This window comes from Haliotis cracherodii, unplaced genomic scaffold (genome assembly GCF_022045235.1).
Source record: "Haliotis cracherodii isolate W230 unplaced genomic scaffold, xgHalCrac1.p SCAF_16, whole genome shotgun sequence".
In the NCBI taxonomy this organism is placed as follows: Eukaryota; Metazoa; Mollusca; class Gastropoda; order Lepetellida; family Haliotidae; genus Haliotis; species Haliotis cracherodii.
This window is the reverse complement of record NW_027266271.1, coordinates 27,240,930-27,313,018: the sequence shown is the minus strand read 5'-3', so window position 1 is coordinate 27,313,018 and position 72,089 is coordinate 27,240,930. Positions and strand designations below refer to the sequence as shown.

At 40.2% G+C, this 72,089-nt stretch overlaps 2 protein-coding genes and 3 pseudogenes across 2 annotated transcripts in view; 1 reads left to right on the top strand and 4 right to left on the bottom strand.

Annotated features, from left to right (window-relative positions):
* Positions 1–12,105, bottom strand: part of LOC139463527 (microfibril-associated glycoprotein 4-like) — a 13,924-nt gene extending 1,819 nt beyond the window's left edge. The window contains exon 1 of the mRNA XM_071244797.1: positions 11,746–12,105. Coding sequence (XP_071100898.1) covers positions 11,746–12,105 — 360 coding nt within the window. The remainder of the gene's footprint in view (positions 1–11,745) is intronic.
* Positions 12,106–22,104: 9,999 nt separating this feature from the next.
* Positions 22,105–28,273, top strand: LOC139463649 (uncharacterized; annotated as a pseudogene).
* A 16,535-nt stretch (positions 28,274–44,808) lies between these two features.
* Positions 44,809–45,325, bottom strand: LOC139463648 (angiopoietin-related protein 1-like; annotated as a pseudogene).
* A 3,986-nt stretch (positions 45,326–49,311) lies between these two features.
* Positions 49,312–57,486, bottom strand: LOC139463526 (fibrinogen-like protein 1). Its single transcript, XM_071244796.1, has 3 exons — positions 57,187–57,486; positions 51,550–51,634; positions 49,312–50,000 (listed from the first exon to the last, which is right to left on the bottom strand). Exons 1-3 carry the CDS (start codon positions 57,484–57,486, stop codon positions 49,351–49,353), a joined length of 1,035 nt encoding a protein of 344 aa, XP_071100897.1. The 3' UTR covers positions 49,312–49,350.
* Positions 57,487–71,263: 13,777 nt separating this feature from the next.
* LOC139463647 (fibrinogen-like protein 1) overlaps positions 71,264–72,089 on the bottom strand; it is a 7,698-nt pseudogene continuing 6,872 nt past the window's right edge.

Sequence of the window (72,089 nt, the reverse complement as noted above, 5' to 3'; positions counted from 1 at the left end):
TTACCGACCGCCGTCATATAGCTGTAATATTGCTTAGTGCGGCGTTAAAGAACAAACCAAACAACCAATTGTGTAGATCGATGATCATACTGTCAATCACTGGAATGTATGGTCTAGACTCGATTATTTACAAACCTAAGTCATATAGCTAAAATATTGCTGAGTGCGGCATTGTCGCCTCTTGCGGCAAATACGTTTTACTGAATACCTATGCTGAACCCGGATCTTCATGAGTCGAGTTCGTATAGTTGGACATTTGTACTCACCATGTGAGTATTGTGTACATTTTTACCAATTATTTCACACATAAAACAATATATTGCCTTTTACAATAGGGCGTGTTGCTGAATTAGCTTCCCCTTAGGGATGCGAGTGAGTGAGTGAGTTAAGATTTATAGTCACATCGGCAATATTTCAGCCATATCGTGACTAAATCAAGTTGTACAGTAATATTACATAAATAGCGACTAAAAAATCTGTCGACAAAGGACAGTAAAAGAACAAGAGTATCACAGCTATAAATATAAAACTAGTAATTAACCATAACATTTTGACTATTCAGAACAATACATTATGAAAATTGGCTAGTGATTACCAGCAACCAAAGCCACCACACAAGGGACCAAGGGGACTTACGGTACATCTGCTTCCTGCGTGGTATCCCAGCAGGATTTACACCATCCCTCTGGCTACTGGTGATTGTTAAAAGGTTTTAGCCAAAGCATTTAAAAACAACAAGTATTATGCGATTAAAAAACATGGAAAATGAAAAATACTTTGAATGAAATGGGACTAACGTACCTTCTCAGGGGGACAATTATTTTACGTTACTTCAACCCCCCTTTGAAGGTACAGCCACCAATCTCTGTTATTAGTTCATTCTACCAAATTAATATCACATACTTTTTACATGCATATCAAAATTTATCAATCAACCCTTATTTCTTTTAAAAACTACAGAATTAAACGAGAATTTACAGTAAAAATATCCTATATGGATGAGACCTGGAAATAATTTTCCCTTGTGATGGAAAAATCGATACGGTCAAACTTACATATGTTGTTACTGATAATTTTGAAACTTAGGATCATAGTTTGATGATGAAGAGTGTTTGGTCAGCGTGTCGCCCAATTTAATGGCAATGTCCAATTTATCTGATAAAAGATGGTCACCTTCCTTTAGATGGTGGACAGTTGATTTTGACCCTTTGCCTCTAATATTTGCTATCATGTTCCACACCTTTGATATTGGTGTGCGAGAATTAATTGTAGGGATAAGGTCTTCTAAGACTTACGCTTATTTTGTTTGAATGTGAGGCGTGCCTTGGCATTTGTGATTTTAACAGTATTTAAGTTGTGGACAGTTGGATGTCGGCGGAAATATTTCTCCGCTTTTTTCCTGCACTTCCTAGCCTGCATACAATCTTTATGAAACCATGGCGTTCGAGTGTGTGGATTTGCAGAGGACATAGGGATGGTTATATCAGCAATTTGATTCAGCTTATCCGAAAACGATTGGATTTGGTCGGTAACAGTCCTGAACATATCAGGTGTTAATATATTCGTACACAGTCCTTAAAGGAAAGCCAGTTGGCCTTGGTAAAATTCCACCTTGATGTAGGTGGAACATCAGATGGATTATTTGCTGTTAATATTGTAGGAAAATGGTCGCTTCCACACAAGTTATTGAGGACCGACCACGTGAATTCGTTTAATAGATTTGAATCTGTTAGTGACAGATCTAAAGCGGAAAACGTTCTAGTAGCAGGATGTAAATAGGTATTTGATCCATCATTGAAAATGCATAAATTGTTATCAGAAATAAAATCTTCAAGTATTTTCTCCTTTGGATTTAAGTTAACACTTCCCAATAATGTTCTATGTCCGTTCAAGTCACCCATGGGCACCCGTGAAGAGCAACCTCCTCGTGGTGAGTGCTGGGTAACGCTATAGCTCTTCCCCCGTGTGGACCCGGGGTAGAATTTGTTCACAGCACCCCATTGCTGGTCGTAAAAGGCGACCGAATTGGGCAACCCGTTTGCCGTGGGTTGCGCCCCTGTGTCGGTATAGGAAGGGATTCTGGTGTTTGAGGGCACTGGAGCCAGGAACAGTGTTCCTTTTGCCCAACACACCACTTTGACCCTAACTTCACCTAGACGGGTGGTAGAATTGGCCCGATTCTATCAATCGGCTGGTCACGCCATGCCCTGTGCATGGAAAAGTGCCACTTTATATATATATCATATTGAACAATTTTTATGATGTAATATGATACTCCAATTAATGCAAATCTAAATATTGCCTAGAGTCCTATGCCAGGAGGCGGTGGCTCATGGGCCAATCTGGTGATTTTGACCTCCGAATGATGTATGTTTCCAATTTCTTGTCATGGGCCGAACCAGTCTGGCATTTAGTTGGTAAACAAATAAAGATGTTCGTGTCATCTTCCCTGGAGTATAACATCCCTGTATCCCTGGTGTTTGCAGCTTGGATATCCGGTGCAATATAACACTGTCCATTTTGACACTCGATGGAGGGTGGGGAGCAGGGGTGCTGAATCATTTTCTTTCATCATGGCTCAACTACAATCTGGTTTATCTCGCAATGAAAAAAAGAGACGATTAGAAGACATTGATATTTCATCTGGAAGTTTCCCTCAAATTATTGATACCTGGGCTAGATTCCTGGTGATTGAGGCTGCTGATATCCTACCTATCAAATTAAATCCTTTTGCCATTTCTAGGGCTGTGTCCGGGATTTGTGGTGAGGTCAAGAACGTCACCCGTCTTCATAGTGGTTTGCTTCTGATGGAGTGTGCACGGAGAAAGCAACCTCTCAATCTTTTGTCTATATCTATATTCGCCAATATTGAGGTTGCTGTGCACAGAACATTAAACTCTTGTCGAGGCATTGTTCGTGACAGGGCTCGTTGTCCGTCTGACATGTCTGAAGAAAAAATTGCTACAGAGTTGGAAGACCAGGCTGTAATCACAGTTAAACGTTTCACGATCAAGAAAGACAGTGTCATCACGAACACCAATACCTATCTTATGACGTTTGCCCGAACATCCCTTCCACAATCAATCAAAGCAGGTTATTGGAACATCGGAGTGGATGTGTATGTCACTAATCCGCTCCGATGCTACAAGTGCCAACATTTCAGTCATGGTTCAAAATCCTGTCATAACTCACTGGTATGTCATCGTTGTGGTGACAACCAAGAGAGCATTGACTGTAATCATGATCTGAAGTGTGCAAATTGTTCAGGCCCACATGTTGCTTCATCCAAATTTTGCCCTGTTTGGCAAATGGAATCCAAAATAATGAAAATAAAATGTGAAAAAAAACATACCCTACCTGGATGCCAAAAAACTATTAAAAAATCAGACCACTACCCCCTCAACTATTTCCTACTCCGCTGCAGTCTCCCGCTCTGTTACAACATCGACTATTTCGTGTCAGACTGACTTGACATGGGTCACGTCAGAACAACCAGTTGATACTTTTCCAATCATTCAGCCTATTCCTACCATCAGTCTATCTAGTTCAGGATATCAGACTGAGATTCAGTCTGAGAAACAATCTCATACGTCAGTCGAACAACCAGTTGTTCATTTGTCAAATAAAGAAAAAAATAAATTGAAGAAAAAACAACTGCCAGTCGTCCCTTCACCTTCAGAGGTTCCTTTACAGAACTCATTTGGGCCTCTGGACATGGAAGTTACTCTGTCCTCACAGGACAGGCGGAGGAGTAGTTCCTCCTCACATTCACGCGAGCGATCTCCAATTGAGCCACCATGACTCAATTGTCTAATATAATGCAATGGACTTAGGCATAATTTTAATGAACTGCAGTTATTATTAACTTATTTAAATCCATCAGCATTTTGTTTACAAGAGACGTACCTTAAAAATACAGTTAAGTTTGATTTAAAGCACTATAGTTCATATCATTCCTTCTCTCCTCCGGGAAACGAAGCTATTGGAGGTGCTTCTATTTTAGTGCCGCGGGGCGTTGTTCACAGTCCTGTTCCACTTGACTCGAATCTGCAAGCAGTTGCAGTTAGACTTACACTGCATATTGCCTTCACGCTTTGCTCCTTATACATTCCTCCTTCATCAAGTTTTCAGCAAAATGATCTACAAAAACTATATGACCAACTCCCAAAGCCCTGTATCATCATGGGTGATCTAAATGGGCATAATCCTTTATGGGGAAGTTCAATACTTAATCAAAAGGGTAAAGTGATCGAGGATTTTGTTTCCGATAATGATTTATGCATCTTTAATGATGACTCGGACACTTACTTACACCCTGCAACTGGTACATATTCATCATTAGATCTGTTTCTGATTAATTCACTTTTGTTCAACGAATTCTCATGGTCAGTCCACGATGACCTATGTGGGAGTGAACATTTCCCCACCGTGCTTAAAGCCATTAATCCCACTGATGATCCTCCTTCACCTCGATGGAATTTTGTGAAGGCTGATTGGCTTTTATTTCAATCTTTATGCAAAGATAAATTACAACCTGCGTCTTTTCGGAATGTTAATGACCCAATTCAGTTGTTTTCAGATCAACTGACTGAAATTGCTAATGAATCAATTCCTAAGTCCTCTGTCAACCCACGTGTTCGTAAACCATGGTTTGATGATAATTGCAAACAAGCTAGGAAATGTCGTAAGAAGGCGGAGAAATACTTCCGTAAACATCCTACTGTCCATAATTTGAACACTGTCAAATAAACGTCAATCATGGAGGAATTATGTCTCCAAAATAAACTCTCGTACCCCTATGTCCAAGGTATGGAACATGATTAAAAAGATCAAAGGCAAGGGATCAAATTCTACAGTCAGCCATTTGAAGGATGGTGATACTTTGTTAACTGATAAATCTGCCATTGCCAATAGACTTGGGGAAACTTTATCTCAACATTATTCTTCATCTAATTACGTTCCTGAATTTCAAAAATATCGGCTCCAACAGGAAGAGAAAAAAAATAAATTTTACATCTGATAATGGAATGGTGAAGATTATAATTGCAATGAAGTATTTTCACTACATGAGCTATATACTGACTTAGGGCAAGCTCATGATACAGCAGCAGGTGCTGATAATATTCATTATCAGCTGCTGAAACACTTGCCCGAATCATACCTTGAAACTATGTTGAATATATTCAATGATATTTGGACATCAGGGACGTTTCGAACTTCATGGCATAATGCCATTGTTATCCCTATACCCAAACCTGGGCGGATTCATTCTGATCCATCAAATTACCGACCTATATCTCTAACTAGCTGTGTTTGTAAAACTATGGAACGCATTGTAAATAACCGATTAGTGTGGTTCATGGAAACAAATGATCTTCTTACCAATATGTGGTTTCCGGAAAAACAGAAGTACTATCGATCATTTTGTGCGTTTGGAATCGTTCATTAAAAATTCCATTGTAAATAGACAACATGCTGTATCGATCTTTTTCGACTTAGAAAAAGCTTACGAAACAACATGGAAACATGGTATTTTAAAAGATCTTCATGATTATGGATTAAGAGGCTGTCTGCCTCATTTTATATCACAGTTTTTAACAGACAGGCAATTTCAAGTCCGAGTGGGTACAACCCTGTCTGATCATTATAATCAGGATCAGGGTGTCCCACAAGGCAGTATTTTGTCTGTCACTTTATTCAGTATAAACATTTACAGTTTGTCTAAAGTTTTAAATGATTCAGTTGATGGATCACTTTTTGTGGATGATTTTAATATATCTTGTCGTGGTAAAAATATGCACACAATCGAAAGGCAATTACAACTGTGTCTCAATAAAATTCACAAGTGTCTATAGAAAGGGTTTAAATTTTCCAAATAAAAAACTAACTGCATACATTTTTGTAGGAAATATAAACCGCATAAAGACCCTGAGCTATTTTTATATGGCACCCCTATCAAAGTGGTGAAGGAGGCAAAGTTCTTGGGACTTATTTTTGATAACCATTTAACTTTCCTCCCACATATTAAATACCTAAAAGCTAAATGTCTGAAGGCACTCGACTTATTGAAAGTAGTTTCAAATTCAAAGTGGGGAGGAGATAAAACAACCCTCTTACACTTGTATAGATCACTGATCCGTACAAAACTTGATTATGGCTCCATCGTCTATGGTGGAGCCTGCAAAAGTAATTTACAAAAACTAGATACTATACATCATCAGGGCCTGAGGCTTTGCCTTGGAGCTTTTAGAACGTCTCCCATTCACAGTCTATATATAGAAGCAGATGAGCCTTTTCTTAAACAACGCGGTCTAAAACTATCTTTACAATACATAACTATATTATATTCTAATCAGTCGAATCCAGCTTTTGAATGTATATTCAATCCTCTCCACGAAGATAAATAAGAAATCAACACTCACTCCACCACTCGGAATCAGAATAAAATCTGCAATATCAGCCACTAATATTAAACTCCAAGATATAGCTCCTACTCAACTTTTTTCATCTCCTCCTTGGCAAATGGTCAAGCCAGAGGTAGACCTTACATTAACAAAACTAAAGAAATAAGCTACTAACCAATTAATTTACCAACAAGAATATCATCAGTTAAGAAACATTTACGACACTTATAAATCTATATTTACAGATGGATCCAAGGCTGGTGGCGCAGTTGCTAGTGCCACTGTCATTGGATCCAGAACAGTATCTTCACGATTACCCGATAAAAGTTCAATCTTCACAGCAGAAGCGCACGCAATTTTAACGGCTCTAAAATATGTCAAGAACCAATCAAAATATAAACAATTCATTATTTTATCAGATTCACTCTCGTGCCTTCAGGCTATTAAAAATATGTCTTTTAAACATGCCTTTTTAATTGATATTCTTGAGTTATTTAATGATCTTGCTACTGGCAAGTACATCGTCTTTCGTTGGTTACCAAGCCATGTTGGTATCACTGGTAACACGATGGCCGATGCTGCTGCTAAAGCAGCACTCAACAAATCTGTGACACCACTTCTTATCCTATACAGTGATTATAAACCTATAATTAGATCTTACATCCGTGATCTGATGCAAAAGAGTGAGTGAGTGAGTATGGTTTTACGCCGCTTTTAGCAATATTCCAGCAATATCACGGCGGGGGACACCAGAAATGGGCTTCACATATTGTACTCATGTCGGGAATCGAACCCGGGTGTTCGGCGTGACGTGATGCAAAAGAAGTGGGACACTCAAGTAGGTATCAATAAATTACATAAAATTAAACAAAATATCGGTTACACCTACTTGGGTTGTCAGTCCAGATTTGAAGAGGTCATTTTACGACGATGTCGTATTGGCCACAGTAGAGATACTCAAGAATATTGGTTGAAAGGCGAAGATCCTCCATTTTGTATTCCTTATGATGAGAGAATCACGGTCAAGCATGTCCTGCTTGACTGTATTGATTTTGCCATCACAAGGGATAAATATTTCAAATCATCATCTCTCATGGATTTTATTCATATTAATTCTCATTTAGTTATTGTTTTTTTTTAAAGAGATAGAATTGTTTACCAAATTTTGATAATATGTATTGTATAAAATGAATGACCTTTGGTAGAAAATTGGTAGAACGAAATTATATCTGAGTTTGTTACTGGCCATATCCTCAAAGGGGGTTGACGCAGTGTAAAATTATTGTCCCCCTGAGAGGATATTGTAAGTCCATGTCATTCAAAGAATATTTCTGTGTACTAGTGTATTAAACGTAGAATATTTGTACTTTTACTTGTGGCTAACTTTACATACAATCACCAGTTGCTGAGGGTATGATGTAAATCCTGCTGGGGTCCATGCAGGTAGCAAAGGTACTGTAAGTCCCCATGGTCCCCAGTATGGTGGTCTGCCTTCAGTTGCTGACGATCTATAGCCCGTTTTTATTATTGTGTCATCTGTTATAATCTGATTATTTTATTCTTCTAAAACTAGTTTTACAATTAGAATCTGTGATATTTTGCTACTTGTTATACTGTCCTTCGATGACAGGTCTTGCTCAAGTCACGATATGGCTGAAACAATGCCGATGTGACTTTAAATATTAACTCATTCAAGTCACCCATGTTCATGCAGGGCTTAGGGAGCTGATCATATAAGGATTGAAGATCCGATCTCTGAATCACAGAGGAGGGAGGAATATACAGTGAACACAGAGTAAAGGTAATGTGTAAAGTTAGTCTTACTGCTACAGCTTGAAGATGAGTTTGAAGTTAAACAGGACTGTGGATCACTCCCTGCTTCACCAAAAGAGTAGATCCTCCAGTAGTTTTAACACCTCGTGGAGAAAATGAATGATAGGAACTGTACCGGCGCAAATCAAAGGTGACTGTCTGTTTGAGTTACGTCCCTTGAAGACAGATAGCTGAAGGCGTGAAATCTTGAATTAAAATTGGTCCGGAGACCTCTGCAATTCCACTGAACCAGTTCATGTTACGGGTGGGTGAACAGGAGATCTATTTCTCCGAGTTTCGCGGCGACTTACTTCTATTGCGCCCTTGAGAATGTGGAGAGACATCCATGTTCTCCAAGGGTTTGATACCGATTATAGTCTAGTATTTGAATAGGGTCACGCTGACCCTTTGGTACATGATCTGATTGTTTTGCATAGTCAACATTTTTGTTTGCACTTTTAACAGGGGCTGGTTTTAATGATTGTTCTGGCGTTGGTGCCAATGTTGGTGTCGGTGCTGTTGCCTTGTGAGTTGAAACTGGAGCTGATGTTGATATATCAACTGTTTGGGAAGATGAACTGGATTGTACAACAGAATAGTTTGCTGAGACCCAAGTTATATCTGTCTGACATTCAACAGACATGACAGATGTGGCAGGACACTGCTGAGGTTGGAGAAACAGAAGCCATGATCAAACGCTTTGCTTCGGGGAAGGTGATATTCCTTTCATGTTTCACTTTCACAATCTGATGTTGAATTTTGAAATTTGGACATGACTTCGAAGAAGCCACATGGTCACCTGAACAGTTTGCACAATAAGTTTTTTTTGGTACATTTTGAATCAGTATTGTGGTCATCTTCACCACATTGAAGACATATCTTGCGATTGTGATTGTGCACTGTGCCCGAACTCAAAGTGGGTTTGGAATGTATTGATCCACTTCGATGTTAAAATATCCTGCTTTTATATTTTTTGGACGAGTTGGCTTTGAAGATGTCATGAGGTAGGTATTTGAGTTGAGGATCGTATTATTTCTATTATATGTGAAACGTTTCACATGAGTAACTCCCTGATCACTCAGTTCATCAGCTATTTCAGTTTCTGTCATATCGGCAAAACAATGCTAGCTATCTCTAACAATACCTTTCCTAGAATTGAGAGTTTTTGAGTGAGTGAGTGAGTTGGGTTTAACGCCGCTTTTAACAGCATTCTAGTTATATCGCGGCGTGTCTGCTTAATGTAGGAGGAAAGCCCGAAGTGATGCAGGTCTCAGACTTTGGTGAAACCCACGAGCACGGGTATGGTGCTGACAAACCTAGAAACATAATCGGGCCGAACCAGGATTCGAACGACTTAGATGACTGGGCCACCCGTGCCCCCTAGAGTTTTATGAGATTCAATTTCAAAGGTGTACAATCAGTGGCGGAAACCACTAAAATCTAGACCAACTACCAGAAGAACACCTCAGGATTGTAGTCTCCTCATCCGAGGAATCTTCCAAAGAACGTTTCATGTTTTTTGGTTGTGCCATTTTGAGTTTGTATACGGTTCACAATCCCAGCACCCCACCCACCACTGATTATCACAGGGACAATGCTATAAGCCAGTGGATACTGGAATGGTAAACTCAAGCAGACGAATTAAGTAAAATTATTTAGCCTACCAGATTGGCCCACGAGCCACCGCCTTCGGGGCATACGACTCTAGGCATGTGAATGCGTTGTCAATCAAAACTTCAAGTTTTGTAACATAAACAATTGGTCAAGACCTAGGTATAAAGGAAATTTGTGCGAACACAAATAAAGCACAGGGCTCGACATGACCAGCCAATCCTACCACATGTCTAGGCGAAGTAAAGGTCGAAGTGGTGTATTGGGCAAAGGAACGCTAATCCTGGAACCAGAGCCCTCAACCACCAGACTACTGTCCTCCGCCGACACAGGGACGCAACCCACGGCAAACGGGCTGCCCAATTTTGTCGCCTTGTACGACAGGCAATGGGGTGCTGAGGACACACGGGGGAAGAGTGGTTAGCGTTACCCAGCGCTAACCACGGGTAGGCTGCTCTTCATGAACGCCAGGAGTGAGTGAGTGAGTGAGTTGGGTTTAACGCCGCTTTTAACAGTATTCCAGTTATATCGCGGCGTGTCAGCTTAATGTGGGAGGAAAGCCCGAAGTGATGCATGTCTCAGACGTTTACCACTTCGGTGAAACCCACGAGCACGGGTATGGTGCTGACAAACCTAGAAACATAATCGGGGCGAACCGGGATTCGAACCCACAATCATAGGTTTCTGGCATGCCCAAGGGACGCAACTCTGCACAGCGAATCGCGGCGCCTTAGACGACTGGGCCACCCGTGCCCCCATGAACGCCAGGAGTTAGAGTGCTCCGACAATCCAGTCCGCAATTCCAGTTTATGTGTTCACTCTGTCGAGTGGAAAGGCGGTAAGCCCATTGTTAAAAAAAACAAACCTCAGTATTGTTGTGTATGACGGCGGTCTGTAAATAATCGAGTCTGGACCAGACAATCCAGTGATTGATATCATGAGCATCGATCCACGCAATTGGGATCGATGACATACATCAACCAAGTCAGCGATCCTGACCACCCGAACCCGTTAGTCGCCTTTTACGGCAAGCATGGGTTGCTGAAGACCTATTCTACCCCGGAATCTTCACGGGTCAAACTTGACCAAAAGTGACAAAATGATGTGGGATGCAATTCCCAATTTTATGCAAACACCTAGTATCACTATTAGGTGGTTCAAAAACATTATCTTATGATATGGTCGACCTGTAAAGATCCGGGCTAGAATAGGTCTTCAGGAACCCATGCTTGCCGTAAAGGGCGACTATGCTTGTCGTAAGAGGCAACTAACTGGATCGGGTGGTCAGGCTCGTTGACTTGGTTAATGAAGATCGATGCTCAAGATGTCAATCACTTGATTGTCTGTTCCAGATTCGATTATTTACCGACCGCCATCATACAGGTCAAATATTCCTTAGTGCGGCGTTAAACAAAGAAAGAAAGAAAAGAAAGATGGTATGGTCGGAATCGTACTATGAACTTTGCTTTTAGCAATTAATTAATGGAAAAAAGGTTTTTACACTTTGATTGTTATATTTACACAACATACGGTTAAACAATGCTTTAAGTCTGATGATAGGTAGAACATGAGGCGGATATTGCATGTACCCTTTTCACAATTATACGTATGCTCGTTGAATATAGGTGTCATCCACGCAGTGAAGGTACAATCACGATATGAATGGAAAACACACCACGTAACCCCACACACGCACACACTATGAATTTGACTAAACTCTCGGATTGAGTGAGTGAGTATGGTTTTACGCCGCTTTTGGTAATATTCCAGCAATATCACGTCGGGGGACACCAGAAATGGGCTTCACACATTGTACCCATGTCGGGAATCGAACCCGGGTCTTCGGTGTGACGAGCGAATGCTTTAACCACCAGGCTAACCGACCGCCCCAACTAAACTATGGATTTTTTTTACTTACATTGTAAAAGTACCACTCGCCAGTGTAGCAGATTCCAGTCAGAAACATCCCACGGTGAAGCATACACATGTCATCAGTTGCAGACACGCTGAAAGCCACACATCTGGTGTCTGGGGCACACTGTACAGCACATGAGGCAACGCTATGTATGTCTTCAACTACAGTCTCATTTATGGGAGAGATGAACTGAGTACACTCAGAATACATTTCGACAGAGATACTCCTGGCATGATCGCCAGCAATTATTTCAAAAACAAAGAGCATGGTGGCAATAGCCAATATGCTTAGTGATTCCATTTTCCGTATTAATAACCGTGATACTGTTCCAACTTTCCCTTCCGTTTCAAGCCAAATGATCATCCGAAGAGATCTCGGTTAATAGAATAATATTCCTCAATAACTACAAAGGGAATACAAACTGATCAATCTGCAGGCCTGGCCTATCAGATACAAGTGCCATCATTATTCCAAGTTATTGACTAAACTCCAGACAAATGTCGATAACCTCATACTATGGTTGGACCAAATAAAATAATTCTCTGGTTCATATGATGCATTAACTGATACTTTTATCCAATGATTTGGTTGGTTAGTTTGTTGCTTGACACCGCACTCAGGAATATTCCAGCTATATGACGGCGGTCAGTAAATGATCGAGTCTGGACCACACAATCCAGTGATTGATATCATGAGCATTGATCCACGCAATTGTGATCGATGACATGTATCAACCAAGTCAGCGAGCCTGACCACCTGATCCCGTTAGTCGCCTTTTACGACAAGCATAGTTTGATTGTATAAAACTGCAAGTCAACGCTGATGTGTATGGCATACTCGTTCATAACTTAAAATCTTCAAAATAGTTATCAATATTAGTTTCTAGTAATAGTTGTAGGAAAAATAATATAATAATATAAATATTGAATTAATTGGAATACATTACAACTAGTTGTGTAGTTAGACATAAGATGTTGTGCCCGCCAACATAGGGGTAACGATAGGGGTAAGATGGGAAATTTCAAACTTAACTTTTTAGGAACAGTAGTGCGTAATTCCACCACGATGTGTCAAACATTCATTCACTTGACGAGGCATACTGCGTATGAGTCTCCCAATTTCGATTTGACCAAGTCTGACCCTCTTGCAGCGCCTGGCCAAGTTCTGCCTACGTGGTCGACGGCCCATGACGTGTGCATTGGAGGAACTCGGCATTCAATGAATGTTGTGCTGTTGGAGGTGAGCATTGACTCTTCATGCACGGTAGGCGTGGGCGATGTCGTTCAGAAAGACAAAACGTCAACCTTTATGCCTTGCACAATATGGAGTGGGGTTCGCTCAGTCATAGTGATACCACCCTACACCATAACCGATTCCCCGCCAAATCTGTCATCGGGTGTCAGGTTGACATTGGCTTGACGTTCATTTCGACGTCGCCAGACACGACTACGCCTTTTAAGGAAGAGCAAAGTGAATCGGGACTTATCTGAAAACATTACACGTGACAAGCGACGATTACGCAAGTTTCGACGTTGTGCACACGTGTTATATACTATACGCCACTGGACCCAAAAACACGTTCATTATCATGGCACAGGTTGAAACCGTTTTTTAAATCTTACAAACAATAACTGAATAATTAAAAGCACCAAAACCAATTCTCTATTCAAACATAAGCTCTGGTAAAGGCAGAGCCCATTGCACGATTCCTTTTCTGTTGTAAGCATGTGTTTATGAATAACTATCAAATGGTGGTGATGCCATGTGTTTGCGAGAAGTTAAGCGTATCCTGCCCCACCTGTGGCACCATCGAAAATAAAAAAAAGCGGCGAAACCCTTTCCATATTCATCAGAAATCTCTGCCAATTGATGATACCATGTGTTCGCGAAATGGTGAGCATAACCCGCTCCACAGGTGGCACCCATCACAAACACATGTAAAGGCAAGTCAACTGTTCACGTGAAAAAATACGGGAACTTATAGTACATGTCAAAATCGGGAGTTGCGTCGGGCAGCAGTCTTTTTCACTGATGCCTAAGTTTGGAAATGTCCTTCACATGTCTACCATAAAACTTTTTGAAAGCTGTACTGAGGCCTTGAATGTTGTCACCTTAATGGAACAATTCCTGAGCATGCTCGATTGTACCTCAAATGTTGTGAAATGGAGACACCCAAGTTGACTTGTGCAAAGCTGAAGTCATTCCTCATTGTGATTCTGAATCTTTATGCATAAATCTAAATATGATCAGAAGAACTGGTCTCATATATTTCTAGTTCAGGCTATTTGATGGTTATTGAACAATATCAGATCATCGATATATCTGAAGCTTAAGTTAGACGTCTTAGCCAATGCCTTGTTTTAAACTGAGATTGCTAGTGGCTGTATCCTCAAAGGGGGTTAAAGTAGTGTAAAATTATTGTCCCCCTGAGAGGATACGTAAGTCCATGACTTTCAAAGTCTATTTATTTCAGCCACGTTTTTAATCGCAGCATATATGTTCCTTTAAATTGTGGCTAGATTTGTCAATAATCGCCAACAGCTGAAGGGATGATGTAAATCCGGCTGGGGTCCATGCAGGTAGCAAAAGTACTGTAAGTCCCCATGGACCCTAGCATGGTGATCTCTCTTCAGTGGCTGGCGATCTATAGCTCATTTTTATCGTGTATTGTTTCGTATGATGTTCTTTTTTATGGCTAACTACTAGTTTTAGATATAATCTGTGATAAATCTAGTTATTTTACTGTCCTTCGTTGACAGGTTTTTATTTCGTATAACTATGTGTATTCTTAATGTACTTCTCGTCACGATATGGCTGAAATACTGCCGATGTGACGTTAAATGTTAACTCACTCACTCACTCCTTGTTTTAACTTTGCCAATCCGAGCAGTTATTCTGATTCACAAGCATGAAGAATCAGAGGAACAAGAAGGGGAACACAAGTGGTAACCATGGGGATGCCTTCTTCTTGCATGTCAAATGTCTTGCCCCCAACTTCTACATAAATGTTTTGAATGAGGAAGTCCAGAATTTCACATAGTGCTTTCTCAGTAAACTTCAGATTGCGTTTGGGTTTATTTTTGACACTATATCTACGGACATTACGTTTTGTAACATAAGCCCCATGGATCAAGGAATGAAGTTTTCCCTTACGCTTTTCATGTGAGATAGTGGTGTACAAAGTTGAAAATCAGATGTTTTGGACAGAATGGAACCTGGTTCTTTTCTGATATTGTATAGAATCAAACAAAATCTTTGAGTTCTTGAGACCACATGGTATTAATTCCACTTGTCTTAACTACTTTCTGTGTATATAGAGAAAGTACTTCCTTGATTGTATTAATGATTATGGTTAATCTTTAAGACAGGCATTTGGTGGTACATTTGGGGGACCCTGTGATATCTTTGAATTCCAGTACACTCAAGGAGTGAACATGGTGCATGGTTTTGGCAGATTTCTTCCTGAGTTAACTGTACATGTGGCATGGCACTCATACCAAGTTCTTTGATCTAACAATTAATGTAGTGGTGCTTACATATAGTGATTATGTTATTTGAGGCCTTGTCACAGGGAACAACTACAAACTTTTCATGTAGGACAGCCAGACGACGTGTGACAGAGGCAAATCTATTGTTTATATGAAAAACACGGGAACATATGGTACAAGTCAAAGTAGGGAATTACATCAGAAATAATTTCTTTGTGACTGATGCGTCTGGTCCAGGCTCGATTACTTGTTAGTTTGTTTGTTTAAAGCCACACTCAGCAATATTCCATCTGAGTATTGGGATACGATGACATGCATCAACCGAGTCAGCGAGCCTGACAACCCGATCCCGTCAATCGCCTCTTTCGACTCAATTATTTACAGACCGCCGTCATATAGCTGGAATATTGTTTAAACAAACAAACAAACAAACCAATCCTTTTCAGTATATACTAAAATTTGAGTAATACGACAATTAAAGTAGGCTTTTAATACATTTAGTTTTCTCAGAATACCAATTAGCCTAATTCTGGTACCCTATAAGTTTAGCACAATTTAGTCTAGACAAGCGATAGAGCGTCACGCCCAAGGCCCGGGCTTCATTTCTCGGTAGTTTAATTTAACAGACGTCATCTACCAATGTATAATATGACCGTTAGAATTGGAATGTAAGATATTACCAAATAGTCATTAGGTAAAATGTATAAGTGTCCAAACTTATGAGACCCCATAATTCTAAATATAACGTCCCTCCGACGTAAGTGAGTGAGTGAGTAAGTTAAAATTTAACGTCGCATCGGCATTATTTCAGCCATATAGCGACGAGACCAAGCTAATACATACACAATTTAGTTATTTATGCAATGTCATATTTAAAAACAATTAATGAAACATATTGGAGCATAATATATTTAAAAACAATTGATGAAACATATTTTAACAATATCATTAATACAGTTTAAAACACGGGCTATAGGCCACCAGTAACCAAAGCTAGGCCACCTCGCTGGGGATCATGGGGACTTACAGTACTTCTGCTTCCTGCATGATACCCCAGCAGGATTTACGTCATCACTTTAGCCACTGGTGGTTGTGCACAATACTAGCCAATATTAAAAAATACTCATCAATGAGTTGGCTTAAAACAATGGTTGATGATAGTTACATCGATTACTATATCCTTCAACGTAAGTTGAATCCATGATGTGGACTGGTGCGCCTTATTTATTTAAGATTCCTATGAACAAACGCTGTGTCGATTATCGACGCACATGTTTGTCAAAAGCACACTGAACGACCCATAAGGGAGTGTTGTATTGACTGTGTGAGTAGAAGCTAATATCTGTAATTATTTACAATAGTGTGAGTGAATACGCCGCTTTTAGCAATATTCCAGCAATATCACGGCGGGGGACACCAGATATATGCTTCAAACATTGTACCCATGTCGGGAATCGAATCCGGGTCTTCGGCGTGACGAGCGAACGCTTTAACCACTAGGCTATCCGACCGCCCCTTATTTACAATAGAAATGTTATTTTAATCAATATTTACAAACGTAAACACAGCATCTGAAGCAGCTGCGAATTCCATACATGTTTCATGGCTGTGTTACCCTTTACGCCCAAAGGAATATCTCTCAGCGGGGGGCGGTCGGGTAGCCTAGTGGTTAAAGCGTTCGCTCGTCACGCCCAAGACCCGGGTTCGAATCCCGACATGGGTACAATGTGTGAAGCCCATTTCTGGTGTCCCCACCCGTGATATTGCTGGAATATTGCTAAAAGCGGCGTAAAACCAATCTCACTCACTCACTCTCTCAGCGGATAATGGAGAGAAGTTTTTCCGAGAGAGAGAGAGAGAGAGAGAGAGAGAGAGAGAGAGAGAGAGAGATGCCTAGTCAGGAAATAGATGGAATAAATACAATGACATCACAATTTACAATAGGGGGCACGGGTGGCCCAGTCGGCGAAGGCGCCGCGATTCGCTGAGTTGGGTCTCTTGGGCAAGCCAGAAACCTATGATCGTGGGTTTGAATCCCGGTTCGCCCCGATTATGTTTCTAGGTTTGTCAGCACCATACCCGTGCTCGTGGGTTTCAGCGAAGTGGTAAACGTCTGAGACCTGCATCACTTCGGGCTTTCCTCCCACATTAAGCTGACACGCCGCGATATAACTGGAATACTGTTAAAAGCGGCGTTAAACCCAACTCACTCACTCAATTTACAATATACACTACTGGATGTTTTTGCGAAAACTATATGCAGACGTATGACATAAATAGAATATCAGTTAAACAACTGTCCAGCATTGCTTCTGACTGGACCATTAGCCTTGAGTTCGTATATTTTATTTGTTGAAAGGTCAAAAATGACGAAAATGAACTTATTTTTGGGGTACTTTTTCCACATTAAAAGTGTTAACCTAGTAGTGTCGTTGACAAAAAGTATAAAAATTCATTAACATATTTCTATGCATTAAAACGATTTATATTTTTGACATTTACCAAATGTTCTCTTTGCATATTATAAAACACCATGGCTTATGCCCCTTGCAATATGACGTCATTGGTGCCAATTGATACACATTATGACGTCATCATGCTTTATTAGAGCCGCTTCACGTGGTGGAGGTACATGTGTCTGATTCTAGCGTCTCAGATGCGCAGATTTGAAAATGGTGTACTGTTCGGTTCCTCACTGTTCAAATTGCAACAAAAAGAAAAAATATTCTAAAATTTGTTAATAATATTTTCGTTTCCCAAAATTGACACCGAGAAGACAACAATTGAAAAAAGTACTGTAAGATTCACAATGATGGATGGAACGGTCCGTTGGGTGAATCTCGCGTTTGTGATGCTCACTTTGACACTTACTGACGTGTTTCGCGAGCAATACCTTCCAGTTGTTCGACTGATCGGAAGCAATTGCGCCCGGATGCTGTACCATCCTGATTTGGAAACGGGATCAAGGGACAGCAGTCCCATCAAGACCCTGACTGGAGTGCTTTTGTAAACAAACGTCGTAAAGTCGTAGCATTTCAGGTACGTTTGATGAATGAAATATCTGATAAAATCTAAACACGGTAGCTTATAAGGTAGCTGTTTAACGCAGGAATGAAGTTCATAGTTTCACTAGATAATTAGACATGTTAGACGTTCGTCTCGTTCACCTTGTCATGTCCACCCCCTACCCATTTAAGAATTGTTTTTACTAAATTCAGATGTTCAAATTTTAAAATAGCTTTAGAAACTGGCAGATATAGTAAAACAGACCGTTCACTCAGATTCTGTAACTTTTGTAGTGGTAAGGGAGTTAATGTCATTGAGGATGAATTCCATGTACTCTTTAATTGTAATTTATATTCTGCCCTAAGACAAAAATACCCTCTTAATCTTCCTATGCCTACTCATTACAGTAATTCTCATGTAATAAATATTCTTAGTAATTATAATGAGCAAACATTATTTCTAGTTTATAAATTCTTATATTTCGTCACAAAATAATTAATGATAAATTCTGTGCCCTGTAAATGTCATGCTCACATGTCTGTATTTTGGGCCATTGGCCTTTTACTGAATTAACATGTCTGTCTGTCGTTCACCTGTTCACTTCCTGGTTTCACGTTGACGTCGATATTCGGTGATCAGCTGATCGCAGTACTACAGTTTTCTGTCCGGTTTTGTGATTTTGATGGTTGACATTTATGTGGTAAGTAATGTTTACGTAACGAACTTCATCGATTGTTTTTTTTGTTTTTAATTTACAGTCGTTCACAAGCAATAACAGTGAATCAACTTACTCATACGTCGCTCTAATAGGTCAGCAGATGCAGGAACTGACACAAACCATCTCATTTCCGTAAGTTATTTAGCGACAACAAAACAAACTACACGGAAGTCATTTAGCATGATTAGACTGATTTAGCATTAACTGATCATTCTCATAGTTCTGAAAATACGTACATACTCTCTGTACACGTCTTTGGTTCAGTTTTGAATAAATACAGAACTTTGACGCACTTATACACTAATAACTAACATATAGTTAATTGATAATGTGATATTGTTGAATTTTTGTGATTGACATAGATCATAAACCAGTGAATGTTTGTACCATATCTTTCAAATGTGTAGTGTCAAAGCAAGTCATGCCCGACTCTGATGCCCTCAGTCAGGTCAATGGGTACTCAGAAGAGCCTGATTACATCCTGATTACTGTCGCTGTCCTGTGTACACCAGAAACATGTGACCGTGTCACACAGTATGAGATTTGGTTTGTTGTTTAACGCTGCACCCAGCAATATTACAGCTATATGACGGCGGTCTGTAGATAATCGAGTATGGACCAGAGAATCCAGTGATTGATATCATGACCATCGATCCACGCAGTTTGGATTGATGACATGCATCAACCAAGCGAGCCTGACCGTTAGTGGCCTCTTACAACAATCTACCCAGAAGTTTTCACCAGGATCTCACAAACGATTGACACCCCAAACATCGATCTGTTCGCCACATCTCAGAAATGACAGCTGCATGTCGTCTTACATTTCACCGGTGCCGAATCCAGCCACTGTGGCATTTGACTTCCTCAGGGTTCCACCCACACAGCCTGTTACCACATCCGAACCCCGCACAGTTTCGTCTGCACGCTTAGCACATCTGCAGAAAGCATTAGGAGCCAAGAACTATTCGGCTAGAGCAGCCAAGCCTCTGCACAGGGACTGTAAAATGATAAATGGTGCTCGATCCAGGCCCTCTGCTCAGACAAACACCAGGATCCGATGACAGCGCCACCGCAGTTCCTGCATGAGTTCCTTCTTTACTTGCGCAGCACACCCTGAAAGGTCAGTTCTAGTCTTTGGCGACCCGCCTCATTCTATTTCGGTCACCTATCATGGTTCTCATTTTTAAATCGACTCTCGTTTCCTTCGACAGCAATGGCCGTAGATGTTCCGGTCATCACTTGTATGAGGTGCGGCTTCATTGGACCTTGATGAGGGTTTCTTAAGGATCACATCTGAAGGTAGGCCCACCTGCCATGCCGTCTGATAAAGATGCAATCCGGAGTAATGCAGGATAAGTTAAAAAGAATTCGTAAAATCTAAATATATTTTACATTTGTAAACTTATCCTGCATTACGACGTCTAAGTGCTCTCCCTTCACTACACTGCCTCCCCACGACGTTTCAGATGTTACATTTCAAGCAGTTACGTGTTTTGATGTGACATCTTAACTTCCGGGTCACCTGCCGACTGTGGAGGGTGCTGCCTCTACTGTTTGGAACAACTTTTCTTCAGCAGATGGATCTCACACAGTTCGTCTCTCTGTCAGAAAACCCCAGTAGATGCATTAAGAAGTAATGCAGGATAAGTATACAAATGTCAAAAATATTTATATTTTACTAATATATTATGTTCTCCGGGTACACCAGGTCACAAGGAGATTAAATGTATCCTTAAGTCCAAATATCTTCTTAAAGATGTGGCTAAACTGTCACCCCATGGGCAGACATCACATCTTGAAGGATTCCATAGCGTGATATGCCACTTTGCTCCCAAATTTTACCAGTATCATTACAATGGAATGAAGGCAATGTACGTACTGTGACGCTTGAAAATAAAATAAAAATAAAACTATGTCATGAAAGATATTTCCAAGGAAACATTTGCTTGGAGACTTATCTTCAGCGAACTCATAGCCAGCTTGACTCAAATTTATAGAGGAGTTAATGATTGCAGAATCCTACACAGAGACAATGGTAAAGTCTGGCATTGTAGTAATTGCAATGTGTAGGCTGCGTCTGGCAGTAGACTCCAGACAATTGGAGCATATAGTTCCCACAGGCTTGACATCAGAAAGTCTTGACAATGTTATTATATACCATCACCATATTGTGTGTACATCATGATATATACAACAATCAATGATGTAATTACAATCAATTTGTGACGATAAGAATACTGGAACAGGTTGCTGATGTCAGCACTCCACTTCAATGAGAATGGCAGTCGGCATAATGTACACACCAAGACTGGACAAGAGAAATGGAGTGTCTTCTATCCTAAGAGCAGAAACTGGGAAGGTGCTGCTATATCCCTCAAGACAAATCCAACATACGGTATGGATGCTTATGGTGATATGTGGCTTACATGAGATCAATCAACATAGGTTGATACCTGTTCTTATGGACCCGACCAGACCAGACAATCCAGTGATTGACAGCATGAGCATCGATCCACGCAATTGGGATCGATGACATACATCAACCAAGTCAGCGAGCCTGACCATCCTATCCCGTTAGTCGCCTTTTACGGCAAATATGGGTTGCTAAAGACCTATTCTACCCCGGAATCTTCACGGGTCCACAAAACACTGACTCCGAGCGGACCGACCCGTGTGGAATAGGTCTTAAGCAACCCATGCTTGCCGTGAAAGGCGACTAACGGGATCGGGTGGTCAGGCTCGCTGACTTGGTTGATGCATATCATCGGTCCTAACTGCGTGGATCGTTGTTTATGATGTCAATCACTGGATTGTCTGGTCCAGACTCGTTTATTTACAGACAGCCGTCACATAGCTGTAATAATGCTGAGTGCAATAACAGTCTGTTGGTTGGTTGGTTTGTTTGTTTAACGCCGCACTCAGCAATATTACAGCTATATGACGGCGGTCTGTAAACAATCGAGTCTGGACCAGACAATCCAGTGACTAACATCATGAGCATCGATCCACGCAATTGGAATCGATGACATGTATCAACCAAGTTAGTCGCATTTTACGACAAGCATAGTCACCTTTTACGGCAAGCATGGGTTGCTTCTACCCCGGAGTGCATGCACGTCGCTATATAAGTGCAATAATCTTGGACGCGACATGAAACCCCATTTCACCTCACCTGTTATTGATGGGCTGGCTTTAAGGAGAGCTTCTAGGACATTTTGTGTCCCGTTTTCGACTTTACATGATCGGATCAACTGGAAGGGAGCCTCTTCTTTCACTTCAGGGAGAAAAGTTGTGAGTTGACCACATCGACGTCATGGCTAATTTTGGATATGATGTTATTCCAGGGGTGAGGTTACCGCTATTGCCACTGATCTTGCAATCCGTTTTGGGAAAAGAAGTAAAGGTGATCCGATCCGTATCTTTCCATGCATTGGTTTTATACAGTTTTGTGAAGAGGTGGCCTTATCTTTGAGTTAAGAAGCCCCGATCTTTAGAACTTCAAAGAGCCAAAGCAACATCCGAAGAAACTATTACACAATACTTTGATGAATTCGGAAGCATTTTGAAGAACTAAAGGTCGGGATGACAGTCCACAGAGAATCTATAATGTAGATGAAAAGGGACTTGTTGAAAATCACGTTCCACCTTCCATAGTTCCAAATCAACAAGTACCATATGCTGCTGTTAGCACCGAGGTCAAGTACAACTGTCATCGGATGTGGTTCTGCGCCAGGAAATTCTATCCCCCCGTTTTTCGTCTTTAATGCTCAAAGAATGCGAGAGGACCTTTTGTCAAGTTATACACCAGGCTCGATTGGGACGGTTACGGAGACGGTATGGTCAAACATTGAAGTATTCCAGCATTATCTACCATCTCTTAAAGAAACACGCTGTCGCCGCTTCTGAAGAGGTTTGGTTTGGTTTGTTAGTGTAACGCCGCTCTCAGCAATATTCCAGCTATATGACGGCGGTCTGTAAATAATCGAGTCTGGACCAGACAATCCAGTGATTGACATTATGAGCATCGATCCACGCAATTGGGATCGATGACATGTATCAACCAAGTCAGCGAGCCTGACCACCCGATCCCGTTAGTCGCCTTTTACGACAAGCATAGGCGACATTTACGGCAAGCATGGGTTGCTGTAGACCTATTCTACATGCATCAACAAAGTCAGCGATACTGACCACCCGATCCCGTTAGTTCTGAAGAGTTTCCGTTGTTGGTCTTGAACGACGGTCACAAGTCCCATATTTCCATTCTACTTATTAACTGGGCATGTGAAATTAATGTTGTTCAGTTAGTGCATCCAGCTCATATTTCACATGATTTACAACCGATGGATGATGGTTGTTTTGGACCTTACTCTAAAGTTTGCAACAACCTTCGTCCAAGTTCATGCGGAGAAGCCCGTGAAGATCCGGGCTAGTATAGGTCTTTAGTAACCCATGCTTGCCATAAAAGGCGACTATGTGCCTGTCGTAAGAGGCAACTAACACGATCGGGTGGTCAGACTCGCTGACTCGGTTAAGGGCCAATTGATGCATGCTATCGATCCCAAATGCGTGGATTGATGCTCATGATGTCAATCACTGGATTGTTTGGTCCAGACTAGATTATTTTACAGACCGCCATCTTAGCTGGAACATTGCGGAGTGTGCTTCAAACAACAAACCAACCAATCAATTGACATACACTCGATTTGTGAAGTAGCATGCAAGGCCTAAAATCTCTCACTCACTACTTCTTTCCGGAAATGTGGAATCTATCCATTGGACAAGTCAACTACTCCCAAAACCAACTCAGCCTTAAAACAAGCTTAATTGTCGAATGGCGAAAAAGATGACGACGATGAAACTAGTTCGCTGACAGATGTTTCAACTTTCTTTGAAGACAAAGAAAGCAGCCGGTGCCTACCAAGAAAAGAATCGTTTTCAGTGCCGTACGTTGATGGAGGTAAGCCTGTAACTGAGTCTTCTATTTAAGATAAAAAGAGTTTCACATCAGGCAAAGACATATGTACCCAAGAGGAAAACTTAATCATCTCCATCTTAGAGCTCCAAACCAATTTCAAAAAAGAAGAAATTCATCCAGGTATCGCCCCGACCGTCAACAAGCAAAGCGGTGGATAATTCTCCAGTATCTATCCTATATCAGTACATGCTATCTTTCTATAGCGATCTTTTGGATTGGTCTTCTGTCTTCTGACAGCGACAGAGTTGGCTGGTTGGTTTGTTGTTTAACGCCGCATCCAGCAATATTCCAGCTATATGACGCCGGTATGTAAATAATCAAGGCTATACCAGACAATCCAGTGATTGATACCATGAGCATCGAGCCACTTCAACCAAGTCAGCGAGCCTGACCACCCGATCCTGTTAGACAGCGACAGAGAGGTAGATTATGAAACGTGAGCCACAGGCAATTGGCAACTGTTATTCAGAAATTTACCCTAGTCAATGTACTCATCCAACCTGTCAGCATTGGGTACACCTTCGTTATTGGATTTCTGTACCAGCCTGTAGTTCGATTGGTTGGATGGTTTGTTGTTTAACGCCGCACTCCGCAATATTCAAGCTACATGACGGCGGTCTAAATAAACGAGTCTGAACCAGACAATCCAGTGATTAATATCACGAGCATCGATCCACGTAATTAGGATCGATGACCTGGATAGAAGAAACTCTGAATTCTGGTGCCGTCAAATAGCTGGAATATTGCTGAATGCGGCGTTAATCAACAAGTAAACAAACAAACATAGTTTGCGGGAGAGCGAGCCAACCATTCAGGTGACCGAACTTGTGTGACGTTGTTTCTAGGTCATGTTTGTTGACTTCAAACATAGAGCGATCTGACAGTGGATTTTAATGGAACTTTGTCCAAATTGACGCTAATAAACAGTAATTAAGTAGCTATATAGGGCTTTTGTTTTCTTTGTTTTACGCTAGTACGGAATTACATATGTGATCGAACTTATTTTACGCAAGGATATGTAAGATACAATACAATCAAGAGCGGAGGCGGGTATTACCGATATGGTAAGGGGGAACCCTATGCAAATAAAAACATAGTGCATATGGTCGACGAGTTCTCTCAAATGTGTTTTCGATCAACTCTATTACCACAATATGCAGTGTGGCCATGTTTTCTTTGTAGTGGGTTACAGTTCAAGGAGGCCGTGTCGCACATCGATTGTTATGGATTGATAGCACGTTCATTTTGACAATCGAAGGTTCATTCCGGCAGAGAAAATATACTAACTTATGACATGCGCATTTATGATGGGTAAATGTGTATGTATAACACGTTTGAGATGGGATTTTTAAATCCATCGGTGAATGCCACATCGTCGGTAATGCCCGCCTCCGCTCTAGTTCTTTTAAAAAATCCTTCAGATTTTATGTGCGTTGCTGCCGTGAAATTTGGGCTAAATACTAACATCCTGCATAACATTTGTTACAAATAATCAGTTTATGTTGGTTGGTTGGTTGGTTCGTTGTTTTACGCCGCACTCAGCTATATTCCAGCTATATGACGGCGGTCTGTAAATAATCGAGTCTGGACCAGACAATCCAGTAGCATCGATCCACGCAATTGGGATCGATGACATGCATCAACCAAGTCAGTTTATGGTAAGAGTTTACTTCATGGTGATGGTGTACCAGCTGTTCTAAATGGAAATCAAACATGATTGCATTGTCTAAATCATCATTACTAAATCAACCGTGAAACATTTTAAAAGGGAACAGAATTTTTAACATTATTTGAATCTTAAGTACATTTTAATACTGCAAACTATCTGTATGGTCTGCCATATCTGGAAATGCTGCGTGGGTTATTCTATAAGTATATTTTCAAACAGTGATGTTTACTAATTCTAAAATTTCATTTTGTTTCAAAGAAGAAAGTGAATTTTAACGCCGCACTCAGCGACATTCCAGCTATATGGCGGCGGTCTGTAAATAATTGAGTGTAGACTATACAATTCAGTGATTGACAGCATTTGCATCGATTTACACAATTCGGATGCGACATGCATCAATCTGCCAGCGAGCCTGACCACCCGATCATGTTAGTCGTCTTCAAACACAAGCATATAGGTGCCTGAAAACCTATTCTCTACCCGGACCTTCACGGGTCGAGTTCTTTTAGAAGGACATTTGCACTCACCATGCATGTAGTATTGTGTTTGATGGTTTAATGTTTAACGCCGTTCTCAGCTCACACACACATCTCAGCTCACACACACATTACAGCTATATATAAGACCCCTGAAGATCCGGGGTAGAATAGGTCTTAAGCAACCCATGCTTGCCGTAAAAGGCGACTAACGGGATCGGGTGGTTAGGCTCGCTGACTTTGTTGATGCAGGTCATCGATTCGAATTGCGTGGATCGATGTTCATGATGTCAGTCTCTGGATTGTCTGGTCCAGACTCGATTATTTACAGACCGCCGTTATATAGCTGGAACATTGCTGAGTGCGGCGTTAAACAACAAACCAACCAACCAATTGAGCTATATACCGGCGGTCTGCAGTAAATAATCGAATCTGGACCAGACAATTCCGTGATCAACGTTATGAGCATCGATGATGTGCATCAACCAAGTCAGCGAGCCTGACCACCCGATGCTTAGTCGCCTCTTACGACAAAAATAGCACCTATTACGTTGGTTGATGCATGTCATCGATCCCAATTGCAGGGATCGATGCTCATGATATCAATCACTGTATTGTCTGGTCCAGACACGATTATTTACAGACCGCCGTCATATAGCTGGAATATTGCTGAGTGCGGCGTTAAACAACCAACCAACCAACCAATCAAACCAAATGATTTGACATGCATATACTAGACACTACTCTTTGTGTCATTACATGCAAAGAAGTACAACTGCAATAAACCCCAGTTTAACATTTGATCAACCAATAGGGTGGAAAGCCAACGCCAGAAAGACATTCCATCTAACCATGAGTGCCGGGGTAGAATACGTCTTCAGCAACCCATACTTGCCGTAAAAGGCGATTAACGGGATCGGGTGGTCAGGCTCGCTGACTTGGTTCATGCATGTTATCGATCCCAATTGCGTGGATCGATGCTCATGATATTAATCACTGGATTGTCTGGTCCAGACTCGGTTATTTACAGACCGCCGTCATATAGCTGGAATATAGCTGAGTGCGGCGTTAAACAACAAACCAACCAACCAACCATGAGTGCAACTGTGCTTATCCTGACGGTATGGACCCAAACATATATTCGAAGCCATAATCAAAATTCTGATATCTGCATTGTTAAGACCTTCCGCATTAGATTATTTTTATATGAATGAAAGTATCACCTCATGTTTTAATGACAATTTTATTTCTATTTCTTATAATCATTTGTGTTTGTTTAATGTGTCAATACGGTAAACTTAAGGTTTTCCATGGTCTTGCACATCTTGTTCATTATATCACATGATGTATACTCACACGCAAAAGAAACGCAAGTGGTTTTAAACAAATAGGTAACAAACACGGAACCATAAATTGATACGAGTTTTAGCATGTAGTGAAGCCTGATGGTGATATCAATATTTTTGGTTGCATTTTGGAAGCCCCGAGTAAAAACGCAACATAAAAAACGAATCGCCAAAACGCACCATTTCAATGAATATGTGGGTATCATGCACCCATTTCTCGCGAAATCGACAATGCACGAACTGTCACGAACTGTAGTGGGTTTAAAACTGTGGCCGATTCTTGGACCTATCACTCCTTGGTCAATAATGCCACGCCTAACTCAAATTCAGAAATACCAGGTTATCGGACGTTTGGAAGCTGGAGAGTGTCCAGGATGTTGCCCGTCAATTCAATGTTAACCATAACCATAATTTACCGTCTCCTGCATCGATACACAGACCACAGGTGACCTTCTTCGGAGCGGTCGTCCTAGGGTCACCAAACGTCGACAAGATCGGCAGATTACGCGTCAACACCAGCGACATCCGTTCCTAACTGCAAGTGAAAGTGCTCGACAGACCATATGAACACATAATCAACACATTAGCCGGGACACTGTGATCCGACGTCTCCGTTCCAATAACCTTAGATGTCCCCGACCATCACCTCGTCCTGTTCTCCAACCACGGCATCGACAAGCACATCTTCATTGGGCACAGGGTCATCACAGTTGGCTTCATCGTGAATGGAGGCGTGTCATCTTCTCTGATGAAAGTCGCTTTTGTGTCTCCTATGCAGACGGAAAAGTCAGAATTTGGCGGCGCCGAGGTGATCGTTTCGCTGACAGAAAGGTTGTGGAAAGGGATCCATTGAGTAGACCTAGCGTCATGATATGGGCAGGGATTGGACTTAATGCGAGACTTGGACCCATGTGCTTTCTGAATGTTGGTCAAGGTCGGGGACACTGCGTCATTGTTGAGCGGTATATCGACCAAGTGATCAGACCCCACGTTGTTCCATTTTTTGCACAAGATCAACAACACAGTTTCCAGCAGGACAACACTCGTCCCCACGTTGCCAGAGCTACCATGGCCTTTCTGCAACAACACAACATCCGTGTTCTACCGTGGCCAGCCCTCAGCCCTGATCTGAACCCTATCGAACACTTGTGGGATGAGGTTCAAAGGCGTCAGCACAATGTGCGCCCAAGTCCCTACAACTGCCGATGAGCTACGCACAGGTGCTTTGGATGTGTGCAGGAGGATCCCTAGGGCCTTCACAAATCGTCTGATCCACTCAATGTACAGGAGATGTGTGGCAGTGATCAATGCTAATGGTGGTCACACCAGGTATTGACTGACATTTTGGGTATTGACCCGAAACTTTGTAAGCCCTTAACATTTGAAAAAAATAAAATTTGTCATCAGCCTTTTAATCCATTAAACTATCTTCAGTCAAATTTTTGTAAATCTTGCCCTATTAGTATTTCTTGTCTTGACTGTTGAAAATGAATAACATGTATACTGCATACTCGACTTGAGTTTCTTTTGCGTTTGGGTATATATAGCAATATGAAAGCTATTAAAAGTCATTATTCACCAAGTAACTCTTAACAAGATAAATAAAACGAACAATATTTTATTATATTTGAGTCTTTATTCATTGAATATGAAGCTGAAATTACAATCTAACGTGTATCATAGGAATTATAACCGCTGCAGTGTTACGTTGCCTTCAAAACTCTAGCAAAATCGTGAACAATTTCAGCAGAGAGGGCATGTGTTTGACCTTCAAATAAAAATATGATCCACTGATTATACTTTTATATTTTTGATATAACATAATATGTACATTTAACTTAAAAATAAACAGTTACATTACTTTTGCCATTTGTTCTAAGTTGAGCCTAATTTTGCCTTACATTGCCTGGACTATTTGTCGGCACAGAGGACTTTGTAATGACGAAACACTCGCCACAAGACTGTATGACAAGAGGGATGACTTCAACTTTCAAATAGTCAACTTTCCCTTCATATCGAGCAATATTCCAGCATCAGTCTACATTTCACAAGGCTTAATATTATTATAAAAGTTTCCGTAGCAAAAATGATCTCCAATCAGAATCAATCTTTTTAACCAATCAGAATCATGCATTCTTCAGTGTCATGGTAGAACGACGTGAGTCGTTGTTAGTGATATCAATCAATGGATTGCCTGGTCCAGAATCAATTATGTTTATATTAATCAAACCCATGTCATTCTAACCACCCACTGATCTGCTAGTAGAACAATACAGTTCGTTCACGCATGTACAATGTTTAGATTGTATGTCGCCTTAGCGATCTAACAGAATCACATGTATTGTTTCATTCCTAATAATGGATCGAATAGAATTACAATGTTTGAGAATCAAAACCTCCAACTCTGTATCATTCAGTCCTGATTCAGATAATTCATATATAATCAGGTATCCAGTTCCATTGATAACTTTAATTTCACATTTCACATTTTTTTCACACAATACCTGCGTATGAAAACATCGATAGCCAACGCATTGATGCATATAACAGTGGCTGTCGATACCACATTAGAAATGTATACGTTCAATATCGGAGTATTGTCAGATGTTTGTCTATCACTGGTACACTGTATATAGGCACTGTCACTACATCTCATCAAACATTATGAACTCAAAATACCAGTATATACAATTCAGTAAAACGTACACCAACCACTGTCACAAAAATCTTCAGTCGCTCAATTCACGCAGGGCCACTATTTCGACAACCTGTCCCCCAACAAAGAATGATTTCCAAGAAATGACTTGGTTGAGTCCAGCAGTACAAATATGCAACAGGTTGTGATGAAATTAACTATGTATCTATAGAGTCATTTCATCAACATTTTAAAAAAACAAACTATGTCATTTGTAAAAGTTAATCTGAACTAGTCATAAAATGATTTTCACTTTGTTTGAGTCCATTGGAGTATGAACCTTCATAGAGTGAGGGGCACATATTGTATGAATGTTTGTTCATACAATGTTTGGCCCTCACGCATTGAAGTTTCATACTCCAGTGAACTCACACAAAGTGAAAGTCATTTCTGATCGAAGAATGTAGATCAATGCACAGTACTTATAGAACTTGTGACTTCTTGTTTACGCTGACAGCCATACAACAACTGCTTGTACAGCGGAATGATGTAGTTCCTCAAAAAGAGGTGATATGAGCCTATGTATGCTCAAAGTGACATCTTTTGTATTTTTTTTACAACAAATATATTCAAATGTTATCATCATTAGATGAGAAAGGTCTGTAAGTAACTACGTCTGTAAGTCAGTTACAATGAAAGTACGTCGTAATACATTAACCCCAAGTACAAGGCGTCAAAATGGCTGACACATTAAACGTGACGGGAGAGATTTCGAAAGTTGTTGGTTAACCTGTGGCAATTTCAAGTGTTAGTCATCATTGATTAATTGGCCGGTCATTGAAAGGTGATTGTAAAGATGCGTCAGTAGATACTAAGGTAAGTTCATAGATTTCTGGAGACTGTCAGATCGAGTCGATAGTTCTATACTAGTAGCTTTTCTTCGTAAAACACTGTGTCGTTCATACGATCCTACGATCTTCAGTTTCGCGGTCATGTGACCGACCTCTCGTCCAATAGAAAAGCTGAATATCGAATAATCTTCACATGAAAAAAATTTATGTGATTAATTTTGAACTTGAGTAATATGTCTTACGTTTTTCACTACTTGATACTCCTTTTGCGGCACCTTCTAACTGGCCGTTTTGCCCCAAGGGAGCATTGTTTTCAAAGCTGTTGTTATGGTAAATTCTTAATTATGCATTTGAAAATTCGCAATAAACCGATCGGCTCCATCTTATTAACAGTTATACAACCTCAAATTGTAAAACAGCAGGTTTATCTTCGAAATGACCTCGAGGCATCCGCCTCCTTAGCACCGATTGGGAGTCGTCGGAAAATTGAGGTAACGATGCAGTGCTGAACTGAATACACTTTTCAGATGATGGCACTCTTATACACTTATTAAGGTCCACTTTGCAATGCATCAGTAAACCTTATACAAGTGAGAGATGGAGTAGCCTAGTGGCTAAAGCGTTCGCTCGTCACGTCGAAGACCTAGGTTCGAATCCCCACGTGAGTACAATGCCTGAGGCCAATTTCTGGTGTCCCCCGCCGTGATATTGCTGGAATATTTTAAAAGCGTAATAAATCCATACTCACTCACTCTCGGGCCAATTCTAATAGATAAAAACGACAAAATCCTTCCCCAAACGATAGTAAATCTTTTCTAAAAGCGGAGGCCATTCCGACAGCATCATGAACATGCGTTTAAGAATATCTATAAAATCGAGAATGGTGATACCAGGTCTTTGCTAACAGGCCTAACAAGAATCACATCAGGCATTTTGTCACTGATGCGTCACATTTTAGATTGTCCTCCACCTGTCAATGAAGTACGATCTCTGCGCTTGTACACATCAGACATGATTCAAAATAACATCAATCACTAAATGCGCTATTGAGTTTTGAATGTTCTGCTTGTGTGCAGGCCACAGTTGCATGACAGGAGCCGTACTGTGCGGCGTCACTGTCTGAACGACCGGTGCTACCAGTTGGGCAGGGCATGCCTACCCTTTTCGCGAACACCATTCGCGAGATTCATCACTCAATTCAAAATAATTCACGCACAATGGAGTCTGTTTTGTTGGATAATCAAGGTGGGGCATTCTCTGGCGTCTACATTTCATATTTACTATACAACCTTTCGAAAGCTTTACTGAGGCTTTGAGTGCTGTAACCTTGATCCAACAATTTTTGAGCAACATTTGTATGACGCTCGAAAAAGCATGCTAGATTGTACCTCGAAAGCTGCTGGAATATTGCTCGAGAAAAAGGGTAAGTTGACAATTGGAAACATGGAGTCATCTCTCTTGTTCCTTAGTCTTGTGGATAGTCAAGGCGGTTTCATTGTTCTCACATATGTCTAGTTCAGGTTGGTATATCAGTGAAACGGACTGGGCTAATTACCATTATTGAACAATATCATCATCGACATACCTTTATAGTCAGATCATCGACATACCTTCATAGGCGAAGGTATAAAGGTATGACGATCATCTGATATTGTTCAATAATGGTAACATAGCATTATTGAACAATATCAGATCATCGACATACCTTTATAGGCGACTAGAAGGTATAAAGGTAAGAAGGTATGACGATCATCTGATATTGTTCAATAATGGTAACATAGCATTACTGAACAATATCAGATAATCGACATACCTTCAAAGGCGACTAGAAGGTATGAAGGTACAAAGGTATGACGATGATCTGATATTGTTCAATAATGGTAACAAAGCATTATTGAACAATATCAGATCATCGACATACCTTCATAGGCGTCTAGAAGGTATAAAGGTATGACGATCATCTGTTATTGTTCAATAATGGTAACATAGCATTATTGAACAATATCAGATCATCGACATACCTTCATAGGCGACTAGAAGGTATAAAGGTATGACGATCATCTGATATTGTTCAATAATGGTAACATAGCATTATTGAACAATATCAGATCATCTACATACCTTCATGGGCGACTAGAAGGTATAATGGTATGTCGACAATCTGATATTGTTCAATAATGGTAACATAGCATTATTGAACAATATCAGATCATCGACATACCTTCATGGGCGACTAGAAGGTATAAAGGTATGACGATCATCTGATATTGTTCAATAATGGTAACATAGCACTATTGAACAATATCAGATCATCGACATACCTTCATAGGCGACTAGAAGGTACAAAGGTATGACGATCATCTGATATTGTTCAATAATGGTAACATAGCATTATTGAACAATATCAGATCATCGACATACCTTCATAGGCGACTAGAAGGTATAAAGGTATGATATTGTTCAATAATGGTAACATAGCATTATTGAACAATATCAGATCATCGACATACCTTTATAGGCGAAGGTATAAAGGTATGACGATCATCTGATATTGTTCAATAATGGTAACATAGCATTATTGAACAATATCAGATCATCGACATACCTTCATAGGCGAAGGTATTAAGGTATAAAGGTATGACGATCATCTGATATTGTTCAATAATGGTAACATCGCATTATTGAACAATATCAGATCATCGACATACCTTCATAGGCGAAGGTATAAAGGTATGACGATCATCTGATATTGTTCAATAATGGTAACATAGCATTATTGAACAATATCAGATCATCAACATACCTTCATAGGCGAAGGTATAAAGGTATGACGATCATCTGATATTGTTCAATAATGGTAACAAAGCATTATTGAACAATATCAGATCAACGACATACCTTCATAGCTTCTAGTCGCCTATGAAGGTATGTCGATGATCTGATATTGTTCAATAATGGTTGCGACTAGACCCGTGAAGATTCCGGGGTAGAATAGGTCTTCATCAACCCATACTTTCTTGAATATCCGATTCCAAAATTTCACAGAGATGTTATCTGTGATGAAGACCAGCATTTCACATACACTCTTCAAAAAAGAAACGCACAGGTAGATTTTCAGTAAATTTATTGTACCTATTGAAGTCGATATATTTAATTTAATATCACAGATACAAATATGAAATTTTGGAGCTGGATAGTCACATGTTGTCGTACAAAGGCAATTAAAACTGCTCATTGTCATGTCACATAAGGCCACAAGGTTGCGCTGAATTCATTATCTCGTGTGACCGCCGCGAGCAGCACCGGGGTAGAATATGTCTTCAGCAACACATGCTTGACGTTAAAGGCCACTATGCTTGTCGTAAGAGGCGATTAACGGGATCGGGTGGTCAGGCTCGCTGAATTGGTTGATGCATGTCATCGATCCCAATTGCGTGGATCGATGCTCATGATATTAATCACTGTATTGTCTGGTCCAGACTCGTTTATTTACAGACCGTCGTCATATAGCTGGAATATTGCAGAGTGCGGCGTTAACAACAAACCAAACAACCAACCCCGAACAGCAATCACGGGTCTGCATCATCTCGGCACTGACTGGATAAGTGTCCGAATTCTGTCCTGCGGAATTCTGCTTGTAACACGTTGGCCACTTGTGGGTATGTCTGCGGCGTGTTCTGACGTTGAGGTACACGTCGATCGAGTTCATCCCAGAGGTGAGTGAGTGAGATGGTTTTAACTCCGCTTTTAACAATATTCCAGTTATATCGCGGCGTGACGGCTGAATGTGGGAGGAAAGCCCGAAGTGATGCAGGTCTCAGACGTTTACCACTTCGGTGAAACCCGCGAGCACGAGTATGGTGCAGACAAACCTAGAAACATAATCGGGGCGAAAGGGTCGCGAACCCACAATCATAGGTTTCTGGCGTGCCCAAAGGACGCAACTCCGCGCAGCTATTCGTGGCGCCTTAGACGATCGGGGCAACCCGTTCTCCCTCATCTCAGAGACCCCAGATTGCGTTGAGATCCCCAGATTGCGTTGAGATCTCGATCTCGACGGCCAGGTCAAGTGGTGATGTTGGCATTTTGAAGGTAGTCTACCGTGACACGAGCTGTGTGCGGTGGAGCGTTGTCCTGATGAAACAGCTCAAAATCCGGAGTAGCAGCCCATGTTTGCCGTAAAAGGCGAGTATGCTTGTCGTAAGAGGCGACTAACGGGATCAGGTTGTCAAGCCCTCTGACTTGGTTTGAAGCATGCCATCGATCCCAATTGCGTGGATCGTTGCTCACGATATCAATCACTGGATTGTCTGGTCCAGACTCGATTATTTACAGACCGCCGTCACATAGCTGGAATATTGCTGAGTGAGATAGTTTTAATTATATCTTTTGTCACCGCGTTTTGTAACAAGAGCCCCCTTGAATGAAGGAGCGAATCATGAGCATCAATCCACACAATGGGATACGATGACATGCATCAACCAAGTCAGCGAGTCTGGCCACCCGATCCAGAGGAATCGGCGAAAGTAGATATGACTGATGCGTGACTTGGGCAGATTTCTCCCTCAGATAACATACTGGTCTTATATGTTTCATTATGTCACTTATACCAATTAATGTAGTGACGCTTACAAATAATGGTTATCTTGTCAGTGGGAACAACTACATTTTTTATCATGTAGGGCAGCTAGACTTCTGGTGACAGCTGGTTGGGACAGAATGTGTTAATTTTGGTTCCTCTTCTCTATTGGCCCAGTGTTTGGCATAAGCTTCGACAGCATCCAAACTGATTTTAAAGTTGTGATACCAGTTGGTAGAAGGCTGCTCACGATATCCTGGTCTTGGTGGGATCAATATAATGAGTAAAGTGATGTTTATATGATTAATTCAATAAGGACCTTAATATTCAAAATAATATGGCGACTTCAAGGCTCTCTCAGTGAAACAGAGTTTTGCGTGCGACGTCACACGTTATATTAATGATGATTGGCTATTCATTGTACCCACCCCTGCCAAATGAACAGGTGACATTGGCATGTAAAGTGAGTGAGTGAGTGAATAGGTTTTACGCTGCGTTTAACAATATTCCAGCAATATCACGGCGGGGGTACATTTGGCTGAAATACTGCCGATGTGGCTGTAAATCGGTACTCACTCACTCTCGGCGGGGGAAATGGGCTTCACACATTGTGCCCGTGTGGGGAATCGAACCCGTGACGAGCGAACGCTTTAACCACTAAGCCACCCCACCGCCCAGCGTGTCAGGTGAAACAGTGAAGGTTAGTCTTAATACTAATGAAGAACGACGGATGATTCACAAACTTGTAATTCAATTGCTGAATATATACATTTTGCTTTCAAACAGAGACACACCACTAAATGAATCGATCTATTGATTTGTCAAACCATAGAAACATGTTAATTTGGGATCGATTTCTCAGAACGCCGGAATCAGCAATGTATGCCGTAGATTTAATGATTCACTTGATATAGCCACAAATGTTGCATTTGTGAATTAATGACATCGATTTCACCTAATGAAGCGAAATGAGAAAAGGAATCAAGTGACATCGCGCTTTGCAGCAAGTATCCCTTTTCAGTCCACGTTGTCGGAGATGGCAAATACGAAGGATTTCGCATTATGTGCCCTTCCTCCTACCAGTATTAGGGGATGAATTATATTCATGATGTCCTTGACGAATCTACCAATGGTAAACAATCGGGCGTAGACATCATAAGCAAAAAAGTGCCTTAGTTGCATGGGCTATTTTCTGTTATCGACTACTGCTTATGTCACAACAATCAGAATCTTAAGTCAATCAGAATTCCCACTGCTGTGCAGTATGGATTTACTTTCGAGCCTCGAATTTTACGTTTGAAAATATTGTTACCACCTTTGCATGTATTTTGTGGGAGAGTATAGGCTGTCCAGACTGAAACAGGCACAGACAAAAAACTAATCATAGTTTGTATAGTTCTATGTAATTATATAAACGACGCATATTTAAAGGTAGTCTGGACTGCATGTTGCAAATTGCCAGTCTAGGTCCAGACATTGTAATTGTCGCATCTTTGAAACCGAGTCATTGTATCTCGGTGGTGTCCTCATTAATTGTCAGATTGATATAGTAATACTTTTGAGTTTTAAAACCATCATAATCCATGTGTGCTATAAAATTTTTCAGCGAGCCGTCCAGGGGATGACATTCACTTTGTTTTGTTGAAGAGATTCCTGAACAAGTCGAGCAATATGAGGCCGGGAGTTGAAAGGAAATGCCTGGGCCATGACGACGCAAAAACGGTAGAACAGCTGATGATCTCGTCGCGGTAGCGCTGTCCATTGAGATTTCCCTCTACCACTATCAAACTGGTCCTCTGTCTTGCTGCAATCCCACCCCATACCATAACGATGCCGTCCCCGAACCGATCTTCTTCCATGACACAATTATTGACGTAACGTTCACCTCGACGTCGGTACACTCGAATCCGTCCATCGCTGTGGCTGAGGTGAAAACGAGACTTGTCAGTAAACAGAACTTGTCCCCACTGCATGGCCGTCCAGCATAGAGGCTGTCTGCACCACTGTAGACGTGCTTGACGGTGGTTTGCTGTCAAAATGACTTTTTTTATTAGCAGTGCATAACACCGCCACGATTTGTCAAACATTTATTCACTTAAAGAGGCATAATGCGTATAAATCTCCAAATGGCAAAAAGGCGTCTGACCCACTCTTTCTGCAGCGCCTGGTCAAATTCAGCTAATGCGGGCGGCAGCCTATGACAATGACGCACACGTCTCCCTATCAAATCTCAGACGTGTTCAATGGGGGAAAGGCATGGGATCATTGCTGATCAGGGCGATTTATGATCGTTGTGCTGCCTGAGGTTAACATTGGTGGTCCTTAAAGACAAAACGTCGACCCACACGCTTTGCAAACAAAGGATGGGTGTATGTGTTGTCCCGATAGTACTGTCCAGTGACCCTTCCTTTCTCAATAAGTTAAGCCAAAGTCAAAGTTAAGCCATCCAACACAATAAACGACTCATCTTTCACGAGGTCTCATGTTGTCTTTGGCTTAACTTTTATTTTGACGTTGTCTGACACGAACACGCCAATCAAGGAAGTGCAAAGTGAATCGGAACATTCGAAAACATTTGATTCGTCTTTTGAGCTCGATGTCGTAGAACCTGGTTTCGGATGAATCGATTCTGTATTCCTGTTGTTGATCTGTTGTATCCTTGAACGGGGTCGATCGTCAACATGTTGGGTATGTTGGTACTGATTCCATAGTCAATTAATCACAGACTATGACTCATTGAACGTATTGACCACTCCATGCTGACTTCCGCAAGTTTCCAGATTGTCAATATCCCATAGGCACTAAACGTGTTTCATACGCACGCATTACAAGTTCAGAAACCAGCAATGAATGAAATGAAGTAAATCCCAATTGTATGACAAGCAGAATCAATAAGATTGACAGAATTAATGGTCCACAGAGAGTAATCCTTGAAAGTGTCAAATTCAAGCTAAAAAATCCTAAGCATGTGTGTGGTACCAATGCGTGAGGTACGTGTACACTATCGGATGTGTTTAGGGGTTTTGCTTTACAGACATAAGCGTTCTTTGTGGTCAACGCTTATCTTTGTTTTAATACTTTGTGTCAACATTAAAATTTCATGATCCCTTACTTAGTTTTAGGAGTATATGATTAACGTGTATCATGTATCATAATATTTGGATCCGAGAAGATCCTGGGTAGAATAGATATACTGTCTGATTAATTTGAAGGAAGCATGTATGCTGAAATGCTTTAAAATGTTTTTATTACATTACGAACTAACGAGAGAAAAATACAATATCTTTACAGTCCTACACACAGGGCTACATTTACGGAAGTAAGTTGACGTCAAACGTCTTTCTTTATGACGTCAGAGCATAATTGTACCCTGGCACCTAGGTCCCTTTTCTCCTGGTGCGCGTCACAAGCACATTGTTCTCATGAATTTCATATTAAGGATCAAGACACTTTAACGTAATAATGTGTTTAAATGTACAATGAATCTGGACAGATGTTTCAAAGTGGATATATTTTAAGGTGATAACGTTTCACGCAGTTTACACATATATTCACACGCAAAAGAAACGCAAGTGGTTTTAAGCAAAAAGATTACAAACACGGAACCATAAATTGATACGAGTTTTAGCATGAAGTGAAGCCTGATGGTGTTATCAATATTTTTGGTTGCATTTTGGAAGCCCCGAGTAAAAACGCAACATAAAAAACGAATCGCCAAAATGCACCATTTTAATGACTATGTGGATATCATGCACCCATGGCGAAGTCGAAAATGCTCGAACTGTCACGAACTGTAGTGTCAACAATGCCACGCCTAACTCAAATTGAAAGAAACCAGGCTATCGGACGTTTGGAAGCTGAAGAGTCTGTCTAAGATGTTGCCCGTCATTTCAACGTTAACCTAACCACAATTTACCGTCTCATGCATCGATACAATGCTACATAAACCACAGATGATCTTCCTCGGAGCGGTCGTCCTAGGGTCACCACACCTCGACAAGATCGGCAGATTACCCGTCAACACCAGCATATATCCCTTGGCATCCTTGTTTTGTTAGATACGGTTCAAGATCCTTTTAAAAATATTGAAAACAGTGGTGGTGATAGATTTTCGCCCTGTCTTACACCTAATTGATAAGGGAAATACTCCGATTCTGCATTATTTGATCGTACCATTGATCTAATATTTCTATACATATTTTTAACTAAAGTAAGAAATCGACCCTCTATTCCACTGTTTTGCATTTTAGACCACAGTCCTACTCTCCAGTCAGTATCAAATGCTTTTGTAAAATCTATGCACGCACAATGAAGTTTTTTTAATTGTTTCAAAATATGCATCAACGAATGGACAACGAATATATTATCAGCAGTTTGAAATTGTTTCCTAAATTCCGACTGTGTTGAATATTATTAGCATCTAGAATTTAGGATACTTGTGATTTTTCCGGAACAGCTTAATATTGTAATAGGTCTGTACGAGTTTGGATCAAATGGATAGCCTTTATTTTTGAAGAGCTTCAGAAACACTGTAAGCTACGAAAGCACTGTCTTCAGAACACCTCCTGGCACCTCGTACCTTGTACACGCCTTCGCTTACTGGCGGTGTTCGAAAAGGTGAAAATTCAGAATATTGAACAAAAGCAACCATGGCCTGTGGTATGTCCCCTGGAACACTTTGTATTTCTACCATTCATAACTTCAGGACGAAGCAAACTACCATTGAAGTAGGCATATTGGTTGCTGTGCAGTGGACAGTGGATTGAGGGTATGTCACACAGCTGGCAAGTCATCAACCATTTGCGCCGTCATTTCAGTCAAGATTATCAATACAAATCATCAAATCAATCTCCTTTCACGAAAAAACCACCACCGATGTTTGAATATATTGCAACATATTTCGTGCAATCGCCTTGTCTATGACTTTCAAGTGTTGGCTCAATTGCGGAGAAGAATCTCGAAAACAGAAACGATGAAAGGCCCTATTTCCAATATTTCTCAAGTGTTATTGATGAACCTCCAGGCAGCAGTTTATTAGAACTATAAAAAGCAACGGTACGTTGTACATGGCGTTATCATTGAGTCGCATTATTTATTCCCCCAGGCAGGGAATGGTTTGAAAAATGCGTATGTCCTATGACTTGGCCCCGCATGAACTGACATAACATTTACAATAAAAAACTCCGTTTAAGGAGATGGATAAGTTTCATTTTGATGGATGTACTCCATCTGTCCGTCATTGGGGACTGACCATTTCATATTCAGTATATGTGTGTGCACACCCGTTTATCTTTGTTATCTTATGCACCTAAGCTTATTCCGACGATTTGGCTACTCCAACAACAATCAGAACGAGACATATGCAATACCTTCATATTACTTTACAGTTTTGAAGCATGCTCGATTGTACCCGAGGTGTGAAATGTAGACAACGCAGGCTGGAGCTGCTGGAATATTGCTTGAGAGAAAGGGAAAGTTGACTATTGGAAAGTTGAAGTCCTCCTTGTCCAAAGTCTTGTGGATAGTTGCTGTCACTCTAAATCTATATGCATAAACCTGAATATAAATAAAAAACAAATGAGGCTGTTTCACTGGTCTATTATAGTTCTAAGGTGGGTAAATCAGTGGAAGTGAATTGGCAATTCAACCAAACATTGTTCGCAACACAACATTTGAGACAAAACTAAAGTCTATCTTATTGTCCAACTTGTCTTTTTTTAGCTTTACACAGTGGATCCCCGTTATACCGAATGTACCGATATATGGAAGACGATTATATCATATCGAACCTATTCCCAGGTTCCGACTGCTTCACTATATTAGTACATATAAATCTGCCCGCTTATTTCGAGCTAAATTCGAGATAAAAATACATAGTGGCATCGAGAACCTAGGAATCAGTTTCAACTTTGACTTACTATACCATCTTAATATATACTGAACCGCGAAAGAAACGTCACAATGGATAGATATAAGAGACACCTTATTTGCCCAAACTCTGTAAACATACTTTGAGAGATATGAAAAAGATGAAACTTGGCAAAACTGATCATAAAGGTTGAAATTAAAGTGTCAAATGTTCTGAAAGCGAAACACAGTCTCTGAGAAAATGGCATCACAAGTCAGTATCTCGTGTGTCCGCCATGTGCATTGATGACTGCCGTGCAACGTCGATACATGGATGGAATGAGGCGGTTGATGAAGGCCATAGGCACTTGAACCCATACTCCGAGGAACGCCTGACACGGTTCAGCTGCAGTTGTCGCCCTTGGTCGGACGTCATTCAGCCGTCTTTGAATCTCGTCCCACAAGTGCTCAATGGGATTTAAATCGGGACTGAGGGCAGGCCACTTCATGGTTCTGATACCATTCTACTGGAGGAAGTCTCTTGTTGCTCTCGCAGTGTGGGCACAGGCGTTATCATGCTGAAACTCGTGGTTGCGGCGACGTGCCAAATGAGGTATGGCGTGTGGTCTCAAGACTTGATCAATGTACCGAGCTGCTGTGACACCATTGCCTCTCCCTGGACCGATGTTCCAGGAAGACCACAGGGCCGACCCTCTGTGCGAGACACATTCCACCCCACACCATGATGCTCGGACCACCCCACAACACAAGCATCCGAATAATGTTCCCCACGACGTCGCCAGACCCTCTCTCCGTGTCATCTGCTGTTGAGATACAGTAACGGCTCTCGTCTGAGTAGAGGACTCTTCTCCACTGCTAGTGGCGCCAATGCTGGTGCTGTGTTGCCCACTGAAGGCGGTCCCGGCGATGACGTGGTGTCAGAATGGGTCCTCGGTGTGGTCTGTGACAGTGTAGGAGCCTGCTCGTCAATCGTCGACGCACAATATCCGCATTAATGTGTCCCTGGTGTGTTCCCATGGTCTGTGGAGCATTTTTTCGTAGCAGTAACAAAGCGATCTTAAAGATGCTGTTTTACAGTCTGACGATCATGACGTCGGGTGGTGACCCTTTGGTCGGTCAGCTGTAGTGTTGGTGGTCTGGTATCGTTGCTGGAGACTGTATATGGTCCTTACTTGGACTTGAAATGCATTGGCAACTTGCCGGGGGGGGGGGGGGGGGGGGGGGGGGTGTCCAGCTTGCAATCGTCCAAGGGCTTGGTGTCGCTGATTTCTTGTCAACCTTGGCATGTGGTAGCAATTCAATAACGAATGAATGTTATCCGATCTGGATGTGTTTTTATAGGGCAAGGAATGCGGGAACGCATGTGCATTTCAATTTGCATGGAACTCATGTGCATCGGGTTACCATGGCCGTTGCTGCGTTTGGGCGATCGGTTTTATTGTCATCTGCTTTGTGATTTTTATCATCAAGATTCATTTTTCTTGTCAAGGTAATGTTAAATTTTAGAAAACTTTGACAAAAATTACCCAAATAATTTAAATGACAACTTTTCATGCAATGTTACTTGAGGTGACGTTTCTTTTGCGGTTCAGTATATAAGTTCGTACCATTAATTTATCTCGAAGTTGGTAATACGCATTTAACATTGATATGATGTGAGGTATATCTAGTTCCTTTCCGCACACACCTCACACCGCTGTTACAGTGCTGTCAAGTATGTACTAATCTTTTAATCCAAATGTAATGGTAATCTTTATTGACAAATAAAACATCATGAGTTGTCATGAGTAAAACATGGCGGCATTTCCTGTTTACATAGAAAAGTGCTAACCAAAGCTGCTTGACGCTACCCACGATATCCAAGTTATAAGTTAACAAACTTCAGCCGAGGGTGTCACTTTGTTGTTTCTATCAAGTCCACAGACTAAGTAAAAATTACCCTTGGATGTAATATTATCACATTATTGAGCTATTCAATGACCAAGTAATGATGATTTCTGATTGCTCCTGTGCCTTATAAAGGTAAATGTACATGTGCACGATTTGTCCATCCGACAAAATTAATTTCACTGTACATTATTTGTTACAAGAGCTATTGATCACTGCCTGCGAAAAAAATCAATTTATCCTCGCATCTTTGTACTGCTAAGCATCTATAATATTGTTACTTGATCTGTCTGAATGTCCGGATATCTGGAGGTTACAACACAGCCCCCCTAGTTCAAGATAACGGGGTCCGACTGTTTAAAAAAAAATTGAAATAGGAATTTCAGTATTCTATACTTCCATTGTTCCAATTCTGGCAATACACGAGCTTTGATAATGTGCGTCAGAAATTGAGATTGCATCCAGGAGGAACAGATTTGGCTTTGCATGTCTATGTGAAATTACCAACAGCATGCAACATTAATAAACAAATAATCAGCCGATAGATCTGATAATGACGAATGAGTTCAGTGACGTCAACTCGCATATGTTAGGGACGATGCTTTGCATTGGTAACCCCTTGAGTATCCCGGATTGGAATACATCCCCAGCAACATATGCCGTTGTAAAGAAGCGACTAAGTGGGTTAGGTGGTGAGGCGCGATGGTTTGGTTGATTGCTTCTGACCTACGACATGCTACTCATAAAATCAATCAATGTATTGTCCGGACAAGACTCAAAGACACCATGCTGCAGTTTAATAAGAATAACCCACTCGGACACATTATACTGACTCATAGCCGACCATTAAACCCCGTTATATCGAATGTTTTAGCTTCTTAATGCCGAGTGCCTAGCAGGTAAGAAGAACCATCTGTTAACGTCTTTTGGTATGACGGGTCAGGGTATTGAACCCCCGACTTTCCCCTTTCTTCCACGGAGGCGATCCGATCTTCATTTAGTTGGAATTTCAAACGTGGTTATGAACCTCATTGCAGGGACTTTAGACTATTTTATTGATTATTACAAGAAAATCGAAGTCACATTGTTTAAGAAATAAATCCTAAATTTAAGATGCTAAATACCAAATAAGTTTTAAATACTTTAACCTAGGACACTAGTGCGATTTTAGCATTATCAATGCATTTATTCTGATGATGAAATACCATAATAAAATCAATGATAGTTTGAAATTCCGAAAACATGCAGAAACCTTTTGAGTTCCAACAGTCCAGAACATCTTTTCATGAACGCCAGACCTGCTTGACTCTCTGACACCGAGAATTCGGACTGATGTATCTGAGAACAACTCTGAACATCGTAACGTTAACATGTTCACGCGCACTGGTTACACAATGTTGTAATGTTCGGATTTCAGAAATTCAGTACAATCATTTCCGATGGGGCATATTGGACGTTTAGAAGATATGCGTTTTTGAGATCTATGAATTAATGAATCTGCATTCACAATGGAATTGATATCAAAAGGCTCAGCAAGATAGTATGAGGTATCTCTATAAACAGGTATCCTAAACATTTACTCGGGTACGCCAGCTCTCTTACCAGACGTCACTGGGGTTACAAGGGATGCAGGTCTTGAACCAGAATCCAGCCTGGTGTACATGGGCGTAGTTCAGAGGGCTGTCATCGCTATCGTGGTCGTAGGTAGAGAAGTGCTGTCTCCCCAATTCACCCAAACAATCACCATTATTGCGTGAACTGTCTCTGGTTCCCCATGTGGCTTCATTGACATTTGATAACCATCTATACTATTTAGTTAGAATTTCTTATACACCTGCTATCTGATGGAAGAGGTGAACGCATCTCTGTTGATAAAATGAAGTCTGTAATTTTGAAATTTTGAAATTTTGTCATTTCTGAGACAGAAGTCATAAGGTAGATTGACTAATCCATCTTTGCAATCTTTGTGGAAATGTCATGTTGCTGTATGAATGTATCGACGCCAAATGCCATCCTACACCAGACTTGAAAGGGTTCTGGAGACGCGGCAGGGTGAAATAGAAACAGGTTTTTTTTCCCGTTCATTGTGACCACTGTCAACCCACGAATGATCTGAAAAGATCTTGTAAAAATGAACTTAATTTCCGGACTCCTTGTGAAAGATATGACAGGTTTCACCTTCGATCCAAATAGACTAATCAAATAATCGTCGTGACATGTCTCCATTTGGCCAATCCGAGGAGTTTAACAGAATACTTACATCGACAGACGAATTGAAACGTTGGAAAATAGACCTCATATTAAATCGACAATATGTTAAGATCATGACAAGCAAAGTGACATTTTTTTTAAAGTCATGATATACACAAAGAAAAAGTTAAGCACACCCAAATATATTTCATTATTGTTTGGTCCAAATATTTGTAATAGTCATGGAAAATATAATTACGGGAAGAATGATGTTTCCTCGAGATGATGTAATTAGTCATGCGTGACGAAAGCTCACGTGCCATGCATGGTTTACCCGTGCAGCATGCTACCCTCGAGTATCTCTAAAAGCAGTATATCTGAACGTTAAAATTGCTTACTTAAGCTCGGTTTTAAACCGTTATTCCATGACATTGTGTGACCATGGCACGAAGGCCATGATCAAGAGTCACAAGATGTTAAATATTCAGCATGCATAACGCAGGAATCTCTTGTAATGCCATTGGTCGGAATTTGGGGTATCGTCACACTGTCATAAGCCGTTTAGCGGAGAAACCGGTGATGTACAGGGCCGTCCCAGATCCGGAAGACCTCCTGTGATAACACATCGCGCAGACAGGGACCTTCTTCGTCTCAAACGTCGAGAACCCTTAACAAGTACTCGTCTGAAACAGCTGTGGTTGCCCAATCATCGCTGCAGCACCAGAACCGTCAGGAACGGGCTGAATGCAGCAGGACTGAGAGCTCGGCGAGTCATAAAGCGTCCCTTGCTGAGAGATCACCACAAAGCTGCTCGTTTAGCATGGTGTATTGCACGACAGAACTGGAATCTGAGAACTTGGAGACAGATCCATTGGTCAGACGAAAGTCGCTTTCAGCTCCACGTCACTGATGAAAGAACGAAAGTTTAGAGGCACCGGAACACGGCCTACACCTCCAGGAACATTAAACCGACTGTTGCATACGGCGGGTGGTCGGTAATGGTTTGGGGGTGTATCTCTCATGATTGCATGTTGGATTTGGTCACCATAAGGGGCAACTTAACAGGGGCTCAGTACATCCGGAACGTTTTGAGGCCGGTCGTCGTTTCTCATTTTGACAACCACCCTCTTGTTGCTCGACCTCAGTAGATGGACGACAATGCCAGGCCTCATCGTTCGAATGCAGTCGTGGATTACATGAGGGCCAATGCAATAGCAACTCTACCCTGGCCAGCAATGAGCCCAGATTTGAACCCCCTTGAACATGTTTGTGATATTCTGGGGCGGCGCATACAGGCACGAGATCCTCCTGTACAAGATGTACGCCAGTTGGAAGCAACATTGCATCAGGAGTAGTTGTTGTTGACCCATCAAAAGATCCAACGTCTGACTGGAGGCTTGAGGCGGGATGCATCATCTGGGCACGTGGCGGTTATACCTTTGACCGAAAGCAACGTCGGTCTCATAGAAATGGCCCTATAGAATAGTTTAAATATACATAAAACACGCCTGTGAGTAGAAAGTCTCGAGCATAGGCCGAAACTATCTAAACCATAGGCGTAACAGGCAAAATCATGGTGAACATATGTGAACGGATCATTGAAGTTTATCGATCACACCAAGTGTTCTCGAAAAACGACAAACTGATCAAAAGTAGTTCAGTTGTCCCCAAATGTACCAACCATAGCATTTACATCATTCGCGCAGCGTTTACAAATCTGAATATAAAATCATAACGGGGAGCTATGTTATAGGACCCAATAGTAACTTACTATATGTACTATATTTTCATCGTAGTTATTCAACATGTTCACTGCATTTGTGAAGATCCGGGGTAGAATAGGTCTTCAGCAACCCATGCTTGCCATAAAAGGCGACTATACTTGTCGTAAAAGGCGACTAACGGGATCGGGTGGTGAGGCTCGCTGACTTGGTTGATGCATGTCATCGATACCAATTGCGTGGATCGATGCTCATGATGTCAATCATTGGATTTTCTGGTCCAGACTCGATTATTAACAGACCGCCGTCATATAGCTGGAATGTTGCTGAGTGCGGCATTAAACAACAAACCAACAAAACAACCAACATATTTTAGATATCGTAAGATGAATATGTTTCATTAGGCGTTTGTCTTCTTTCTATCAAAATTGTACTTACACTGTTGTTTCAAGCGTCAGTTGAACACACTCGTTGTGTTGTAATGTCTCCAATTGTCACTGTTACATTCTTCTTTGTAGAGTTTCTAACCTCCACTGTTGAACTTGTCTGATAGTAAAGAGTTGTTATTACATTATTTCGGCACTAATCTGTAAAATTCCACTGACATTATAGTGTTACCAAACTCCTCTTGAAAATCATACCTACATTGCAGTGTGTAGGATCTCTACAACAGTATAATACTTACACTATAGTGTTTCCAAACTCGACATCGACATTTTATTTACGTTATAGCATTTCCATCCTCCACAACAGCATTCTAACTTACCTACAAATTCCAACCTCTACAATATCGTTCTTCTCACACTGTACTATTTAGAAACTCTAAAGCAGCATTCTACCTACACTGTAATGTTTTCAACCTCTACAATGGTATTCGACTTACGTTTTAGTGCTGCCAAGATCTACTGGATCAATCTACTTACGCACTTGTGTTTCTGTGATCTACGTAGCATTATAATGTTTCCAGCCTCCACTGTAGCATTCTCCAGTATGGAACACCTCATCGAGTGTCCAGTATTGTGCCCCAGAAACACTGTAAGTGACACACGCAGTGTCTTCAGAACACATCCTGGCACATCCAGTCTTCGTACGTTTGAAAAACTGATCATCGGAATATTGAACAAAAGCAAGAATACCGTGTGATATGTCCTAAAAATATTTTGAATTTCAAAGGTGAAAAGCTTCATAAAGATACCATGAAGTAGAAATGATGGTTGCTGTGCAGCGGACGATGGACTTGTTTCTATAATTTGCCCAATGTCGAAGTAACGTCTAAATAAGTCTGTAGAAACGTTGTGAAACGCAATGAATAGATTGTTACATGCTTTTTGCAACGCCTAGTCTATAACTTTCAAGTGTTGACACAATTAAGTGAAAATCTCAGAAAAGGGCATGATAAAAAAAGCCTTATTAACAGTACTTCTTAAGTGTGTTATTTACAATGCTGGGGATCTCTGCAACTCTCGACAATAAACAATGCTTTTTGTACATAGCAGTTATTATTTAAACATTTACTCTTCCATGGCAGGTAATGGTTAAAGAAATGATTATGTTCTCAAACGTATATTATGACTTGCCACCACATGAACTGAAATAACATAAAGCAGGTCGAGCAGTTTGATAAGTCATATTGTGACGGATGTACTTCATCTGCCCGTCATTGGTGACCGAACATTTTCTATTCAGTGTGTGTGCGTGCGTGCGTGCGTGCGTGCGTGCGTTCGTTCGTGCGTGCGTGCGTGCGTGCGTGCGTGCGTGCGTGTGTGTGTGCGCACCTATTCGTCTTTAATCCAAGGATGGTATCTTATGCAGAAAAGCTTATTTCAATGACTTTAGCTACTCAAACTACCACAACAATATCGGCGGAAAAGTTAATCAGTCTCTTGTTAACTGGCCATAAGCTTTATTAACGTTATCAGGGTAGTACAACACACTCGACAGTGGGGAAACAGTTCATATGATGAAACAGGACTAAACTGATAGGTAATGTACACATAATAAGGATCACTGTAAATATATATTAGCACTTATTTTCATGTGTTATCAACCTACTGTAAGATACATTCCGTCGCCTTGAATGATATGACGTCGTGGAAACGTCATTGAGACGTCCAAACGTTCACAGTTATTTTCAAAACATAAATGTCAGTAGGTGCCCATCAATTAACCTGATAACAATGCCGACAATAGCATTCAGAATCATTCGGCTGTTACAAACATTTCACATCCACTCAGCAGATTACTACCAATATATGGGGTCCAGAACATTTCTTCAGGGATGCCACTTCTTTTGCCATCGGGAGTTTCAGACCAAACACCGTTTGGGTTACACGATGTGCACGCCTTGAACCAAAATCCAGAATGATGTTCCTGTGCGCAGTTCTGAGGACTGTCATCATGGTCCGCATCATACGTAGAGAAAGGCTGTCCTTGCAGTTCACCCAGACAATCCCCAGCATTGTTAATGGAATTTGCACTTCCCCAGCTGGACGCATATGAAAATGAATATTTATTTCCCGAATCTATCTGGAATTGAGTATATATCCGCTGTCTGAAGCTCGAAGTCACATCTGAGAGGTCAAATTGAAGTCGGTGAAGGCGACCATTTACAATGTAGGATATCTTGTCATTGCCAAGCCAAAAGTCCTGGGCTGGGTCTCCAAACCCATCTCTGTAATCTTGCCATGAACGGTTGAAGTCAGTGGAGTTAGTGTGTCTTTGTATGTATGTGTTTCCACCCCAACTCATTCGACACCACACCCGGAAGGGTTCGGTAGATAGAGTTGGATGAATGAAGAAGAGTCCCTCTTCACCATCGTAATGACCACTTGCAACACCTTCAGAACAATCTGGAACAAACAGCAAAGAATAAGTATTATAAGTAATTATTTATTGCAATTCTATGCCCTGTTTGTTATTTATCAACACTCGACAAGCAGGTGTATTAAATTGTCATTATCGGATGCATGCATGCTCTCAAAACCTGAATATCTATAGCAAGAGGTTTGCAAATTATTTCTATATTCCTGAGAAATCTCGATATGTTGATTGCACGATTCCGACAATATCATACATGTAGGTATGTGTTTATGAATCGCTATCAAATAGCGATGATACCAGGTGTTTGCCAATATGTTTGCGATCATGCCCCTTCGGTCAAGAAATAGACATATATTTGGAAGTAATAATTCCACCCAAATTGTTATCATATGTATACACCACGATTCATACGACAATATCATACATGTAGGTATGTGTTTATGAATCGCTATCAAATAGCGATGATACCAGGTGTTTGCCAATATGTTTGCGATCATGCCCCTTCGGTCAAGAAATAGACATATATTTGGAAGTTATAATTACACCCAAACTGTTATCATATGTATACACCAAATTCCAATTATTTACCATGATATTCCCATTTCCAAACATGATGTAAAATTGCTACACTCTTATGAAATGTAGGGGTTAAAGAAAAATGAACGTTAATACCAAGTATTGGAACAAAAATACGTATTGCTCAAAAACATCCTTTGCAAGAACGTTTATGCCTGCAAAACTTAGCAGCAAAATACATCCTATAGTGCCTCACGCAGTCGCGCCACACACGTGCGTAGGGTGTCATTCATTGATTTTGACACTTCCAAGGAAGGTCGATCAATGTCTGTAGACCATTATTTCTGTCAATCTCAAATATTTTGCTTATCATGCAGTTGTGATTTACTTCATTTTTGTTTGTTTATGAAATAGCGATGTCGAACAGTAAATGGATGGCATCGTTCATGTCGATACCAAACACCGATTCGTCCATCTGCAAAGTCGAAATTGAAGTACTCATCACTGAACATGGTACAGCGTTTGCCATTCGTAGCAGCTTTTGCTGTCGCGTCATCCACTGGACGACGTGCTTTTATACCTGCATTTGTAAGGCGATGCCTCCCAGTCACATATTCAAACACGTGTAGCAGCCCTGAAGTTACTGTTTATTTTGGACCAGCACTCATCTTAACGTCTGTTGTCTGACTGTTACATCTTCCCCGGACGAGAAACGTCATGCTTTTTGACTACTGCATGTCTCCAGCGGTTTTTCTAATCGACACCCCACCCCGTGTCTTTCCGACTGCCTGCCATTTTTGCCCTACTCTTAAGTCCTGTCTTGGCAGTGGACTGTATTTTAGCCTTTAGCGTCTGGGTCTTTAAACACATTACATAATATCTTATCAAGGTTACAACATTACTTTCACTTGTTTTCACGACATTTCGAAATTTGACTTGTATCATATGTTGCCGTGTTTCTTTTCAGGCGGACAGTTGACTTGCCTTTGCATGTGTTTGCGATGGGTGCTTACGGTGGAGCAGTTTAATGATGACACCACGCGGGCTCGAAAACCAACTCACCGATCATTAGTCGTTCACAGTCGTCCCCAACATATCCACCATAGCATTTACACTTGTTTCCATCATTCGTGCAACGTTTACGAATCTGAAATAAAAAATCCTAACATGGAACATTGTTATAGGATCCAATAGTAACTTGCTATATACACTATATTTTCATCGTAGTTATTCAACGCCTTCATTCCATTTATGTTACAGTATTTCTAGCCTCTACAGTACCATTCTTCTGACAGTGTGGTATTTCATTAACATCCTACTTACACTGTTGAGTTTCCCACATCTACAACAACATTCTATCTACACTGTAGAGATTCTCAAATATACAACAACATTCTCGTTGTCATGTTTCCAACCGCTACAATAACATTCTACTTACACTGTACAGTTTTCAATATCTACAACAACTTTCTTCTTACGCTGCAGTGTTTCCAACCATGACAGCAGCATACTCACGTTGAAGTGTTTTCAACCCCTATAATAGCATCCTGCTTTCATTGTAGTGTTTCGAAACAACACAATATCATTCTACTTAGATTGTAGTGTTTCGAACCACTACAGCACCATTATACTTACGTTGCAGTATTCCCTACCTCAACCGCAATGTTCTAGTTATGTTGCAGTATTTCCAACCTCAACCGCAACGTTCTACTTACACTGTTGTGTTTCCAACCACAACAGCAATATTCTACTAACGTTGTAGTGTTTCCAATTTCTACAACTTCCTTCTGCTGACATTGTAGTTTTTCCCAACCTCTTGATTAGGATTCTACTTACACTGCAGTGTTTCTAAGGCCTACAATGACATTCTACCTTAGTTGCAGTGTTTTCAAACTCTACAACAGCATTTTACTTACAGTGTAGTTTTTGCATTGCAACACAACAGCATTCTACCTAAGTTGCAGTTTCCCCAACCTCAACAGCAATATTCTACTTACACTGTATTGTTTCCAACCTAAACAGCAATATTCTACTTACACTGTAGTATTTCCAACCTCAACAGCAATATTCTAGTTACGTTGTAGTGTTTCGGACCTCAACAGCAATATCCTACTTACACTGTAGTATTTCCAACCTCAACAGCAATATTCAAGTTACGTTGTAGTGTTTGTTTCCAACCTCAACAGCAATATTTTACTTACACTGTAGTGTTTCCAACCTCAACAGCAATATTTTACTTACACTGTAGTGTTTCCAACCTCAACAGCAATATTCTACTTACACTGTAGTGTTTCCAACCTCGACAGCAATATTCTTGTTATGTTGTAGTGTTTCCAACCTCAACAGCAATATTCTACTTACACTGTAGTGTTTCTAACCTCAACAGCAATATTCTTCTTACACTGTAGTATTTCCAACCTCAACATCAATATTCTAGTTACGTTGTAGTGTTTGTTTCCAACCTCAACAGCAATATTTTACTTACACTGTAGTGTTTCCAACCTCGACAGCAATATTCTAGTTATGTTGTAGTGTTTCCAACCTCAACAGCAATATTCTACTTACACTGTAGTGTTTCCAACCTCGACAGCAATATTCTAGTTATGTTGTAGTGTTTCCAACCTCAACAGCAATATTCTACTTACACTGTAGTGTTTCCAACCTCAACAGCAATATTCTACTTACACTGTAGTATTTCCAACCTCAACATCAATATTCTAGTTACGTTGTAGTGTTTGTTTCCAACCTCAACAGCAATATTTTACTTACACTGTAGTGTTTCCAACCTCGACAGCAATATTCTAGTTATGTTGTAGTGTTTCCAACCTCAACAGCAATATTCTACTTACACTGTAGTGTTTCCAACCTCGACAGCAATATTCTAGTTATGTTGTAGTGTTTCCAACCTCAACAGCAATATTCTACTTACACTGTAGTGTTTCCAACCTCAACAGCAATATTCTACTTACACTGTAGTATTTCCAACCTCAACATCAATATTCTAGTTACGCTGTAGTGTTTGTTTCCAACCTCAACAGCAATATTTTACTTACACTGTAGTGTTTCTAACCTCAACAGCAATATTCTTCTTACACTGTAGTATTTCCAACCTCAACATCAATATTCTAGTTACGTTGTAGTGTTTGTTTCCAACCTCAACAGCAATATTTTACTTACACTGTAGTGTTTCCAACCTCGACAGCAATATTCTAGTTATGTTGTAGTGTTTCCAACCTCAACAGCAATATTCCACTTACACTGTAGTGTTTCCAACCTAAACAGCAATATTCTACTTACACTGTAGTATTTCCAACCTCAACAGCAATATTCTAGTTACGTTGTAGTGTTTCGGACCTCAACAGCAATATTCTACTTACACTGTAGTATTTCCAACCTCAACAGCAATATTCTAGTTACGTTGTAGTGTTTGTTTCCAACCTCAACAGCAATATTTTACTTACACTGTAGTGTTTCCAACCTCGACAGCAATATTCTAGTTATGTTGTAGTGTTTCCAACCTCAACAGCAATATTCTACTTACACAGTAGTGTTTCTAACCTCAACAGCAATATTCTACTTACACTGTAGTGTTTCCAACCTCGACAGCAATATTCTAGTTACGTTGTAGTGTTTCCAACCTCAACAGCAATATTATACTTACACTGTAGTGTTTCTAACCTCAACAGCAATATTCTACTTACACTGTAGTGTTTCCAACCTCAACAGCAATATTTTAGTTACGTTGTAGTGTTTCCAACCTCAACAGCAATATTCTTCTTACACTGTGGTCTTTCCAACCTCAACAGCAATAGTCTACTTACACTGTAGTTTTTTCCAACCTCAACAGCAATATTCCACTTACACTGTGGTGTTTCCAACCTCAACAGCAATATTCTACTTACACTGACTGTAGTGTTTCCAACTTCAACAGCAATATTCTTCTTACAATGTTGGTCTTTCCAACCTCAACAGCAATATTTTACTTACACTGTAGTGTTTCCAATCTTTACAACAGCATTTTATACTTACGTTGTAGTGTTTCCAAGATTTTGGACTTCATTTCACTACTTACTGTTGTGTTTCTAAGATCTACAACAGTATTCAACTTTCGTTGTCGTGTTTACAAAATGGATACCGGACACAGATATAGGCCACGGGGAGAAAACTGTAGACTATGCAAATCTAATAAATGAAAATAACTTGAATTTAGACGTTTACTCCCAGAGTAAAAACGCAGACAGTGTAAAGAAATACGTACAGAACTGGAAAGGGCATGTGAACTCCATATAAATACATTCTGTAAACATGTTCGTAAGCTTAGGCGTAGGAGTCCAGTTATTGACAAACTAGGTTACAATGGACATCGTGTTGTTTCTTCGGCTGATATATGTAAACTGTGGGGTGACTTTTATTATACCCCCAACCTACAAGGGCGGTCGTTTATAGTTATTCGAAGGAATTTCGTCCGTCCGTCCTTCCGAGGATATGTCTCTTGTGAGACCTATGACTTGAAACCTACTCAATAGACTCTTTTCAAACTTGGTAAACACTATTTGTATCTATAGGAGAGGTGCAGTACAAAGTTTCATTTTAATATTTGGATTTTCTGAAAAATACAGCCTTTTTTTCATTTTCTACTTAAATTTTGACTTGAATGTTATACTTAAACATTTCTGCGACAAATTAACTTGAAAACTACTGCATCAAATTAAGGAAGAGTTTCCATACCAAAATAAGAGGTACAGTGCAAAGTTTGATTTTGATATGTGTATTTTCTAAAGAAATATGGTATTTTCTAATTGTGAACTCATATTAAGTAGAAAAGAAGACAGGCACTACGCACTCAATTGAAACTCCAATCCTTCCCTGATGTTATACAATTTGATTTGAGAAAAGAATATGGAACAATCATGTCTGTATTCAGCCTTTTCGTATGTGTTAATTTCTACCTAGAAGGAGAATCGCAAGTGTTTGCTGCATATTTAGATAATGAAAAGGCATTTGATTGTATTTTGCACAAAGGTCTATTCGTCAAGTTACATGATCTTTGTGTCAAGCCAAGAAGTTGGGCAAGGTACGAGTTGTGTCAGTATGGTTCTTCCTCGTTTTCATAAATGATCTTATGTGTGACTTAAGGAAAGTAAACAATAGTCTCTCCGTTCGTGGAATATATTGAACCTATGTTTTACTGGCCGATGATGCAACACTCTTGTCTATAATCCCTTAAGGCTTACAGTCTTCACTTGATCCAGTTCGTTTATATGCCAATCAATGGAGATTCACCTATATATAATGCAGGTGAGAGTAAATCACTTATGTTATATAAAATACGACAGCTTCATAATACAGGAAGCTACAAGTTTGGTGATGATATAATTGACAACTCTGACTTTGTCAAATATGGCGGAATAACCATAAACTGTAACTTATCCTGAACAGAAAAAGGCATGACGTGTTACTCAAAAAGCAATAAAATGTGTTTATTCATTACAATCCCTTGACCTTAACTATTCCGACCTCCACCCAGCTGCGTGTGTCAGTATATGGAAAAGAATGATTCCACCAACAAGCTTATATGGATGTGAATTGTTACCAGCCTTATATGGTAAAGAATATGAACTGGTTTACGATCGTTCGCCATATACAAGGATTTGGTAAAAGACAACCAATAGATTTGTCTATTTCTAACTTAGGAATGTAGTCAATGCATGGCTACATAGATAAATGTAAATTGGAATTATAAGGAAGGCTTTGTTACAATGAGTTTAACTCAGTAACGAAAGATCTATTTTGTGCTTACATTGCTACCGACGCTATTGTCAATATCAACTTTCCAGGAAGGATATGCAAAAAAGTGCCATTCAGACAACTGTATCAATAAATATACTGACAGTGGTAACTTTATATATAGTTTTTCCTTAGTATTTACTTAGCGGTATTTCCAAGATCTGAAATGGAATTATACTTACACTACTGTGTTTCCAAGATCTACAATGTGATTCTCCTTACTTTGCAGTGTTTCCAAGATCTACAATTAATGGGATTCTACTAACACTCCAGTATGTCCAAGGTCTTCAACTTCATTCTACTTACGTCGTTGTGTTTCTAACATCTACAACAACATTTTAATTACACTGAAGTACTTCTAACCTCTACTTCAACATTCTTTAGCATTTCCAAACCTCTAAAAAGTATTTTTCTTCGGTTGGAGTGTTTCCAAAATCTACAAATCCATTCTACTTACAGGGCAGTGTTTCCAACCTCTACAACATCAATTCTACTTGCCTTGTAGTGTATCCAAGATCTAATACACCCTTTCAAACGTGAAAGATCTGCAATGGCATTAAACCTACGTCACAGTGTTTCCAAGATCTTCAACTGCATTCTACTTACATCGGAGTGTCTCCAACCTCTTCAACAGCGTTGTATTTACACTGTAGTTTTTCCAACATCTACGACAGCACTCTGCATACCTTGTATTATTTCAAAACTTTAGAATAGCAATTAACTTACACTGTAGTGTTTCCAAGATCTACAATGGCAGTCTACTTACGTCGCAGTGTTTCCAAGATAGCCAATTGCACTGTAGTATTTCCAAGGTCTACTGTAGCATTCTACTAACACAGTAGTGTTTCTAACCTCTACAATAACACTTCTGTTCTGTATTGTTTACTAGATTTACTGTAGCATTCAACTTACAGTATAGTGTTTCCAGCCTCCACTGTAGCATTCTCCGGTCTGGAACATTTCATCGTGTGTCCGGCATAGAGCTCCAGAAACGCTGTAAGCCACACAAGCACTGTCTTTAGAACATATCCTGGCACATCCCGTCTTCGTTCGTACCTGGTACTCTCCCGTGTTAACTGGCGGAGTTTGAAAAGCAGAACATTCAGAATATTGAACAAAAGCAACCATACTGTGAGATATGTCCCCAAAACTACTTTGAATTTCTACCATGAAAAGCTTCAGAAAGATAAAAACTATCATTGAAGGAGACATGTTGGCTGCTGTGCAGTGGGCTGTGGACTGAGGGGATATCACACAGCTAGAAAGTCATCAATTGTTCGCGCTTTGATTTAGGTCAAGATTATCAATACTAAACATGGAATCAATCTTCTTGCACGAAGACGACTCTCAATGATTGATCTGCTCCTATATTGTACCTTTCGTAAAAAGTACCATCTATATTGGTCAATAGAATGCTTTGGCAATCGACCAGTCTATGACTTTTAAGTCATAGTACAATTGCGGAGAGAATCTCAGAAAAAGTAATGATAAAAAAGACAAAGTTTCCAAAGTTTCTTGAGTGCTATTAATTAAACTCTCGGATCGATAATAAACTATGGTATGTCGTACATGGCAGATATCATTGAGTCACCTTAACTATTACCCAATGCAGATAAGGGTTTAAAAATTCATGTTTCCTATTACTTGCACCGCAATTAACAACTGAAGGAGTCTGAGAAGCCTTATTATGATGGATGTACTTCTTCTGTCCGTCATTGGGGACCGGTCATTTCATATTCAGTGTCTTTCTTTCTTATCTTTACACTCATGCTATTTCTACGACTTTGGCTACTTAAACCATCGGCATACCTTAATTTTACATCACACGAAGCATGTTGGATTGTACTTGAGGCTGAAGTTGCTGGAATATTGCTCGACATTAAGGGAAAGTTAATTATGGGAAAGTTGAAGTCATCCCTCTTGTCATAGTCTTGTGGATAGTTGTTGTTACTCTGAATCTGTATGCATAAATCTGAATAAAAATAAAATACTAATGAGGTGGTTTCACTGGTCTCTGCTATTTCTAACTAAGGTGGGTCACTGAGTGGAAGTGAACTGGCAATTTGACCAAACAATAAGCAAATGTGGCGCAAATGTGCAACATTGTACGTTACACAACATTTGAGACAAAAGTAAACACTATCATATTGTAACATTGTCGAACCTGTCGTATCTTGTCTATGGACAGTCGATCCACGTTATCTCGAAATTAGGGATATATCAAATCTGTGTCGAAGATGTAAAATCATATCAACCTGTTCTGAGATCCCGAATTCGAGATGAAAAGGCATGGCCCCATCTCGAACATTGGGGCCGGTACCAAATGTGACTTTACTATAGGAGTTTGTACCTTATCTCGAAGTTTGTGTTTGCCACATTAACAACTTTTAAAAGCGAAAATAAGCATTTCACATTAAGGTGAGCACGTATACTAGTTACATGTATATCTAGTACCTTTCCTCACACATCTGACATCGGTGTTAGAGTACAGTGCAAGTTGAACTTATTGTTCGACCAAGTATGTACTTACACATCCTCAAGATAAAAATATCGGAATCGTACAATCGACTCTGTTTGTGGCAGAGATTTCTTATAAATATGGAAAAGGGTTTTGGAGCTTTCATTATTATTGACAAATTAGCAGACATGGCGCCTGTTTCCTGTTTACATAAAAAAACGGCTAATCAAAGTGAATTAAAGGAATGAAAGCCGCGTGATGTAACACACAATATCCAAGCTATGAATTAACAAGCTTGAGACGAGAGTGGCACTTTGGTGTGGACAAATATTATCACACTATTGAACAATATTTTGAGCAATTCAGTGACCACGTGCCAATCATTCAGCTGTTGATGATTTCCGATTGCTGCTGTGCATAATAAGGTACAAGTACATGTACACGATTTGTCTAAACGACAAAATTATTTACTCTGCACATAATTTGTTGCAAGTTTGATTGATCACTGCCAAAATGAATATTTAAATTTTTCCCCGCAAACAGGTGTTGCGTTATTAATTTCTTGCATATGCAATCGTACTGCTAAGGATAAACCATATGGTTACTTGACCTGTCTGAAAGTCCAGAAGCTTTAGTTAAACTTCTTGGCCAAATTACCTTGTTTTGACTTTGCCAATCCGAACAGAAATTCCGATTCATATCCATAAAGAAACAGATCCGCAAGAAGGGGTCCTGAACCTCTGACTATAGATACGTAACTGAATCTGTGTTCACCACGTCTTGTAACAAAAGCCCCGTAGATCAAGGAAAAAAGTGTTTCCTTAAGTTTGTCATGCGGGATTGTTGTGTATAAAGATGAAAAATCAAATGGTTTGACAGAATAGAATTTCGTTCTTTTCTGAGATTGCAAAAAGTCAAACAAATCCTCTGTGTTTCGGGCTATCAACATGGTATTAATTCCACTTGTCTCAAATACTTTCTGTGAATGTAATGAAAGTCCTTCCTTGATTGTTTTAAGGATTATGTTACTCTTTGTGTCAGGGATGGGGTGCTACATTTGCTGGACCCAGCAATATGTCTCTTTTTGCACGGATTCTTATGGAGCTTTGGAATCCAGTACAAAAGCGGAATGGACATGTCTTAAGAGTCAAGTCCTGTATCCATATTTGCCAAAAAAGGCTGGAATTCCGTGGTTCGATCGTATCGCCATCAGTGTTTATTACAAGTTATTTCCCTTCCATGCACCTCGTATTGACCAGTCAGATTCCACCTCTCATATCATTTGCATATGCTTAAAAACAATGAGAATTTGTACGGGGAAGAGTTTATACCGGGACAGCGGCACCCTGTCAAGGCGATCTGATCTATAATCAAGATCCATATTGTAATAAAACTGGTTTTACGTCACATATTGCATCAAATCACTAAAGCACCTTCATTACAAACATAAAAAAGACTTAGAAAATACCCTTCGATACCCATTTGATGGTACACATGATTCACAAATCCCCCAATCGACTGAAATCTGCATGGCAGTCGCCGTGTTGATGTTGAATTTGTTACGCTTTTTTTATTGGATTTTGCATAGACTCGTTAGTCCAGCCAAAATATGACTCCGAATTCCAGGCTAGTTTGGCTTAGTTGAAAACTGCATTTTGTATAGTCAGTTTTATAGACGTGGAGAGTTGCTCATAATATTAATCAATGGATTGTCTTGTCAAGGCTCAAATAAAATATACTGTGCGTGTACATACTTAAAACGTTTAGACTGTATGTACTTTGTTCTAGAAAAGGCCGCGTGTTGTCGAAATTTCAAACGTGGTAATGAACCTCATTGCAGTGACTACAGAATATATTTACTGATTATTACTAGGTAATCAAAGTCACGATGTTTAAGACATATATCCTGAAGTTTAAATGCTAAAATACGAAATTAGCTTTAAATACTTTTACCTCCCTCGGACACTAATAAAATAAGACTTTGAACATTATCAATGCATTTTTCTGATAACGGGTGACCATGGTCTTATTTAAATCAAGAACAATTTGCATTCCGAAAATTCGTTCAGGAACATTTTGAGTTTCATCAGTCCAGAACATATCTTCATGGACGCCAGATCTCTTCTCTGCGAGAGTCTCTGACCCAACGCCATTTGGGTTACGCTGAGAATTCAGACTTGTGTATCGGAACTCAGAACATCATAAATTTTACATTAAACAGGTTCACATGCATGGGTGACACTATGTTGTGACTCATGTTCAATTTTCAGAATTTCAGTACAATCATTACATATGGGGCACAATGTCGGCTCCAGTCGCAGATCGTGACTCAAGTGGAACATCGCCAACTGTGGATCAGGAGCGTGTGCTGCCGTCAAGGTCGAAGGTTATGCAAAAGCATATCTAACATTGCAAGGAATATAGAAGATTTAACCAACAAACTGTCCGACATTGGCTTTGTTTCTTATGTATCTGAACATGACATTGTTGCTTTATGTGAAACATAGTCAATAGAAAATTACTTTAGTGACATTTTTCCAGAATATAATCCTTTTTGTTTACCAGCCACGAAAAGGTCCAAGTTCTAGCGGTATTCGGAAGGAATACTTTTGAAATAATATTCACTGGTAAGATATATTATTGATGTTCGATGTGGAGAACATGCTATTACTATTCTATTGGATAAAAGTATGTTCGGTTTTAGTAGGGCTTCATGTATGTTTACATATATTCAGCCGGAGAGATCGACCTGGTATGAAAACAAAGGTAGACAATATGGGGTAGAGAATTTGCTGTATTTTTTATTGAGTACACTGGAAGAGTACCCTGCTGTTTCTATCATTGTACTTGGCTTTGTTTGTTTGTTGTTTAACGCCGCACTCAACAATATTCCGGGTTTATGACGGCGGTCTGTAAATAATCGAGTCTGGACCAGACATTCCAGTGGTCGACATCATGATCATCGCTTACAGGCATTTTGGATATGATGACATCATCGAAGTCAGCGATTCTGACCATCCGATCCCGTTAGTTGCCTCTTACGACAAGAATGGGTTGCTGAAGACCTATTCTACCCCGGATCTTCATGGGCCCATTGTACATTAACAGTGGAACCGTTGTGACGTGGGACTATGAGGAGAAAGATGTTATTCACCATGTTGAAAGTAATAATTACTTCGTAGATATTTTTTTCCACAATTTGAAATGGAAAGATATTCATGTGTTAAATTACTAAATAACTTTGGAAATACTCTTTTGAAAATGTGTTAAATTCCGAACATACATATTGTGAATGGAAAATTTGGAACTGACTAACAAATCGGTGAATGTAGGGTATTTAGTGAGTGAGTGAGTGAGTTGGGTTTAACGCCGCTTTTAACAGTATTCCAGTTATATCACGGCGCGTCAGCTTAATGTGGGAGGAATGCCTGAAGTGATGCTGGTCTCAGACGTTTACCCCCTCGGTGAAATCCACGAGCACGGGTTTGGTGCAGACAAATCGAGAAACATAATCGGGGCGAACCGGGAATCGAACCCACAATCATAGGTTTCTGGTGTGTCCTTGGGACGCAACTCTGCATAGCGAGGCGCGGCGCCTTAGACGACTGGGCCACTCGTGCCCCCTATTGGGCATTTAGGGTGTAGTGTAATATTGTTATGGTTTAGCATCGAGTGACATGTTCCCCGATGATGATGAATGTAAAAAGCATGAACGGTGCGATTATTTAAATGCGTTCAGAAGAAACTAAAGATAACTAATACCTTATTAAGTATAACAAAGTTTGCAATCACTTCAGATAACTGTGTGGAATCAAGAAGGACCAGTTTGCACAATGTAAAAGGAGTGAAAATGCAGCCGCGGTAGACTCAAAACGTTTCTTAGACATCATAAAGCGTGTGTCTGGATGACCGCAATGACCCAACCCTATTGATATACAAGACTTAGAGGACTATTTCTCGTCGCTGAATGTGTGAACCAATGGGTATTCAGGATAATCTTGGTGGGGTGGAGGACATAGTGACATGTCAAAGTTATGTGCAAGAACTGACTACTAACATATTAGAATCCCTGATCACCAAAACAGAACATTTTAAAAGCATCAATGCCAAGAAACATAATAAATCAGCTGGCCTTGGCGACATCTATGAAAAAAGCCATTGTACAACATGGTTTCAGTGCTAGAATGGGTAAAATGTTAGAATTCATGTACAGTATTGTGAAAAATTGTCGTTTTGGTGTTAATTAAAATCCGGATTTTATTTTTATTTGCGGAAGACCTTATTGTGTTAGGCGGTACTGTCAACAATATACAAATAAAGCTGAATATATTGCATGATGACTGTTGTATATGGGAAATGCCAGTCAATCTATCGAAAACAAAACTCACGTTATGAAGAAATGGTATTATGGTGGAAATGCGTATGAAGTAGTTACTGGATACAGTTATTTTGGCTTGTATTGTAGCAATAGATTACTGAGGTCGAATGCCTTAATAATATTGAAATTCAGGCAAGGAAGCTGTTCATGGTCCTGTTAATTAGTATACATTTCTTGAAACCATGATCTTCTATTCAGTCGCTCGCTGTATTAAAATGTGTCAAATATCGTCCGTCTCCTGATAATATGCAGGAATCTCGTTTACCCCCCAAAATGTTGCAATATGTTGCGGTTGTACGATGAACAAGGCCACGTAAATTGGGTTATGAAATTTAAAACTATGTGAAAGCCCCCAAATGGCTTATCATGCACAGTTTAAAACATCCATTTTACGTGAGAACTATTTGAGTAGTATAACTGTAAATATATTCAGGACCACATTGACTCGTTTTCGGCTCAGTTCTCATAATTCAGAAATTGAACATTGACGACATTTCAACATTCCTCATGAATTTAGAAAATGTAGAGTTTGTAACCTAAACCATGTCGAAAATGAATATAACTTTTTGTTAATTTTTCTATGTTACAGCCATCTAAGGCAAAGTTTTAGCTTAATTCTTATCCATACATGCAAGATGTCCGAAAGGCTTATGCGACGTATTGCCATCCGTCTTTGTACGGCGTGCGTCACCCGTCATGTGAAATCTATTCGCAATCCATGACTTACTACAGGATGTGCCTAACTGCTATAGAAAAGGTATAGACTTCATATCCGAAAAATATAAACTTTAAGTGGCTATATGTGACTCGACACGGTACTTGGGAAACACACGTGTATTTTTTAACCAAACATCATTGCATTGGAATTTCTTTTGTTTGTAATAGAATATGATTCTGGTGTATGCTTAACTGTCATATCCGTAATAATGTACCAAAATGTCCATTGTTTTATGCCTAAAACTCTGTTAATGAACCTTTCTAACAACCCACCATCATCTACAACTTGGATATCTGCTTGGGCTGAGTTCTCCTTTCCGTCGTTACGGTATTAGGATAGTAGTGAGGTTACCTTGCAGAGTATCGAAAAATAACCTTTGTAAAACAGTAAGTTTGATAAAATTCGGTTAAAAGGGTTAGTTAGGGGTGATAAACCCTTTTATGAAGCCTGAACATAACAACCAGGTGGTCGTTGTAGACAGGGAATCTAAAAATGATTAGTCATTTGCTCATCTGGACAAAGTAACGATCAATTAAATCTGCGAAGTTTCATCAAAGTTCGATAAGCATTATTTCATAGTGATAACCCTTAATGTATTATCTATCACTTCAACCCATAATGTAAAAATGTTTACATTTAGAATATTTTTTTACATTAAGAGTTAGAACAACGGTGAACCCGCAACCCTTAATGTAAAATATATTTACATTAAGAGTAATGTTTACATTAAGGGTTGTAACTAGAGTTAACCCGCAACCATTTATGTAATTTTGTTTTATTAAGAGTATTTTTTACATTAAGGGTTGTAACACAGCTATCTTCTTGTCTGGAGTTTCTGACCAAACGCCATTGGGGTCACAAGGGGTGCAGTCCTTGAACCAGAACTCAGACTGGTGTACTTGAGAGCAGTTCAGAGGGCTTTCATCGTGATCTTTGTCGAAGACGGGGAAGGGCTGTCCCCTCAATTCGCCATAACAATCCCCACCATCACGTTAACTGTCCGTGCTTCCCAACCTTATGTCCTAACCTTATATCCATACAAGGTTGTTACATTACCGACGTGGTATTTCTCGATTAAGTTTACTTACAGACTGAAGCAGCTAGGGACAAACCAACAATTGTGAGTTTTTTATATTATTTTTCAACATTATCTCCCTGCTTTTCGATACACTTCTTATATCGATAGTGAAGCTCTTCAATTCCAGTCAGGAAGAGGTTTTCGGAAGCCATCCTGAAAAAACCATTCACGGCAGCTTTGTGGTCATCGTTCTCATCATATCGCTTTCTACGAAGGTGTTCTTTCAGTTTAGGAAACAGGTGGAAATCACTTGGTGCCAGGTCAGGCGAGTATGGATGGTGAGGAATTCTCTTCGAACCGACAGCCTTTGCAAGTCCAGAGGTGTGAGAAGAGGCAGACACCTGAATTTCTTTGATGTCAGAGAGGTGGAATGGTGCCATTCCATGGATTAACGTTTTGACTCAGGGTCAAAGTGGTAGACCCATTTTTCATAAATGTTCATGAATAATAGTTACAATGGATCCATGGCTTAGACCTGTGTCTTCCTCAAGCTTAGCAATGGTAATACGTCTATCTGACAGGAGATGTTTTTCTATCTCCTTGATTGAATCTTCATTGATGGAAATGACTTCCAGACCAACGGTCATCATCAAAGCTTGTTCTCCCTGCCTCAAACATACCTGCCCAACGTTCAACGGTTGAAGAGCTAGGGCACATATCCCCATACACTTGTGACATGCAGTTATGAAGTTTATGGGGAGTACGTTTCTCTAAAGTAAAAAACGTGATGACTGCTCGGTAGTCCGTCTTTTCAAATGGCTGTCATTAATACACAGACGGCCTCAGCAGACCAAATACACTTAAAATGAACTACTCAAACAATGTCCTTCATTAACTAGTTCACTTTGTTATGGCCTATAGTTGAAAGTTTGTCGGGCTTAGGACTTTTTGACTAGCTCTTATACATATACCCCGAAAGAAACAACTTTATCATGACACTTGTTTTGAACCTTAAGAGGAACAAATAGAGAATACCCTACTCATACCATACCATAGAGACCATTTTATAAAAATGGTAGTGTGGTGTTTTATTTATTACCCACGCTTGAATATGTATTTAACAGTAAATGCATAACATTCGTTCGTTAACAGACCAAACTGTAACCGGTTGCAAATCTGTTTGTGCATGAATGATGGTGTATGCTCAGATATGGCATTGTTGACATTTCTGTGCATATGCATTAACAACATGTTCCTACTGTTGTGTGTGCAAACATGACCTAACGAACCCTCATGATTTTTTTTGAAGAATTTCTTTCTCTCATGGTAATACAAGCGCATTGTTGTTAGTACGCAGGACAACTTTAAGAAAACATATAAAGTCAATTAGCGCCACGCTTTGAATGTCGGATCAACACTCAGTCATTCGCACCGACGGGGTCCCGGTTGTGCAATCAAAATTGTTCGGTTTCCTTTATCTATCAGCGGTTTCCTTAAAGGGCAAGTTCACACGGAAATGAACCATTTTTTCTTGTACTTTTTCCACATTAAAAGTGTTAACATAGAAGTGTCATAGACAAAAATATAAAAACATCATATTTAATTAACATATTTTTGGCACTAAAACGATTCATATTTTTCACATTTACCAAGTGTTCTATTTCCATAACAAAAACACCATGGCTTATGCCCCTTGCAATATGACGTCATTGGTGCCAATTGATAAACATTATGACGTCATCATGCTTTGTTAGAGCCGCTTCACGTGGGGTAGGTACAGTTTTGTGATTCTAGCATCTCAGATGCCAGCCAGAATTGTGTTATGCTGAGACACCACTGCGCCGGAGTGTGTCGTAGACCATGTTGTTTTACCGCAAACTGGTCCTTGATATCTTTTGCGTTGAGAATAGACAGGGACCCAGTTGAATTGGCACCAATTACGTCATAATCTAAGGGGGATAACTCAGGCCTATTTCGCTCGTAAAACGAAGGCCTCATAACGGCATATCACTTTCACACTATTGTGAACTTCCTACTTTCACTGTGAAAAAAAATGAGTGTATATTTTCAAACACAGATACTAACTAATTCTAAAATTGCGTTTTGTTTAGAAAAAGAAAGAAAGCGATTTTTGCGTGTACACTTCCCCTTTAAGCTATCAGCTGAATTTATATCCTTTCGGTACCATTTCGGAAAAGGGAAATCAGAGTACACGCCAAAGCCGTTTATGTAAACTGTACAACACCATATTGAAGACGTGAAAACGTCTGCTTACATGTCAGTGACAGCTTCGAACGACGGTCAAGGTCACCATCAAAATAAGAATAGACAACCGTGATCTACTCAGAGTTTTAGGCTAGAGAACAAGAGGACATGTTATTGGGATGTTTTGGGCCATAAAAGCAGAAGTTAAGCACACTTTCACAGAGCTTTCGAATGATTTGTATCGGAATTATTCACTTTGAGTGATAACATGAACAAACACTTTCGGAAGCAATGTCACAAAATACGCTTAGCCTGATGGCACAACCAGACCATCCATTTGAAACGTAAGTCTAGATATCTGTCCAGACAGTTTAAACTGCCTTCATTTAACCACGCTTAACCTTTACGTTAAATCAAATTGTCGCGAAAGTGCTAGGGTGCGTCACGTTCGATAGGGACCCTCAATAGAAGATCTATCGGTAGTCGTACATTGCATATGGAAACAGCTCGATTATTTATGTCGACGTCTATAGGAGCTGTGACGATCTTGGTTTGGTTTAATAAAGAGTGTGTTAATGTATCTCGCTTCCATGACGTCTCGTGATTATATTTTGAATGTAAAACGTATTTTCGACGTAAAAGAAGTCACGGTTATCCAATCAAAACGAATAAAACGAGGTCAACCTTGTACCACACACGTGTGAGGTACGGATTTAGCATCTTGCCACATGTATTTTCCCCACGTGGGTAATAAAGAAAAAGGAGGAAGTCCCTTCTTATATTTGTGAAGTGATGCCTTAGAGTGTTGGAGTAAGTATTCACGTCGCTATATAAATGCAATAATTTTGAACACGGCGTTTAACACCATTTCACCTAACCTCAACATTAAACAAATAAAAAACGGTAGCCACAATGAGCAACATCTATTGTCTGATATAAACCTGTAGCCTAGAAGTAGACAGCCCTATGGGCATCAACTGTGCTCCCCTTCTTGGTGATCTGTTACTTTATGAATACTTTCTGCTTGGATTGACCAAACCGAAACAAGGGAAACTTCAACTTCAGCTGTATCAATGATTTCATATAGTTCAATAATGTTTTTACAGGCTTACAAGTGATTTGCCTTTGCATGTATTTGTGATGACTAGAGGGAGAATTATAAGCACCTGCTCATGATATAGTTAGGTTTCTAATAAATATGGAAAGGGTTTTGTCGCTTTTATTATTATGAATCATAACAAATTGTCATGATACCAGGTCTTCACGTAAAGGTAAAGCATCAAGTCATTTGTTTGCAAATTTCAGATTCATGAACGTGCTGTCTTTGTCTGATTAAATTGAGACTAGGGACGTCATTGATGTCACGCAAAACTGTATTGTGTTTATAACATGTGCCCAAATTCTGTAACACAGTGTATGTGAGCACCGACCCTTTGTTACTATTCAAATAGTTTGCTTATGGATTTCATATTTAGGGACAAGAACGCCATCCCCTCTTTCGCAATGGCATAAGTATCGCAGCTGTGTATCCCCGTATCCCAAGTCTTTCGTTTTTATATCAGCTTTACTGTCAGTACCTTTAAGATAGCGCACATAAAATTCAGCACGTCATCATCAAATGCCAGTATCTGGTGTATCCCCCATTTCTAGGGATGCCAACCCAACATCTGCATGGCAAACTTTGGATTAACTTCCAGATGACAGCCGGTGGAACAGCATGCCACTCTTCGGGAAGATCATTGAACATTGCGTCCGATATCTGGTGTTGGACGTCCCGATCTCTGACACGATGTCCAATGACATCCCAGAAATGTTCGAGGGGGCTAATGTCTGGACTCTTGGTGAGCTAGGAGCTGAAGAAGTCCATTAATACACGGGCCGTATGCGGACGAGCATTGTCTCGGTGAAACTAGAACTTTCGCCCAACGCTGCGCTGGAAGGCCTCAGTACCTCATCACGGTAGTAAAGACGTGTCAGGCGACCATCTCTTCACATAGACGTAAGTCACTTTCTACCATCGTAGGTAATACCTACCGCTTCCATAACTCATCCACCACCGATATCGATGATTCGTCTAACGGAACATGGGTGGTATCCTTCATGTCGAAGTCTGAATTCGACCATCTGCAAAGAGGAACTCATCAGCATGAAATGTAGCCAGTGACGTAACTGTCGTATGCCATGACGTTTAGTCGATGCCATTCGTAGCTGTCGCGTCATCCCAACTCCAGCCTCCACAACGTGCTCTTAAACCTGCAGCTTTTAGGCGATTCCTCACGGTTTGGTGATTGATTCTCCCACGAGTAGCAGCCCTGAAGTTACTGTTTGGAGGAGGATTTAAATCCCCAATATATCCATCATAGCATGTGCACTTAAGTGTTTCCATGTCAGTGTTTCCTTCATTCGTGCAGAGTTAACGAATCTGTAATATAAAATCATTAGAAGGAGCTGTGTTATAGGATCCAACTTACTATGAACACTTTATTTCAACGTAGTTATTCAACTCCTTCACTGCACGTACATATCGTTATATTGTGATGTCTCCGATTTTCACTGTAACATACTAATTTATAGCGTTTCTAAACTGAACTGTAGAACTGTTCTGATTCCATCTTCTACTGTAGCATTCTACTTAAATTACATTGTGGCGGCACTCATCAGTGTTATCTACTTACACTGAATTGTTTACATTACAGTGTCACCATACTCTGTACAATAGCATTCTACTTACAATTTAGTGTTTCTTGCCTCTACAGTGGCATTTTATTTACGTTGCAGCTTTTCCATTCTACTTACACTGTAGTTTTTCCAAATTCTAAAATATTCTACTCACACTGTAATGTTTAGAACCTCTACATTAGCATTCTTTTCACACTGTAGTATTTCCAACCTCTGCAAAAATATTCTACTTACGGTTTAGTGTTACCACGATCTTCGGGAGCATTCTACTTACGTGGTAGTGTTTCCAACCTCCAACAACAACATTCTACTTACATTATAATGTTTCAGCCTCCACTGTAGCATTCTGCTCCACTGTAGAACTCAAGAAATACTGTAAGCCATGCCAGCAGTGCCTTCAGAATATATCCCAGAACATCCCGTCTTCGTACGAACCTGATACACTCCTCCGCTAACTTGCGGTGTGTGAAAAGCTGAACTTTCAGAATATTGAACAAAAGCAGCCCTACCGTGTGACTTGTCCCCTAAAATATTTTGAATTACTACCATGAGAGCTTCAAAAAAACCCTTATTTATCATTGAAGTAGACATGATTGCTGTGCAATTGATGATGAACTGAGGGGATGTCACGTTGCTGGAAGGTCATCAACTGTTCTTGCTGTGATTTCAGTCAAGATCAAACCTTACATAACAGTATGTCTCAAGTATTATTTATCAAACTCTCTGCCACAGTTAAATGGAACGATAATAAACTATGCTTATTACACATAGCACTTATTATTTAGCCATTCACTCTTCCATTGTTTAAAAAAAGGTTCTCAAAGGTATGTTACAACTTGCCACCACATGAACTGAAATAACATTTGCGATAAATAACGCAATTTATTTATCCTATAACTTTTGAATGCCTGAGTGGTCTAGTAGTAGAGCATCTGCATGGAGAGCGGAAGGCCCGGGGTTAGATACCCGGTCGCGTCATACCAAAAGACGTTAATAGAGGGTACTTGTTGTTACCCTGTCTGGCGCTCGGCCAGTTAAACCCCATTTCAGCTCACCTCACCTCCTATAACTTAAGCAAATCTAAACCACAAGAATTAGGATTATGCAATATCTTCAAATAACTTCATAGTTTTGGGACATCAGCATTTATCAACTTAAGTGCTGACCATTGGAAAAAGTTAAACAACATCATACAGTAATTTTCCGGTCATAGCCAGAAGCTTTATTAACGTTATCAGGGTAGTACAACACACACGAAAGTGGGGAAACAGTTCATATGATGACACAGGACTAAACTGATAGGTAATCTACACATCATAAAGATCATTGTGCAATGCATATTATCACTGTAAAAAAAGTTTTCGATACTTTTCGTAGCACTCGCTTTCCACGTGTAATCATCCTACGTCACACTTGAATGATATGACGTCATGATATGGAGACGTCCAAACGTTCACAGTTATTGTCAAAACATAAATGTCACATAGTGCCCTGCAATTAACCTGATAACAATGCCGACAATAACAGTCAGAATCATTCGGCTGTTACAAACATTTCACATTCCCTAAGGAGATTATTACCAATATATGGGGTCCAGAACATTTCTTCAGGGATGCCACTTCTTTTGCCATCGGGAGTGTGAGACCAAACACCGTTTGGGTTACACGATGTGCACGCCTTGAACCAAAATCCAGACTGATGTTCCTGTGCGCAGTTCATCATGGTCCGCATCATACGTAGAGAAAGGCTGTCCTTGCAGTTCACCCAGACAATCCCCAGCATTGTTACTGGAATTTGCACTTCCCCAGTTAGATACATATGAAAATGAATATTTATTTCCCGAATCTATCTGGAATTGAGTATCTGCTGTCTGAAGCTCGAAGTCACATCAGCGAGGTCAAAGTGAAGTCGGTGAAGGCGACCATTTACAATGTAGGATATCTTGTCGTTGCCAAGCCAAAAGTCCTTGGCTGGGTCTCCAAACCCATCTCTGTAATCTTGCCATGAACGGTTGAAGTCAGTGGAGTTAGTGTGTCTTTGTATGTATGTGTTTCCACCCCAACTCATTCGACACCACACCCGGAAGTGTTCGGTAGATAGAGTTGGGTGAATGAAGAAGACTCCCTCTTCACCATCGTAATGACCACTTGCAAGACCTTCAGAACAATCTGGAACATACAGCAAAGAATAATATGACTCGGCAATATTGCAGTTATTTGACGGCGGCATGTGAATAAAAATGGTTTTAACCTTACCATAATAACAGATTAAAGGTTGTATTAGGAGATACATGCTTTGTTTGTCTAAACAAATAATAAAATAGGTAAACGATGTGGAAGATGATACAGAAAACATGCCA

Coding starts and splice junctions, on each gene's coding strand:
- LOC139463526 (XM_071244796.1), bottom strand. CDS start 57,486: ATGTCTCCTTCAATGATAGTTTTTATCTTTCTGAAGCTTTTCATGGTA. Junction 51,635..57,186: donor GAGGCTGGAAACACTATACT/GTAAGTTGAATG, acceptor TTTTTATTTCAG/ATTCGTAAACGTTGCACGAA. Junction 50,001..51,549: donor CTGTGAACGACTAATGATCG/GTGAGTTGGTTT, acceptor TGTTTGTTCCAG/ATTGTTCTGAAGGTGTTGCA.